Here is a 72089-nt window from a genome sequence, read left to right as displayed (position 1 = left end):
GCAGTTATAGGGACTACCTCCCGATCTCAATAATGTTGACATATGTTAGGTTATCAAAGCCATCACCTGAGTAATGTTGCAAAAGTTTTAGCCTGCGGTCATTGTTGATTAAAATATTTCTCCAATGACAAATAATTACATTTCAGTTTTCAAACTTTTTTCGGTAATAACTTTTTAATCAACAACGACCGCCAGCTAAAATCTTCACAACATTACTTAATAACTTTGATAACACATGTCAACATTACTGGGAGATTGGGAAGTGATTCTCGTAACTTTATATTTACCACCGTTCATTGGTTTATAAATTCGTTTTTTTCTCGCGTGTTGACGTTTTGAATGCTATCTATTCAATATAAATGATATCTGAGAAAGATAGAGAGGTGCGAATTACATTTTCTGTCAAAAGAAACTTAAGATATTACAGAAAGTAACAAAATTTTATGTATTTTTGTCGACGATACTTTTCCAAGAGAGCAGAGATTCGAACGGTTTCGTCGAGACAGAATCGATCGATCTAATAGTAAGCGCACAGACATCGACTCGATTCAAATGCAAATTACGTCAAACGAACTCCATTCGTCTCGCAACGCAAGATTCGTTAGAGTCGTGTTGCTGCTGCCAATGCAGCGATGTGAAATTCAGTGAAAGATGTGCGCCGCTAAGAACTGTGAGCAACTTCCTTACGAGGAATGGAAATTCCAACAACGATGACGACGGCAAGTGTTCATACCGCAAGTGTGTGTCGCTTCGCCGTGACGTAATGTTTCGCAAATATTGGCAGAGAAATCGGTTCCTTTGCTTCTCCTGACTCTCTCCTCGGATTTCTCCCGTTATTCTCGCCCCCTTCCTGTTTCCCTTTCTCCCAGCCTGCTCAGTTGATCTGCAGACGCTCAAATTGGCTCGATACATACATCCGGCGAACATGAAGCGAGTACATAACTCGATAAGTACACAAAATTTTCTTCGCCGTATCTACGGCCGAAACGAATATTTCAGCGGGCCCACTTCGGTGTCTGTTTGCGAGACACCAAGATACATCCGATACACTTACGCACGCGCGACGACGTAAGAACGGAATGCATAATACAGAATCTTTGTTGCACAAAGTAATCGTTAATTGGCTGTAATCGGCTTTTTTCAGCGGCGTTTGTTTTGCTGATACATTATCACAAGTTACTGTGAGATAACAAACGAGGTTTGTGCAATTGCGTGTTACTTACTAATTTAATATTGATTTTACTGTCTTCACGCAAACAATTTGTATCGAAGGCGTGATAGATCCTCTCAATCTCATTAACGTGGAACAATAATATCATTATCTAAATATTAATATAAGAAATTTTTTTCAATAATCGTCGAAAAAACCTTTTTAGCAATTGTAATCTCGATCATTAAAATTATTACAGACTAGCTAGTAATTTTTCTTATCCAGCTCTCTCGCAATTTGAGATCTTCTCTGTAAAATAAAACTTGGTCTACGATCGTGAGAAGGGTCATGAGGAATCCCAGACGACTGCCCAGCGGATTTTAATATTTGCCGTCATATCTCAGCGCGGAGGTGAACTTTCGACGCGCGAGCTGACTCTCGCTTAAAATCACTTTATACGAATCGCGAGCACTTTTTCACTCGTCGTTCCGCCTCAGACCTCATCCCGAATGGGCCCTACTGTGCCATGCCTCGTCTTTCGTCCTTTCTTTCGCGACCCATAACCCATATCCCATGGATAACTCGCGAAAATCCATTTTACCGTCGACGACTTCTGAAAACGCTCGCATTATTCTTACCGACCCTCGCCTCTCTTTACATTATCCTGAAGACGTATGGTGTCGGATAACATTTTTCCCGAAAAATGCCGCCGACTCTGTCACAGCCGCGCTTGCGGTGACATATCTAGTAGCCGGAAACCTCGCGGCCAAAAAGTTCTATAATACTGCGTAAGTGAGAGCTGAGTTATCGTCATTGACTTTGTTAAACTTCATCTATGTTGAAGGAAAACGTTGAATGAAAAAGTATTATATAGGCACACAAAAGATGAACAAAAGATAAAAAATTTTTAATGACTTTATTGCTGCATTAATTAATTTTTTTACGAGAGTTTATAGAGATTATTTTTGACGTTATTCTTTTGTGCATAATTTGTAAAATGTGTAACAATACATCCCACTGATGTATTATTACTGCCTGGGCTGAACATCATAAAAAAAAATTACAAAAATCTTGCCACGTAATAAATAAATTAGACAGAAAAAAAACACTGTTCAAATGGTAAATGTACAAGAATACGTAGTTCATTCGTCGCATTTGTATGAGTATAGAAAGCGAGTGAGTGCGACTTCAGCAGATATCTAAAACCAATAAAGAGCCGCAAACACATTTTCTCGTTTGCCGGTTAACGAGATACTAAAAGAATCCAAAGACAGCCTTTTGGCGGCTGAAAATTAGACCACTTAGGCTTAAACGACTCTGACGATTGCTCACGAAAGTTGCCGTAACTTTTAAAACCGGACGAAGACACGCTACTGCAACTGCGATTCTCGATATTGTACTATAACTATAGAGATTATATGAAGCGGTAAACGAGAAAATAACTTATAAATTTTAATTACGTGTTAAATAATCGATGCTTGATAAAAAGAAGAGTAAATTTTTTATAAAAACATTTTTTGTATAAAATATCCCTGATTTTGTTATATCTTTATAAAAACATTCTTATTCAATATTCTGCTGAAAGATAGCAAACATCCGCGAATATAAATAGTAAAAAATATTATAATTTATCTCCGAGTCTTCTTTCAAAAAGAAGCCGATCACTTTTCCAATATCTCTAAGTCACTCGTACGTCCATTAACGACCACATCCGACGCGAAAATCGAACATTAATCCGTGACCAATATCGCGAGGATCATAATTCAAATCTTGCACTCTGATAAAAACAGAACGGTTAGCTTCCCATTTCATTTCATGAAAAATGTCGGTCTAAAGAAGAGATATATAAATAGATAGATAGATAAAGACAATTATATTTTAGTTATTATATACACGGAATTTGTTAAATGTTCACATAACATATATAAATGTTTACATAACAGCAAATGTAAAATAAAATATAGAGAAAATATTCTATTACTAGAGAGAGAGAGAGAGAACTCTAGCATTTTATATATGTATAATATTAAGAAATTAAATTTCCTCTTCTATAAACACACACATACGCAACTTAAGAAAATGTGAGAAAAAATTTGTTAGTAAAAATTTATTTGTTTTGTTTGTAACACTCTCAATATAGAGATTTATACCTATCAAATATCTTACGAGAAAACACATTTTCTATTACCAGACAATACTTAGTTAAAGTTACCAAGACAAAAGAAGAAATATACGATGGTAAGAGAAGAATTAATAAAAATCGCTGGCGTTACATTTGTTTCCATATATCTTGCAATTTCCGGGTGTGCCATAATTAAAATTTCGGCCGTTTTAACTTATCGACTTGCGATCTGGCAGGGTCGGATGCTTCGCGAAGAAAAAGGGATAGGTACGAAAATCTCGAACTGAGATTCTGAAAAAAGTCTCGTCTTTTTTGTCCTTTTCGATCGAGTCTTTCCTTTCATGGAGTTCCAGCCAATCAGCTCGACTCTGACCACGTTGCCAGACAGCATCTAAGAGAAGATGCGCGGGGAAGGAGTATGGAAAAGATGAAAGACGTTGTTGCGAGGAGATGGATATCTTTTCATCATCGAGAGTCTTCTTCTTTCATATCAAGTTCCATTCGCACACCGTTGGCGGTAGAAATATTTCATTTTTCGTCATCATTCCGCGTCCAATTAGTTTCTCTCTCTCTCTCTTTCTCTTTCTCTAATAGTTTCGCTGTAAATCACGAACTTCTCTCGTTGGCATTTTATTAGATATCTTACTAAAAACATACTGTTTATACCAGTTTTTATCATATATTTTGATTTTTTTGCTCTAGTTGCCGATTATGATATAATGTATTCTGCTTGAATTTTACGATTTCTAATCTTTAGACGCAAACTTTATTTTAAATGTTCTTTTAAAATCGACATTTTTGATCAAAAGTGCAAAATTTCTATAAATTTAAGGTCACTTTTTACACTTTCTTTTATAACTTCCAGATCAGAATAATCTATGTAGCTGTAATAAAGATCTCTTGTGCTCAAAATTTATCAGCACCGGCACCACATTTGGTACTGTAAAGGATAAAAGTAGAAGTCTATAAGGTTGTCAAACTTCCTTCGTCTCGGCCAGGTTGTACGAATATTCGATTAAATCTATCGACGTCGTTTTATAAATGTACATCGATGCGTTGAGCCTCATAAATTCTAGACGAGATCCTGAAGGATGACACGGATCTCGCTTTTACTTGTTCTCGTACGCTGCTCGTAGCAAAAACTGTTGGCCGTAAAAATTTAACAAGAAAGACCCGGTTCATGAACTGCTGGGTTACAGGATTTGGTGATGATGTGAGTGTGTGTGTAAGAGAGAGAGAGAGAGAGAGAGAGAGACAACTTAGTAAGATAAAAAAACACAACGAGACAAGAAGAAAGAAAAGAGAGAAAGAAAAGAAAAAATCTCTCTTAACAGTTCCAATAATGCAAAATGAAGGATGATTCGTGCAACGGAGTGATATTGAAATCCGGTAAAATCTGATATTTATTATTGCCCGGGCAACCGCGCGTATCATTCCGCAAGCGCTATTGTCGCCCTTAATAAAGCAGGCTTGGCATTTACGGCAGCTGTAGATTGCCAGAATTCTTCGCTTTTGGTATGTCATCGGATTTCCACCGGTAATTTACACGTCGAATAATCACGCTATCCTTAAAAATCTCTCGGTCGCGCCTTATTTTAGTTTATTTGCAATGTTGTATGATTTCAAATAGCACATTTTACTCGAAAATAGTTGCTCTTTTTTTCTTACGTTTTCTCAAGATATTTTCTTACAATGGAAGAAAATACTATAATAAGAAGAATGAAATAATAAAGATATATGATTTATATATTGTATAATACATATATTTAAACGTATAGTTATATTTTATTTGCGAGAAAGATAGTGCTCATATAAACAACAGTTTTATATACGATATGATTGTATAAATAATAGTTATAGACGCGCGGATGCTCGCGCAAAAAATTCTCTCGCTGCGTTCCACACATTTCTTTTGGCTGACCTGTGACCTTTGAATGAGAACGATGGTAATCTGAGATTTCGTTGCAAAAAAAAGAGCGCCCGCCGTGGCGCATTCTCGGTATTATTTCGCTTGTTTCTATATTTGGCAAAAAAAAACTCGCTCACACACAATGCGTACATAGCCGAATATGAAAATGCAGCTGCTTAGGAACGTACCTGGCGTTGCTGACATACGAAGTGGCATTCGACAAACACTGCGCGGCTTTTCAACTCGCGAAAGCTTGAGGCTCAGCAGGCTTATTCAAATCAACCAGCGACTAGAGAGAGGATGAGAAGGACGGACGAGGAAGAGAGTCGCAAGGGTGGGAACAGAGATAGACGCGGAAAAAGAAACAGAGGATGAAACAGGTTGCCGTGTTCATTCCCTCGTTTTTCCATCCTTGCTTCCAGTCCTCCCACGTTTATGCTTCCCGAGGTGAAACATGTATCTGCAAACAGAAAGATCGGACAAGGACGATTACTTCAGTAAAAGGGAGTTGTTCGTCTTATCTTTCGAAACTCGGACGGAAAGTAAAATATTTCCGACAATAAAGCTTTATCTTTATATTTAGAATCGTCGCATCGTGTATATATAGATATACACGATGCAACAATTCTAAGAGCGAAACATAAATTCAAATTAAGTCGCGCGATATAAAGATTGACTACAAATATTTTGAATAAATTAATTCTCACTAATTAATATAATTTTCTAAATTAATGATTGTTGAATAATTTTATTTCTTTTAAAGAACTAAAGAGAGAGAATATAGTTGTAATTTGTAATATAACAAAGTGCTCTGTTTCTTTTACTGCACGCGACACTGATTTTTATTACCAGTTCATTTTTCGAGAATAGAGTTTCTACTGAAGGGAACGGTTAATTTTTCGCAGCGCGGTCCAGCGTATTCCATCCCGAGCAATCTACTTTCTAAAATGCGGTCGCCTCCAGCGCACCTCGGCATATAGCGCGGTTATTTTTTCCCTCTTGCGAGATATCGCTCGCGAATTTCGTTTCACAGTCGACTCAGGTGGTCTCGGTCGGACAAGTATTTTAAAACCGCGGCGCGACCCCCAACGATCGAGTGCCGTGCCCGGTTCACCCGGTAGCTCGTTTGAATTTTAGAACGATAGTGGAAACTCGTGTACCTCCCGCACGACTCGTGAATTTAACTTTCCGGCGAGTGAGTGGATGGGCCGAATAGTAGGTGGTGCTGGCACGAATTAATTCACGACCTCCTGACAAACCGTTTTCCGCCGAGTTATTCCGTTGTATCGCCGACACCCCCTTTCCATATCTCTGTCGCGGGTGTCGCGTCCCCTTTACGATATTGCACTTCCTGAGAGACATGAGTTAAGGGAATTCCGTGTCTGCTTTGCGCCACGCGATTACAAATCCGTGACGAATAATTCCTAATTGTGACGTGATTCCCCCCGTCATATGTATATCAATTAATTTAACCGCTTTAATATCATATCTTATCTCTTTTGACAAAACAATATACAAATTACTATGTTTATGTAAGCGCGTCAAAATATTCGCTAGTCTCGCGACTAGTTTTCGGAAAGAAAACTCGGAAAACACCTAATGCAACGTATGAGAAACTCGTGGGAAAAAGGATGAAGCCGGAGAGGAAGATGATGGTAAAACGACGGAATCCCAAACGAAAGAAGACGAGTTGAGCAGTGACAAGAAACATGAACGATGGGCGCGACAGTGTTGGGCGGGGTGTCGGCGAATTTGAAAATAAAATTTGACATTTTTATTGAAATCCGAGGACGGAGCGACACGACGTATATACGTGTAATCCTTCATGTCGCCGGGTCCCGGAGGGTTTAATAGCGCAGTTATACGAATGATGGATCTTAACTCGAACGTAACCGTCCACCGGATGTAATCCATTAGCGTGCAATTCACTCTCGCGGAGATAATGGTGCGCGGCGTTTCGAAAATTTCTTCTCGCTCGTTGTCGATAAAACGAGATCGATTCGCTTCATTGAAAGATAGAGAGAGAAAGAGCAAGGAAACGAGAAAATACAAAGAGGAAGAAACAACGAACGAAAATCAATGGCTTTGACCCCGTTTTGGCGATTTCATCACAAGTTGACGCAATCCGATGTAGGTATATTAAATCACCACGAATCGTCGAGGAGATTATACAGTTGTGCAACTTCGCTCATTATGAACGATGAATAAACAGAAGAAAAAAACACTTCTTTTTCTCTTCAAGTGTCCCTTTAATACTATCGCAACTTCTCGAACGCGATTCCAACTTCTTGACCTAGTCTTCTCCGCGCGAAGTAGTTTTCGTGATATCTCTTTCTCTTTCTCACTCTCATTCATTCACTCATTCTGTCTCTTTCTTCTCGATTCCGCGAGACAACCCAGTTTCGATTTAACATTACGGCAGAATCGCGTCGGACCGTCTCCGGTTCGTATTGTTATTTCGTGCATTTAAAAAGAGAGAGAAAACTCCCGTTCGATTCAATGAGTCTGCCCTTCATATTTTCAACGTTTCCGATAAAAGGACGACGAGCGTGGCACGAAATCGCAGTTCTGTGTGTTGGCGCATCGCATCGCTTAGGCACTCGTGTTACGTAGGTGATAATTGCTTGAGAATCGATTTAGCCGCTTGCACTCCAGCGATGTCGCCTTAACCAATACAGTGCGCCGCGAACGATGATATTCCTGTCGATAACAATTTAGCCGCCCGATACGACCGCGACGGTCTGAAACGCGCGTCTTTCCGTTCACCATAAGTGAGTTTAAACAAAAGCAAAACAATATGCAAGAATATGACGGACTAATGTCCGTCAAATCTTTCGTTAACTTCTTATGTATAAAGTCGAAATACCGGCTAATAGTCTCTTCAAAATAAAATGAGAACTTTAATCAGAACTATAAAATTTCACTATCGGAGTGTTAACTTCATCAAGTTTGTAGCTATGTAAATAAATGATGTATATTCGGTAAATAGTGGAGCGACACAGAGATCTCTCGCGTCTGAGATGGAAGATAAATAATCTCTTAGAAAGATGTGGCAATATTGCTTTCAAGTAGCGAAAGAAAACGGCGGAATAATAAACGAATATTTTCGTGACATGTAATTTTGTTTGCGAAAATGCCATCCCGATGTACGATCTCGTCCCATAGGGGCGAACTGGCTCGGAATCTCGATAACCGCGCGACCAATCTGCTTGAACCTGCGGGTCAGTAGGTCATTTCTGTATACAGCACTTTCGTACATTCCTGTTACAGAAATTTTACATAATAATCGCTCCTGTGATCAAATGATTTCTCGATATATTCAGAAACTTCCAGCAACAAAGTCTTTTTGTGTTATAATAAATTGACACATTATTTATCGTAATATAAATAGTTTAATGTTTTAGTGGTTTTATCATGTGTTTTATTACACGCTAACTATCCCTAATGAAATAATAATATTAATTATATTTCACTTTTGTCTGCACGATCGATCTTCGATTCGTTCCATTTAAATTGCAAATCTTGCCGATAAAAATCATGAATATTCTTTTTGTCGAATTGTGTTCGCATTTGTGTGTGTCTGTTCAGTTTCTGTATGCCGTAAATTTCTCTCTCTCTCTCTCTCTCTCACGCAGAAAAAATGTAATAAAATCGCGACTTGATTGCATGTGGCCGTTTGGGACACGCGTAGTACCGGCCGCCAGCTCGTTACCGCTATTTTTACGATTTTAGGAGAATGCGGCTGATTGTGGTTTCGTTGAACTGTACTGAGTTCGTCTTCGTTAAATATCGAAACGACGCGGGTCATTAAGCTTTCGGCATTTTGTATCCCGTTATTGCGCGTTTTATAAAGCCACTGGTAAACACACATTTATGCATTTTGCCACCTATAACGCGAGGAAAAAAGATCTCGCGTGTTCAAAAAAGCATTTTCAAATCCGATTGTCCGATGTAAATGCAACTTTCGTGTTGCAAAAATCTGCTGTAAGCCGACTTTGAAAATTTCGTTCCAATTTCAACGCAGCAGCAAATCGAGAACTCTCTCTCTCGTCGCGCTTTGCAATAAAACGAGAAAAAATGTCATTCCTTTCTCGGAAAATATTTGGCAGCCGACGCCTTTTCTCGAAATCTCATCCTTTCGGAATAAAATTCGTGCAAAATCGCTTGTGTGCGCTCCAGTGGTAGGAGCTTAAAATTAACCCAATTAAAATTGCGGCGAGCACACGCTCCCACCACTTTGGCTTTTCCATCCTCGCGCTCAGCGGATACACGGAACCCGCCCATTTTCCAGCCGGTCCTGAAATTATCGGCGCGGTCTGAGCGAGGCCCATTGATTACCACTGGTAATTGCCATTACACAACCTCCATTTAGTCGTGCCCAATCTCTTCCGCCTTCGCCTCGCACATCCTGCAGTAGTCTCCGTCCGCGGTTCTTGATATCTACAGCCTGCAGAATTTTGAAACCGAAGTTCTGCCCACGTCAAACGCAGGACTTCTCGATTGTTGTTATGCGAACGACAAATGATGCACAAATATAAATCGAAACTTTACATCTGCGCAGAAAATTCATTACTTGTGCAAAGAATCAGAAAAACTTTGATTACATAATAAATACAAAAATCACTGCTTCAAAAATGCAGTGCTGTATTTCGCGATAAGAATTGATTTATTTTTCTCGACCGTGTGTGTGCATTTTATATATTATTAGTTTTACGCCTGTCTTTATGTATTTGCGCGAAAACACTTGAAATGCAGATGCACGGATGCAACATCACAAGCAAATTAGGCTCTATACTTGCAGAAGCAGATTGTTACACGTTATACGACATTGCACGCAAAACTAGACTTCCTATTTGCTGAAACAGACGGGCTACTTCGATCTCTAAAGGCGGCGCGCTATATCTACTGAGCGATATACATACTCTACGATTACATTTTGCCTGCGAGCGATACTTCTCTGAGATACACCTGCGCATATAACTCCTGATTAGTATCGCGCACGGTATCGATCTTCACGGTTGTACCAAAGGAGGATAATTTATGCTCGCGAAAATATAGCGCTTGTATTCGCAAATTTCTATTTAAGCGAGCAGAAATAAATAAACTAAAGCGGAATAAATAAACCAAACCACATCACCATGTGACTTTTGCTCACATTTATCGCGCGAAAAAAGATTATATTATTTATCGATTTAACTATGCTGACTCGATACTTATTTAACAGTCGGTGAAATCTCACATTACGTTTTATAAATGCGACTGTTTTAATGTATAATCTGACGGAGAAGGCATAAGATTGCTTGTGCAAGTATTTGCACAAAAACATAATAATTTATGACAAGTGAAATTAAAACGTCGAAAAATATCATATATTGATTACTTGCAAGCAGACATTTTTTGCTCTACGAGCTCTTCTACTCTAAACTTACATTTGAAAAATATTATTCCGAGCCAAGTCGTCCATGCGATATTTTGTTATGTAATAAAATGGAACGTGCAGTTCGATAAACTGCAACTAGATACAATTTTGTTTCCTTTCGGAACTTTATCATGCAGGACTTTTAATATTTCATATTTAGTATTTTACCAAATGTTTTCATCGTCTGCTGAAATACTCCGACAAAAAGCTTCGACCTCTGTCTTGATCGTTAAACATTTAATTTTGAATTTTACGTAAATTTTGTTTTACTCGAATGATCAAAGTCGACGTAACAAAATCTTCAATAAATATATTTCTTGTCATATATGTCTTTTGCTTTTATATAAATGTATTGTGGAATAAAATTTAGTCCTTTATTTCTCGATTCTTTACAGACTGAACCAATCGTTTTGTGCGAATTGCAATGTTGATATCTGCATTCTGCAGAAATTTTTATAAAATGACATTCTATAGAATTATTGATATGAACGTTTTTAAAATATATAAGCAAGTCTCTTTGTTTCTGATTTATTCATCGCGTGTTACGTGTTAACGTCAGCGAAATGATGTATTAAATAATGTAGTAATATTAAAGATGTACAGAAAGAACGATTACGCAAGTAAAATCGATCGCGAGAATTAAATAAAGCAGAGAGAAAATATACCAATTATGATACTTCCAGCTACACAAAAGTTTGGCAAAATATCCCCGGGGTCTTGTAGAAATTAAACTCTCCGGAGTGTCATTGCTCGTTCCGGATATAATGTACGAAACGCTATAATTTTCATTTAATTTGTTCGAATACTTATGCAGCTTTTTGAAACAAATTGTATTAAATTATCAGTGTCACTGTTAAATAAACGCGAATGCACATTGCATCTTTTATGCAAACATGACATTCAATTATTACAAGACAGCACCTACATTACGCGTAATTTGAAAAAAAAGAAGAAAACTTTAAGATTTGTTAAGAGCGATTAATTATTTGATACTAGACAGAGAGAGTTGTACTTTCAAAATCTGTACTGATATTAATGTGAAAGTAAAACTAAAAGAAAAAATGTGCGTTAGATCATAATAAGATGAATTAAAATTCATCAGTTTTATACGATTAATTATAAAACATGAAACAGTACTGTGCGCGTCGTTTGCTGCCATCTTTTAAACATGGACATTGTGAAATTTACAAATTTGTAAAAGAATATGCATTCTATAGCACGATCAATTACTACTTGATAAAATTATGAAAGCGAGCGCGATTCTAAAAGAAAGTATTCACTTGAAGAAAATGAATTGGAAACGAATAGCAACATCGAGAGAAGCAATTCGCACGCTCTTGCGCTCATCGACTTTGATGCGGATTTAATTAATCTACGCCCGAGGCTTTAGCTTGCGCGTTCGCAGCGTCAAACAGAGCTTAACACCGGAAGAGGTTTTCGCGAGGCGCGCGCGTTTTCTACGCGAGAATCCTATGATATAATATCTTCTCTGCTTTCTCTTTTTCCATTCTGATTCCCGAGACTTTCTGCGCCTAAAAACAGAAGGAAAAACCTGAAGAGAAATGTGAATGATCAGAAAATCAGGAACGCTATTAAAACTAAACAAAAAAAAACTAGAAAGAGAGAATATAAATAAAAACAAGAGAGAAGTAAAGCGGGAAGCACATCGATTGATTGGCACGCTGACGTGCGTGGCCACGATGAATGACGCTTTATTTTCCACGGTAGACCCCGATTACAGATTGAAAAGCGGCCATAAATCCTCGTGAATACTTCACCAGGTACGTTCCGGCAGGTGGAACGCCGGGTGTGAAAGAGGGAGAAAATTTGATTGCTCGCATTGCGCTATCACGAGACGAGGTGATAGAGACAGGGTGCAGGCAAGCAGGAGTGGGAGAGAAGAGAGGACGAAGAAGGGAATGAGAAGAGAAAGCCTGGCTCGGACCAGTCGCGCATCGAGGTGTTGGCGGAGGATGCCCGAAAATTGAATTTGCTGTGAACGCGAAGCGTTTGATTAAGTGCTTTCGTCAGAGACCGAGCGTATCGCAACCTCCAATAACGTCCTCGATTTGCCGTTTCTCGATTTTTGATCATTTCCATCGGCAAGTTTGTCTCTGATGTTCCGTGCGTGTCGTTCACTTTTTTTTTTTTTTTTTTGAAAAACTGATTATATATATATATATTTGCGCTTGCAATCACATTTCTCTTCTATTAATGCAAGATTTTACTTAATTCAATGCAAAAAGATTTATTTTAGAATGATTTTTGTCAAAGAATATTGCGTGCTACATGCAGTTGGCGTATAACACACACCGTCCGATGATCCGATTAAGCAAACAAAGCTGCATGCGCAACGTTGCCAGCGACATAGAAATTTCTTTACGGATGAACAAACAAGGCCGATATTAGCGGCAATTATATTAGTTTGGTGCAACTCTCTTGCGTATCCAATTACACAAATGTGTATTTCCGTTTAACATCGAAATAAACGTGCATATTTCTTTAAACTTTTAGCAATCGGTGGTGACAATAAAATCGTACATTTTGCTTAAGAAATTTTTTCACTGGCTTTGAAATCTCTCGTAAAAACGTTCGGATTTACGAATTGCAAGATTTGTGCTGAATATTTCATAGATAACCAGACATATTTTTCTTGCAAATTGCGATTCGAACGATGTTTCAAGAAGAAAAGGATATATCGATATGTAACGTGTATATCGATAAATACGTTATCGATTATCTGTTTAGAAACTACATAAATGTGTATTATAATTCCAAACCAAACATTCTTCAAACTGCAGAAGAAATTTAAAAACGTGACTAAGGTAAAATCACGTGACTAAAGGAAGGAGTAGAAAGACAACACACGTGACTAAAGTAACGTGACTGTACTTTAATTACGTGACTTTTGTTGTTTTTTCTCACTATTTGTCTCACTATTTTTTGATTTTGATTTTCATGTATTATATGGTTTGTAGACGTATATACTAACTGTCATTGCGATGACAAGTTGTGCTTACTGACAGAACACATTAAAATAAAAATAATACTTAGCGCGCGCGTGTGTTGTGCTAGTTTTTTAAAAAAGCTCAACATTCAACTGAGTGAGCAAAAGTGAAGACAGAAAAGGGGAAGTTATGTGAGACGGGAAAAAAAGAAAAGAAAACGGAGAAAGCGAGTACTACGACTGATAAAATGCTGGATACGCTCGATGTATGCGCGTAACTTTCAAAAATAATGAAAAAAAGTAAAAGAGAGAGAAATATCCTGGGCGGTTTATCCGACTCTGCTTCGATTTTGCGAGAGCGAATATTCCACGAAAAAATATCACCGTGCTTAATCCGCGAACGATCATAGCTCCACGCCATTCCGATACTACGTATCCTGTGCGAGTTACGCCGAATTTGTTCCGTAGGTAGGTAAAAAAAGAAAGTCTGTGACGGCTACATGCATATTTTAAGTGACATAAATATCATGATTTTTGATGTCTGAGCGTTTCCTGTTTTCGTGAAACTTTAACAAAATGTATACGCAATTTACGAGAACAATCGAATCTTGTAAAATCATGTTTATCATACATAATATTAAAAAATACGTAAAACCATCAAGTAATAGCTAGATAATGCTGAACCGTTCTGTTTTATCATTTTTATTGCACAACTTATTCTGCATTTATTAATCGGAATGAAAAACGCCTCTCCAGAATAAGAGAAAATGTGCTAAAATATAAGCTTCGACAAAAATCAATAAGAAAAATTAAGTTTATGGACTGTTACCATGTAAACAACATTTTTACTTTGTATACAAAATTGGTAGTATAAATTACAACGAAACTTGTCCAAACTATTTTAGACACAAACGAATATTTTGAGTGTTTGAGAAAAGAATTTTGAAGTTTGTAGAGAAAATGTGACAATAAAATTAATGCAGTTTTATGCAGTTTTTTTCCGCCGGAAATACACACACATCTATTCTCTGTCATATCATTTATCTCGGTTTGACTAGAAGGCTCACCTACTGGACAGCGTAGCGGCTTTTTATTTTATCTTTACAAAATTATTTATTGAAACTTTTTCTCTTTCTATTTTCTTTAGTATAAATTTTATTAAAATAAACAAGTTGTGTATAAAAGCTATTATAAACTTAACAAGAATAATTTAATAATAAAATATACTATGTTTTACGTTGCCACGCTAGCTATATGTATTTTTTAAAAAAGCTTTTGCGGTTTATTTAAAAAAATATAAACTTATGTTGTTTGCAGTTCCGCCAGAGAAGCCAACTATTTTGGATCGATGGGGTCGCATCTTGAATGGTACAGTTGGCCCTTATGAAGAAGGCGATACACTGATACTCACGTGTCGTGTCATGGGCGGTAAGTTAGTGTACAAAATATCGTTAAAGAATGTTTCTCAATGTTTCTTGTGTGTGGTTGTGCCATATAGATCCCGATTGTCCATTACAATCATTGTACAAATCTCGTAGTTGGCTACATATAGCATCGGGATTTGTGCAATATAGTTTATGTTTAAACGGAATCTGAGTCTAGTCAACTACGTCATCTTTGCAACTATGGACAATCGGAATCTGCGCAAAAACTTTTCTGTGCAAACGGGATCTAGGGAAACGGGATCTGTGCAACAGTCGATCTCTGCGCAAAAGAAATCTTGGCTATCAGGTTCTTTCCGTGAAAAAGAAGAAAGTTTTCCTTAGAAAACTTTCAAAATTTCTTAGATTTTTTTGATAAACAACATTCAAACATTACTTTTACATTAGAAATAGAACAACATTCAAACTTCCACTTCTTTCACCAAAACATTCAAAACAAACTCAAAGATTTAAAAAACATTTTCAAAACAAAATGACATTACAACAAATAAACAAAATAATCAGAAAACATTAAACCAAACTATCTACCAACATTTAACCGCATCACACTTTCTTCACACAACATTATCTCTTTCTACTACACTTTTCTTCTCAGCAATCTAGCGCTATAAAAAGAGACATCTGATCAAGAGCATCTCAGTATCAGGCTGCTCTTGAAACCCTGATAAAGTAAACTAAAATGTCCACAAAACGTCGGCAAAATGACTAAAGCGGTTTCTCTCTGAAAACTGTCTTGAAGAATTTTTATAACACACTACGAAAGCATCAAATATCAAGTCAACTATTTGCAGCTATTACTTGCAGCTAAAAAAAACATACTTACCTTTCTTTCAGAGTTTTTTTTTCAAGTTTGCGATGTATTTTATATGATTAACGTTTGATATACACGTGAAGAGAGATAACTCGCGCCCTTCCGAGAAAGCTAGAAATAAATCAATAAGTTTCCATTGCTCGCGTTCGCGCTGACATCATCGGGAACAAAATTCCGTTTTCTGTTCCATCCTCGAAAAGTCCGAGAAGCAAAGTGAGAGATCTCCTTTTCACCGTCGAATTCCCTTCCGTGGGTTACACGCAGCGCATTTTTGAAAGTCGTCGCTCGCGGCAACCTCACCGCGAAATCGTTAGAAAACTTCGATCGTCTAGTCGGGAGTCGCTGGTGTCGCCAGTTATTAGATCAACCAACTTTTTATCGGCGACCGTGGACTAAGTGAAAAGTTCAGTGAGACGCTCTCGAGGAGTGTGGTGGTTACTCTCTCTCTCTCTCTCTGTCCCATTTCTGCGCGCGGATACGGAACGAGTAGCGAGGATTACTAAGAGAAGGTTGCTTGGCGAATCAAGCGTCAAGAGGGAGAATGAAATGGGACAGAAAGCACCCGAGCAGCGCTTCTCCGCTGTTTACTTTAGCAACTGGATCTAAATTTCTGTTTATAACTGCGGCAACTTCTTCGACCGCCTTAAAAGATTATTTCCGATCCCCTTCTCGTTCTGCCTCACCGCTCTTTCCCACAAAGGTTCAACCTGTGCTTGTCGTCCGTTCTCAATCCCGTCGTTCCGACTGCGAAGCATCGCTTCGAGCTCACGCAGTGATTAAGCATCGCTCCGTTTCGCCGCCACTGTTTTCAAAATACAGCCGAAGAGATGAAACGTCGTTGAAGATCTTAAAGTCGTCGCCGCAAAATTCCGACGAACTCAAGTCGCGTTGAACGTTGCAGTCGCCATTTGAATATTCATTACCGTTTCGCTGCATCTATTCGTCGTTCTGTTTAATTGTTTCCCCTCAAAACGAGACTTAACTTCCGGATAAACGCAGATTCGGAGAAAATGTTGCAAATTACAGCGCGAGCTCATTAAGGTTTAATTATTTGTATAATTTAATGATAATGAGAAAACATCTCGATATGACCCTTATTTGAAGATTAAATTTATCTTTTAATTATTTTTTCGATACATATGCTTGTTGCGGTTGGAACAGTCGCTAGGATGCCAGAATTGATATGTTCCCCGGAATGCACAAATATGCCGAATCGATGTAATCTGTCAACGACAAATTCGTATCGGAACCGTCCGTCTATTCGTGAGCGGCGTTATATATCACGATATTGTGCCCTTCTCCCGTTTCGACTAACAACGAAACAAAAAAGAAAAATATTGGAGGCTTCGTTACTGCGCGAGAGCGGATGAATTCCGTTGTTAGAATCGTTCCGTCCTCGAGCAATCATATTAGTCATCGTTGCCAAATACAGGCGATGGATAACGGCCCGATTCGATGGCCTTGTTCATCGGAGCCGAGCCTCGTCGAGCCGACGGGATATATCGAAATATACGAAGCCGGGAATATTGCCATATGCAGATTCGATGGGAATTGCATTCACGCTGCGCATCGATCAAACGCACTGCAGCGTATAAATTGAATATCGAGAAGATCGGCTTATCCTTAACAATACGACGACGTCACGCTGCGGAAGATACTTCCCGTTTTTGACGAATCCGCCGTTTTAATTTAATTGTAAATAATGCTTGCAAAGATACGGAATCCGGATTCGAAACCCGCGTTTCGCGCGGGAATAAATATTCTGTAATATTTTGCGTTCGCTTCCTTTTCTCTTCAATTTAATCATTTACGCGAGATCATGAAACGAATTTTGATTCGATTCACGGTTGAGCGGATTGAATCGTAGAAACGTGAACGTGAGTGAAATACGAGCATTAATTTTCAATGTTTGGCGCGATCTGTTACCAGTCGGAGAACGGCAGAGTACTTGACGTACTAGTTTTGGCAGAGAGAAACAGAGTCACACAGATCGTGTGTTTTTATTTAAAATTAAAAGTTCGCTTGTTAAAACGATCAGACGACTACGTTCTCTCCGCCGTTTGTAAGTGACAGGCTGACACGTGATATTCCGCACGGCGCGGCGGAGACCTTTTTTGGGCTTGAGCGAACGTGCGTAATTCGCGTAGTTATCAAAACGCCGAAAACAGATACCGGCGCGCGCCGGTATCACCGTCGCTTACATGTATGAGAATATATATTTTTGCTCTTTCTCTCTCTCCTTTCGTAATGACATAACACACATATGTGTTTTCAGCTGTACACTGTCGAATTTTCCAAAGTTACATTTCCGAGATATATAGTTGCATTCGCGCCCGCAGCGTTTCGCGGCCGCTATTTCCGCCGTTCGTTATCTTCACACGCGTTATTTGAATCGCGGATCGTGTCTGAAAATTGTCCAGAATTCATGTATAACTTGTGCGCGAGCGAGGTGATATGTCTCGGGTAGTCTAATCTTCATAAAGTGAAGGTAACCGTGACGACGACGTGGGTTGAAACGCGAAATCTGAAAATAGGAGTTGTGACCTCTTTCTCTCTCTCTCTCTCTCTCTCTCTCTCTCTTTCACTCATTCACTTTTTCATGTAATTTTTCTCGTCATGTCTTATCAAAAACGCCGTGTGTTGCGTAATTAAGCGATACATCGTGTCAACATTGATGTAATAACAATGAGAATTTAATGTCTGTTTATTATTTTCGAGTTTGCCTTCCCGGCATTGATCCGAACGGATCAATCAATTATGCTGTTTTGTACATAAATAAGCTTACAAATATTTAAAAAGTCACGAAAAAGTCGGGAAAATCTGTTTACCAAATGAACGACTATTATCCAAAATAAACAAAATTATTATACATATACACTTATTGACAAAAGAAAAACAAAGTAGTATTTTTAACATTAAATCGCTGATCAATAGGACGCCGCACATTATTTCTGGAGTCATTTCCNAATAAATTGAATTTACTTTCATCGCTCAACCAAATTTTTGACTACTCAGTAATATACATATTTGTACCAAAGTTCTTAAATAACTACTTTGTTTCTTAACTTTCGTCAGTAAGTGTATATATGTGTATAGATGTGTGTACACACCACACACGCACATATAATTATAAGAAATTTATTTGTGATCAGTGTTTTCTTTATTTCAGTGGAAGTTATAGCAATTCGAGAAAAATCGCGTGTACTTATATATATATTTCTTACAAGCACTCTGTTACACGATTTACAAGTAAGCCTAACCCCTCTCCACGGCCACATCCGCGTTATCTATAATTTATGACAACGCCGGTGAGAAAATTTTACGACTTGCTCCGCGCGCGCACTGAATTTATTGCCAATTACTTGACTTCGTGCCTGGAAAGAATCAAGGGTCCCTCCACGAAAGAGGATATGTATACCTACGCATGTGAAAGAACCTCCGCTTTCTTCTTCACGTCATATTCCCGCCGCCTGCGGAACTGGACCGGAATGCGCAGGAAGGAGAATTTACTTTCTTTCTCTTTCTTTCTTGTCCCGGATAAATTCTCATATCGCGGCTGATTACCGTCAATAGCGGCTCTCGAAGTTGAAGGTGCAACTTGGATGAGCGGTCTCGCAATTTTAAGATATTCTAAGATATTCCACTCACACCTCGAATCGCTCGTTGAAAATGCAGAAACGATTATGGGGAAAGGTTAAGAAAGAGAACGGTTGCTTTTTGATACGGATAAACCGTGCGTAAACCTTCCTCTTCTCGTTCCACGAAATCCTACGTAAATCCCACGGGCATAGCATGTCGAAGAAAAATAATTTTCCTATCGATGAGACTCGCGGGAAAAACATCTCTTTGGACCGCGCAAGTTCCGTTTATCGCACGGCATTTGTTATTAATCCCTGCCACAGGCGCGTGACGAAAATCGCGATATCGAATTTGATTTCTCATTCGAGGAGGCATCAGGCGCTTTCGGCGTACAACTAAATGTAAATCTACGCTACTCCCGACACGCAAACTTTTCTCGCGTGTCTAACAAAAATATTAATATTATACTATTGTACATTTGTGCTTCATATTTTAATTTTATAATATTGCCATGATATTACGATTTTCTATTTGAAGACTCCAAATATTTTATAATATTGTACACGTACACACCATGTGTATATAATGTTTGCTCGTCATTTCGGAGCTATCATAGCGATAGAACACGGTAGCAAACGAATATATTTCGATATTATTTCCGTGTGTGTGTGTGTGTATTGAACAAACGAATATATATCTTCCGACCACTTTTACATTTTTGTCGACTGTGTAACTGTGATGCACTCTTTCTATTTCCCTGGAGCACACGTATAAGCTTGCTAGCTCGTTTATCGGCTACGTAGCTCGGATAAAACATATTCATTCTTGGCCGAATCTCCGTTCGATGTGGCGTATTCCCATCGAGAATAGAAAAATTTTCGAGAAAAAAACAAACATAACAGACACACGTAACATACACATGTTAATATAATTGCATAATTTAACATTTAATTGAATTGATTCACTAGTTCGTGTAGATAATCGGAATCTAATTTATACAATAATTACATATTAGCTACTCTATTAAATTAGTTAATTGTATGTGCGTTTGTTTATAAACAAACTGATGTTTTTGACGTGCACGTTGTGCTATATTTTGATAAATGTTATGTACACACGGTAGCGCGAGCTTATATCTTTGCTATATCTTGAAAAGTCAAATTTCAACAGAGCACGTATCCGATGCATCGCGCGCGAGGCCAGCGGTCGACTGTAAAAATTCATTCCGCCACGGTATTGAAATCAAACGCCAGAGAATGATAAGAGCCGGCGCGCCACGAGCAGAATACGTCCGACAGAGAAATTTTTTGCGGCGCCTCTGTAGAAAATATTTGCCGGACACGCCGCGAAAAGTTTTCACCGCGAGAATCGATACTATGACCGCGGGCCTGCCGTGGGACCACGATTGGCGCTCGCTATTCAAATATGATGGTGCACGATGCGCATCTCGCTGTGTGTGAGGGAAAGAAGAGAAACAAAAATATAATTCAGTTTCGAGAGAGACGATCACGTAACTGCTAAGCTCGTAAATCGCAAAAGTTCCAATCAAGAAATAAGATATTGTTGCGATAAATGAAAATTCGCGTGATAATACGCCTTAGCTCGCATTAAACTGCATCATACCTGGTGCGATACGCTTGCCTGGAGAGAAAAAGAAAAAAGATGAAGACTGGTGCCGCGTGGTATTTAAGTTTAAGGATACTTCGCTGTGAGGAAAGAAACGCGAGAGGGATTGGCTGGTCGAAGGTAAGCCCGATAAGAAAAACCGTTGGTCGTATATAAATGTCGCACATAAACGTCTGCGTAAATGTCGTCGTAAATTTCCTTCGACTCATAATCTCGAATAAAATTTACTGCCAACGATGAGCGGCCCGCCGTTTATGGCCGTAAGTAATTCGTCGCATCGGCTCGACTTTGGCGTAATCGCGAAGCTTAATTGTACGAATTTACTGCCGGAATGTCTACATATCGCAGAAAATTTCGCGATGGAAACTTCAGCGACGTTTGATATCCACGATTCTGATACGATGCAAAAGTCTATAAAATGCTGGATATTCACGAGAACGATGAAAATATTGATATTGGAGGCGTAATAATCGTAGCTATTGGTTCCGCGAGCCGAAGACGCAAAAATCTTTCCGCGTATTGCTATAACTTTTATATTTCCGTAGCGCTTTTTTATCGTCAATAAAAGCATTTTCCACACAGTCTGTTCAAACTTGTTTCAAATATTTTCTTTTTCTCTTGTGGTGTTATATTTCTTATTATAATTAAAAGCGTAACGTATTATTATACAAATATACATTTTATTTTCTTTCAACCAAAAAATATTTCCGTCATCAGATATGTATCACAAAAGTAACACAATCAACTTTTAAGATTATCGTAAAGGTACAAAGAGAGTATCGCGATCGGTTTTAATCAAACAAGGAGTTCTCTAAATCATAACGGGATGTGTGAGTGAGAGGGAGAGAGAGAGAGAGAAGTGCCGGGAGCGTAAAGGAGCTGAATCTGCTCGGGGGAGTATTTCCACCGAGTCCTCAGCGGGAGACTAGGTAGGTATTTGCTTTAAGCGGAGTTCGAACCGACGGTAAACTTGTTAGATGTGACCCGGGCGCGCTTGTGGACCGATCTTAATCCTGGAAGATATCGTTTGGTATCCGCGGATTAAAATCTGCACTTTAGTATCCACTCTCTACCGCAGATAGCACCGGTTGTCGCCGGATTCAAGGGAAACTGTGAAGCAGCCAGGTGGCTGGGGAGAGGGGAAGGTGAACGCGATACGTCGTGTCGCATCGGCAGGATGGGAGTTCGGATATAGTCCGAGTAGTTAAAGTCAACGCCAGGCCCGACGCTCTTATATTCCCCGCACAACCACCGCGACCTCTCGCTCGTTCCCTAAGTACTCATGCAAACGAGCGACTGAGCTTACGAATTAAGTGGAACCGCCGCATCGTTATAACGCGCCGTCTGCTCCCTGAAAAATGCTCGCCGACGAATTAAGCGTACAGCACTCTATTCCGGCAAACGGGCTTGCCATTCGTTCCTCCTACTTCTTCTCCTCTCTTTTTCCGGGAGTCTTCTTCAACGAGATTGCGCGATTTGTATAATTAGCGGCGATAACGATATATGTATGCACTATATTCGCTCGTGTACGCATGATACCATATTATGCGACGTTCTACTTACGTTACGCATGTAAGATAAAATATAAATAATTTTGCCAGTGATTCTTTTTAAGAAGTTGGTCAAAAAGTATACATCTACAAATGCGTGTCTTTCTATAATACACGTAAATATATATAAAGGACGTTTGCAAATAACGATTTAACCGCTGCACGACAGCTCTGCAGCAAAATGCGAATTGGCAATATTAGTAAAAAATGTAAAAACATGTAAAAGTATTCCAATATTGTAACAATATTATATGTACGGCTTTCAATGCGAGATAAAGAAGAGAGCTACTATAGTGGCTATTCGTTCTAAAACGTCGCTTAGCGGGAAGCCACTATAGTGGCGATTTGTTCTAAAAGATCACCTGGTGAGAAGCCACTCTAGTAATGTGTAGAGCTTAAAGGATTAAAATGGTCTATTTAATTTACTTAAAAGTTTCTCGCAAATGTTTGCTATTTAGATGAAATGTAGCGATCGTAACAAAATTAATGTCGGGAGATAGGCAATATGGCGTTTGCCAGATGACGCCATGCGCAAGAAAAAGATGCGGAACATAGACGGTGAGGAGCAAGAACAATGTGAATCAGAGGCAACGAGACGGTTAAAACGCAATCAGGATTGGCGGGCATTGTGAATAACAATGATATGGAACTAATCTAAGCGAGAGGAGCTGTTTTCCACAGCGTGTTTTCCGACCGGAGATCAGGTTGCAATTTTAAGTGTCACGTCGATGTGTTGCATCGGACCTGATTAAATTGCGTTTCCGGCGTCCTGTACGCTGCTGTGAATAACAATGAGACGCTGGCATTCGGATGGCCACATTTTTTCGTGCACTCTTGAGCTTTTCGAGAAATTGCACTTGCTTCTGTTCATTTTTTAACGATTTTCATTTAATTACGCATACGTAAACTCTGTGTATTAAATGTCATTATCTTATTTCTCGCATTAAAATACATTTAAAAGATTTATCGCATTATATTACATTTCTGTATGTTATTGAATTTTAGAATTGCGATATATACACGATTTGCAATAAAACAAACTTTTATTTGTTTTTTTCAACTGACAAAATTTGTAATTCCAATAGAACTTTTTAAACATTTTTTGGGACATGTGTGCCCAGCGGTATTGGAAGAATTAATGGGAAAACGCGCATACAGCACAGTTTTCATAAACAAAATAAAATCCATTTTTCACAAGTTTGAAAATTTGGTCTTTTTGTGGCCATCGTTTTACTAATCTTGTTTCTATGAAATTTTGTGGCTTACATTAAAATTATAGAAAACAGAATGATATTGTTGTCTGTAGATCTTTTTTTACATTGTTGCTTCAGGTAAAAAACTGTCGGTGTTTATAGTAATAAAAAAACAAAACACTACACGCTTCAGCTGCTCATATTGTCTATATGTTTCATCGTTTTGTTATAGGTATTTCTTTTTTTTAATAATAATTGTATTATAAATTGATAAAATTATATTACACAAAAAATTGTTTATTTTAAATATATTTTTTTATTTAAGAAAAATATTTTCTCTTTTCTTATATATATAACTCGTGATTTGTTTGTTGAAATGTTTAGTTGCACAATGTACGTCATACAAAATAAATTACAACTCACGGAACATTATCTATCAAAATCTTTTTTTGAGAAAGAGAAAGAGAAAGAGAAAGAGAAAGAGAAAGAGCACATTGAATACACAGTTTTCGATAAGTATGAAACGAAGCGAGATTGCGCGCAGCCCAACACTATTTCCCGTAAGAGAAATTACTTCCGTTCGTATCCGGTACAAGCCGCGGTTACCCTCGTTACATGGTTCTCTCGTGATCACGTCGTCAGTCTATATTCCATAACTCCCGACCAAGTAACACAAATATTGGTGCGATAGTCAGCAGCAGGCTTCAAAAATATAAAGCCAATATTGCGATAAAATATCTATATATTTCTGAGCATCATATTATCACTGTTTCTTCTACTTTTTTAGGATAAATTTACGGCAAGTAGTTAAAAACATGTAGGATAATATTCCGGCATATGAACCGCATTTATTGAAAACTTAATTTATTAAGTAGTATTTACAATGTCAAAGACAAAAGATCTATACCAATAAAAACTATACTGTCTTATTTAAACACTTTAAAGTGGCAATAGATGAAAAGTTAAAAAAGTTACGTGAAAAGAGAAAGAGAGAGAGAGAGAGAGAGAGAGAGAGAGAGGGGAAAAGGCGTATATAACCGTGTTTACTTCGGCGCACACTTCATTTCGGTATCGGGAGATACCTCGCGCTGCGACTCCGCCGTGTAATCTCGTTTTTAATTTTTCAATCACTTTGATCGTTCTCATCGTATATTCCTGGCCGTTATATAACCCGTATTTATTGGCTCTCTTCTATCGGTGTGGCAACCTATAACTTGCAGTTATCGAGCGGCAAGCGCGCGCGAGCTCTTTCGCGCGAGTCTCGAGACCCGAAGTCTCCTAGTTTTTGTTTGGCATACCACACCGAAAGCTCTGGGGGTATCGGCTAATTTAAAAGTTCCCAGGAACTCATCTACCGCTTAGTAGCTTCGGCAAAAGCTCGTTGCACCGTGTATACGATCCTCGTGTCCACCGCTTCTCTCTACTACTGACGCTTTTCTCGCCTTTCTCGAAGCGCGGTGTACGCTATGTCATCATACCTTTCGCTTGTTTTTTAGTTCTAAATGGTAGTTGCGATCTCTTTTATTACGTGTAAAAGAATCTTACGGAAAAAGTAATTAATTATTGGATCTGAAAAAAAACTATATATATACAGTTACTAAAAACATTATTTGTTTGCAAGTATCGAAAAACTGATTTAACCAACATCTACTGTCTTTTAATTTAAAAGAAAGCATAGATGCCTTTTCTATTAATGGCTTGTCTTATCGATTTTGTTAACTTTTTTATACTTATCAATGCGAACAAGTTTTTCTTGTACACAAAATAATTAAAGAAGTTCTCGTGAATAAAGTAAAATTATACAAATAATTTTGTTTTTGCTGCAGGCAAGCCACAACCGATGGTCATATGGCTTATTAATGGTCGAATAAAAGATGAGGAATACGAACATAATGCCGGAGATGTGATCGAAAACAGGTAAGTAGTTTAGTAATACAGGTAGTTTAGTTGATAATATATTCTTGCCAGATATATCTGCTAACATAATCTATATCTCTTTTTGTAACCTAAATTTTTGTGTGTGTTTATTTAGTCTTCTTAAATTTTACACGTGTCCTTTCTTGTTTCAAACATTGATAGATTAACGCTACAGCCTATCAGCCGGTCTGATCTTGGCTCGAACTTTACCTGTCAAGCACGCAACACGGATTTGGTGGATCCGAAGGAAACTTCGATCTTTCTGGATCTCAACTGTAAGTGAATTTGAATTCTTGTGTTTTATTTAAATAAGAATATTTTGCATCAAATAAAACATTCTTACGAATTCTTACAAATTTTGTGCTTTTTATAAAGATCGAATACTTTTATTAAAAGAATGAGAAACTAATGAAAGCAAAGTAGGGAAAATAAATTCTTATCACGTAGCCAACAAATCAGAGGCCTCGCCCCCGAGCCTATCCTGTCTTGCATTAACGATAAAATCTACGAGACACCAAAAGTGGGCCAACATCCTTTGCTCCCTCACCGCTAGGCGAGCCACCTTCAAGGAAAGATAAGGCGGGAGATAAGACGGAAAATATATTAAATCTACTCTCCGGGCCTTGCCTCGTTCATTCCTTCTTGAGAAAGAGCGCGAAAAGCGGAGACTATCTTCTAGGTTTCTTGAAATTAGAATTCTTTGTTAAGTCGCTATAGTGAACATTGGGGTGTTAGAATGCGGATAAGCTCGAGTTGTTCCTAATTTTTGCATTAAACTAAGAAATTGGCAAGTAGGATCTTATCTTTTCGGCAGATCCGAGACATGGATTCTGGAATTCTGGTCAACCAACTCGCCACCGTTTCTACGCACGCATTTTTTTTCCTCGATTGCTGCAGCACACACAAATCAACTTGCTAGTTTTTGATTCAATTACGCTGTTATCCATTATGCTCTTATCAGGATTTTTTAATCAGTGTTACCGCTTTTCGTGTGCGTATATTATCAAAACAGAAAAATGTTGCTTTTGCGCGTTGCGAGAACGAACGTCGAGGCAACCGGTGATTGATACGTGTCCAATAATCAGGTCTCCCGAAAATCGTGGATTTTCACCGGAGCTACTAACGAAATTGGAGGCCGGTTATCGATGAGCGAAGGCAGCCCCATCACATAGCGGCAAATAAAAAAGTTGCAGATTGAAGAGAGAAAAGCGTGATGAAGCGCGCTCTTGCCTGATCCTACGACAGACGCTGATGCTCTTTGATTTTTGTTACTTCGCCAAAGTGCCCGCGCGCATTCGATGTGTATTTATTTCATCGTCCTATTTTATTTTCGCAAAATAAAAGCTAAAAATAGAGTTTTAAACAAACAGACCATTCCGATCTCAGCGCTTCGGGGCAACACATCAATCGAGAAAATTGTTGTATCGACGGCGCATCACCGGCTATCAGCACATCTTATTAATTTTAAAACTAATCAAACTTCTAAGGAAATATTATCAGACAAGTAGGATGTTGACCCAACACAGTATCATTTGCAATTTGTTTTGTCTTGTTACATTGACAATTTATAAACGCGTAGTTATAAATGTGCAGTTTTTTAATTTACTTATATTTTATATTTTATATGTATAATTACCAATTGACATCTATGTATATAATTTAAAAATAAATGTTAATAAAAACATTTATACATTTTTATCAAATATATATTTAAAAAATAGAATATATACAACTTGTTCTAGTAGGAAAGATTATTTAATTACGTAAATGGAGCGATAAATATTTAGTGTTTATGTCGGAATAAATAATGAAATAACGAGGAGCCAACGTACATATATAATAAAAAATAAATAGAGATTTCTGTTATCGGAGTAAGTGCACAAACAGCGTATGGAAAGCTCTATTCACAGTTTTCATATTTCATAGACGAACGAATCGTATCTAGTCGACACCAGCGAATTGGAAACGTAGATTTATTGGCCGTCAGAACGCGATCACTCGCCACGAGTAAAATTTAGGATAGCTCAATTTTCAACGTACACGCGTGCTCCGTGCAAATACAGACTTCTCTTGTGATAAAGAGCACATTATTAATAATACGTTGAAAAAGAATAAATGCGAAAAATAGGTAAATACACACACACTTGCGAGGAACGACGATGCCACGTATGTAATATTTATGCGACTAAATATTCATACTTTGCGTAAAAATATTTGAAAACTAAATGTTTATTGAATGCGTCGCATGTACATCCACGCAACGTCGAAAATATTTGTTTAACTTGCGCGATTGTTTCCGTACGCGATGCACACGACCGTGTATCGATACAACGCGAAATGCCGCGAAGCCTCACCCAGATATGAAGGGCGGGTTGCAGGTCGGCAATTTATCATTTTATAACGTGAGATCCATTTTAGCGATTTGACACGGCCTCGCGTATTCCATTTTTTATCGGTCATTTTTAATTTTTCAATGCAAAATTTTAACTCAAAATTTAAAAACTCGAATTCTTTGCGTTCGTATTATTAGAAATTTTTTATTAATAATTTTTCGTTAAATTTTTAGATTAGTGTTTTAAATTTAATTAAAACACATTTTCTTGAAAACGTTTACTTCGAAAATGTTAAAAAAAGTAATTGAAGTTATATTAAAATTAATTTCTTGTTAACTCGTTTGACACGCAAAATAGAAAAAAAATTTATATGTATTTATATGTATTTATTAATATTTTATATAATCTGATCAATATACAAATTAATTAATCAAATACACATATTGCACGCTAAGTTATTGAATTTTAAAGTTTCTTTGAGTTATATAGTACAATTAATTTTGTGTTACGCTATAAATTTTATAATTGACTATAGATCATAAACACAGCTGATTTTTCATCTATATATAATTTTATGGAATATTTTTTATTTATAATATAGATGTATTGTAAGACATCTTTATAGAAACGGTGGTGTATATATATATATATATGTATATATATACAATATTTTTTAGTGAAACCTTTGAGCGTGGTCATAAGAAGGCCAAATAGGATGGGATTCAGTACCGAGTCCCCGTTGCTGGCGGGGAAGCGATACGACGTGGAATGCGAGACTACTGGTTCAAGGCCACCCGCGGTGATAACGTGGTACAAGGGCCGAAGAAGACAGCTGAAGCACACGAAGGTGAGAAAAATAAGAAGTAACAGCAGTTTGCGCGGATCTTCGACCGAGAAGTAGCTATCTTATCTTCCCCCCTTCTTTATAGCAGTTTACCTTGGGATCTCATGCCTTTTGTTCCCGGGAACACAAAAGCCGCTTTCTCCCGCTTTCTTTCGCAACTTGTCGCCTTTATTTTTGTCTCAGCACTTACTGGTAAAATTATAGTCAGGGCGTGAAGAACCAAACTTATACTCGCGTGTGGTAATCTCGAACAAGCGCGAACTTTCTCCTCGATACGTGCTTCGATTAATCACGATCCCATTTGCTAATATGCTCTTTTAACGCGATTCGATTTGTACGTAATTCCCGTAGCACACAATAGCACATGTAATTAACGGCTAAGCTGCTTATTATCCTCTAGTTGAATCCGCCACAGTCGTCAATTAATCGCTGTGGCAGACCGGATGCAAAAATAACGCACTGATTTCGCTTGCGTTTTGTTTCGAACTTTTATTTATAAAATTTCAGGGATTTTTTCTGAATCTTTTCTCGCGAATCGTGTTACAAACATGTTCGTTTCTATAGTTATTATTGCACGATATTAAACTATTTTTGCTTTTTTACTTATATTGCAAATTATAGAAATTAAATCACTATTCAATTTACCCTCTTTTTAATTCAACAAACAAGAATTCTTCAGAAAACAGTGAAACAAAATCAATAAATAAAAATTTTTGTTTTGAAAAGATTTAACACACATTTAAGTCATCACAGTTTAAATCATCAGGTTCGTTTATAGCTATGAAGAGTGTCAAGAATATCAAGAACAAAAGATTTATCATGTAAAAATAGAAATACTTCAATATGCGAAATAAGACGACACTTTCATTTATAGCACTCTCTCCTGAATAATTGGCACTTGTTTTCAATTTGCGCCAATTATTTTCGCGTTTCTATCGCGTGGTATAACGAGACTGTTAACGTTTGCAAAATATATCCTACGATAACTCGCCCTCCTCAAAAGACGGCAAGATACATCTCGATATAGTTGCAAGATCGTATAGTCGAGTCAATTTTCCAATGACACTTTCGAGAGTTACGTGCTTGTTGAGAACGAGACGTTGAGCGAGAGTGCGCGGATGAAGATGCGGAAGAGGGACGAAAGTAAAAGGTCGAATCGCCCGGGAGAACCGATAACTACACCCCTCGGTAGCGAATCTTTCCCTCGGGAGAGATTCTCGCAAGGAGAGCAAAATCATAAGAAGACTAGGGAACAAAGATGGAGAACATGGAAACGAAAAATAGAGAAAGAAAGACAGAGAGTGAGTGAAAATTTTAAAGAAAAGCACGACAGTGAAAAAGAAAGAAAGAGAGAGAGACAGGGTCAGGAACAAATAAAGCATTGGTACTCTCTCCGAACGAATTGGATTCGCCTGGACTCGAGTCACATCCGATTGTGATAGCAAGTTGAAAGCGAATCGAAAGGGAGGTTGAAAGCAGCATTGCTAGTGGTGATGGTGGAGGATAGCGACGGAGATCGGAGCTTCGAGATGCACCGATTGAATTAAGCAGCCACACCTGTCGACTCCAGATATTTTCATTGGTGGCATGCTAATTGCCAATTAAGCTACACCGATTCAGCCGATCCCGCCTGAATATCCACTTTACATTTACGTCTCTCTTCTACGGAAGCGCGCGCTCAGACTTCCGAAGGGATGTCTACTCAGCACCCCGCGTTTGACTGAAACGGAGACCGCACCAGGAAGCAAGCAAGTCGTCGGAGAACAAGCGCACGAACTTTACGGCAGGCATTGACCTACCGCACATGTTGCATAACAATGTCTTTTTTTCTCTAGGTTAGAGAAATAGAGAGAACGTACAGAAAATTGTATGAATTTAAAAGATATATCACTTTCTTTAGTAAATTAAACATTTACTTTGATACTTTTATGTTTATCATTCTAGAAAGAGATTCCGTTATTTAATTTTAAATTATACTAAATAATAATATTACATTAATATATATTTATTTAAATTTTAAAATTATATACTAAATCATATTTATTTCTCCATTTCTCTAAATTAAAATCTTATAGAATAATAGTAATCTCCGATGTAAGTCGTACCTATCAAAAACTTAATTTATCAAATAATATTTACAATGTCAAAGATAAATAAATTGCATACTGCTAATAAAAACTTATATTGTCTTTTACTATAAAAAAAATTACAAATAAAAAATCTTTACTTCTTATATCTTAAAAAAACTCAAAAAATCTTTTGCATTTTTGCCATATATCTCATAGGAATAAATTATATGGTTATATATGAATGAGATATACGACTTATGAAAACATCTGAATTATAACACTTTTTTTGCAATAATATCTTCCAGAAAAAACCTTGTAGTAATCATTTCACATATCCGTAAACTACGGTTGCGCTACTTTTCATTTGCGCTGCAAATCAACTAAATTGACAATGGTTTTGTTACTAGAAACAATAAAAAGCTGAAATCACAACACAATACTAATATAACTCAAAGGTACATAACACAGTGGTTGCACGCAAATTATTTTTACTTTTTTAATTTTTTTCTGACCTATGTGGAATAAAACCCGGCCAAAATGTCCGAATTACTCTATTTTTCACACATACACAATTCTCGTTTTTTTTTTATTCTTCAAGACATATAATATTTTTCAAAAACTTCCCAGCATCGCAACTGTAAGTTAGGTAATTCTCGTAAAAACGTTACTATATTGATAGTATATTGTTCAAAGTCCTTTCCGCTAGATGCGGCTGTTACGGACGCACAGTGCGAAAATCTCGGCCCGTCGGGAATATTCGATAACGTTATTCGATAATGTGTGTGTATCGTGAAGAGCGCATTACGGCTGGCTTCCTGGAGTATCTGCTAAACTACATTCAAACGGAGCAGAGCCAAGAAACCCGCTCTGCAGGGAATCCCCCATTTATTAATCACGCTGTAATGAATGAAATGCCAAATCGATCGAAATGCGCCGGTGTGTCACAAGTAATTAGGAAAATTGAGTTACTTCAATTAATTACTGTTCTGAATTATATCATATATTGATTATCAGTATATTGATTATAATGATTGTTATTCTATAACGAGTGATGCAATTGAAGGACAAGTCCGATTCATCGCGTATAATATTAGATCACGTTTGTGACTGTAATATACAAAATTCAATTGTAAAATTCATAAGATTACGATAATGCTATATGCGCGATATTGGCTTTATTGACGCATTTCTTAAAATAAAAATATTTATAGGTTTCGTTTTCATTCTATTCACATATCTTAACTTACTTTTTACTACGACGTGATAAAATATACATCTGATGTTTTTTTGTTAAATAGAATATCACGAAGATTGTCGATCACGTTTAGTCTTTTTCCGATCAAATGTTTTGAAATTGTTAAGCAAAGACATTAAAGCTACGATTAAATAAAACAAGTATTTTTTATGCACAATTTTTACCATTTCCGAAGTTCATCTTTTTCTCATCTGAGGAATATTTTAAGAAGATTTAAGTAATAATCGTTCGATCTTCCCTTGATGCGGTTTCCGCGCGAGTACGCTTCAAAGTTCGTCATACTCGCGTTTCAGACTCAAATGGAAATACCTCGGTCACGTCAGACGTTGTGGAACTTTACTAGCCAATGCCGGAGTCGCTCGAATCGTGATAGTTAGGTACGTACGGCCCTGAGGGGCCCCGCATTATCGATAATCTCGAATCGGAGCTGTAACTTTCCCGCGCGCGTTTGGCTCGCGTGCACTTTGGAACATCAGCGTTGTCTCTCCGTGACACGCAGCTCTAATTAATTTCACGTACTTCATTAACAACCTCCGGCCGCAATGCTTAACGACGTTTTGGCGTCTCTGCGTACCGGGAGTTCCGATATTCCCAGAGCAAAATGAAACCCACCGTTGCACTCATCTGATGAGTAGCGTCGTGAAGAATTAATGTGTGTGTGTGTGTGTCTATATACGCGCATAAATCTAATATTGAATTATTTATTGTTCTATCTCATGAATTTGTTCCAATTCCGAATTATCTTTCTCGTATAAAGTGAACGCGAAGCTTTTTTTCTCTGAGTTCTTGCTTTTTCTGTAAGTGGAAAATAAACGAGAATAGAGGATCGGAATTCGCGGTATTTAGAAAGGATTCTTCCCACGTCGGCGAGTCTTAGTTTTTTCGAGCATTTGAGAGAACGAGCGAGGACAAATTTCCGACAGATGTTACCACGGTTGTTTACGGTCTGCCTGTGAAACCTAATATAACCGAAATTAACCATAGCGACGTCAGATCACTTTTTTCTCGTTCTTTTTCTCGTTCCACTTTTCGCTCACTACCTTGCGCCACGAAATTATATCTCGCGCGAGAGTATTTGAAATATCCGAAAGACAGTATACTAATCCGCAAAATTATTATTATACATATTATACATGCGCGCGCGCGCGTGTGTGTGTGTGTGTATATGTATTCATTTGTTCTGAAGTTGATTGAAGCGCTTTATCTCTGCCTTTACACTCGCTTGCACGTCACGTGTGCAGTGACTTTTCGTCATGAGCTTGCAAGTTAGAAGACACATTTTCAAGAGATCAAACCTAACTCGAAGATGGAATATCTAGTTCTTTAACAGAATACATCAATTTGCAATTAAAATTGTTGCGAGCTACAAACTCTACAGTAACATGTGTATCAATTTATTTTAAATATAGTCTTTTTCTCGAGCTCCTCGTATAAGAGCTTTAAACTTTTATATTTCGAACTTAAACATGTAAATAAATAATTTATTTGTGTGTAATTTATAGAATTGCTCTAGAAACCGCGAGGTGTCGTGGTTCTTGAGCGATTTATAAAATATGCGCAACGAAAAAATTATATACTATATAGATATTTTATGATAAGAGAGATAATTTTTAATTGATTTCTCGAATCTTTCTTTTAGGAAGAGAGATCGGAGAATCGAACTGTCAGCACAGTTGAGTTTGAGCCAGGTGTGGAGGATCATGGAAAATCTATCACCTGCCGAGCGGAGAATCCAAACGTGACTGGACTCTACGTCGAGAAGTCCTGGAAGATCGACGTCGTATGTGAGTACACGTTACATTTTTCCTGAACATTCCAATTTCTTGCGAACTGTAAACTCGCTCACGACCGACAGATCGCGGTAAATCGAATACGACGACATGACAAATAGTGCATTACTGGTGTTTATCGACTTCTGAGTTTTTTTCATTCTCTTCTTTTCTCTCTTCTTTCTTCCTCTCTCTTTCTTTTTCTTTCACTATTTTGTTATTCTCATCGCGTATATATATGAGCCGGATAAAAAATCAGAAATTGCTCGACATCTATTTTGGATTCTTCTCTTTATCTTTATTCGGGTCCCCAATTCGATTTTATGAGCTTCTTCGAAATGCGTCCTTTTTTCTGCGTTCACGCGTCGTTCGCTTTTTGTATCCCACGCGCTTTTCTCCCTCCGAACATGCTTTTCACGACGTCAGTAAAAAGATGATCCATGAGATTTCTCATAAATTATAGACAAAAGTTGATGAAATCGTTGGATCGTCGTATAATTTTGGTCAGAACTCAATCTCGATAGTCATAAAAAAAGAATAAATGCGCGAAGAAAGCGGTACAATCGGTGAAATTAAATTATTCTGGAAAATTTGCTACATAAGCACACACTTTTATTATGCTGTTTGTTTCGATATCGAATAATCGCACTTTATTGTTTTCTTCACGGAATGCCTTTTTCTCTTTTATTATGGACAGATACAAGTAAAATCGTTCTGCTCAGAAATGTACATCAAGCGAGACATCACGCACATATTCACACGTCGCATTTACTGAGCATCCGTGAAATTTATCACACGACTATATTCATCTGACACCATAAACTTTATGTTCGACTTGTTCAGAGTTATAGCACGCTTCTCTGCGCATATTTAAACTAGACGAGACATCGACGGTGAAAGAGACGCGGACAGTATCGCGCGTTACTGACAGCCTCTCCTCCAAACAAATTGTCGTCAGAAATATCGTCCTGAGAATAACGCGATTGAGAACACAACACTGTTTACGTATTTTTGTTGAGTAAATATCATTATTTATATAATTTGTGATTATAATTATTAACATAATTTATTACAAAACTTGATAAAATAGATATCATTGTTTTATTTAATAAATTCAATTAAATAAGCTCAATTAACTTACTTTATATACTACTTAATCAAATCTAATCTAACCTACATTAATATCTTTTAAATCTGAATTAAAGTAATATAATTATAGTAAATATATTAATTTATATTTTAATGTTTTCTCAGCTTTAAAATCGTTAAAAATTGCTAAGTTTTTCTTAGAAAAAAGTGAGTCAGTATTAGCAGTACAATAAATAAAACTTGTCCTTTGCGAGAAACAGAGTTGCGCGATATCATGATTTAAATTTATATTCATGAACGTCAACACACAGAGTAGCTGCAAAATAAAGCACAGGTAAGCTTTGAGGGAATGAAAACGATTCTTATGGTGCGCGAGGCGTCGTATATCACCGTATGTTCATTTTAATTGTATAATACGTATAAATAACGGCGAAAAAGTGCGCCGTGAGCGGCGAGGATCGCGTATACTCCTCGCTCAGATATTTTTTCAATTTTGTAGGAGCGCGCGCGTTACTTCGGCAGCGATAAATTTCTCGATTCCGTACGGTTTATCGTTCGTTCTCATCTGTCCGGTTGCGTCCGTTGCACCTGCACATCTGGCAAAAATATAGCGGCGGTGCGGGAAAATGGGGAAAATACGTAAGAAGGATTCGCGAAACGAGAAAAACTGCAGAATACGGGAAATGACGTCATGTCACGTATTCGATTACGCCGTTTTACAGTACGACGCGAAAATTACGCTGCCTCTGTAGGTGTCGGTAATCTTCGCTGTCACTGTCACTGTCGTTCTCGACAGCGTACAATCGACTATATCAACGCGAATAAAATTATGAGAAATAAAAGTTTTTGGCAGTTTCGGACTCTTTTTCATATTAACAAACATTGACATTAGCGCTGTAATTTAATACAAACAGTCGGACTGTTAAATAATAAATCACTACTACAGGATTGTAAAGCTAAAAAAAGACTGACGCGACCGAAGCTAGTTAATACTACCTAGCGGAAGTACGTGTCCCAGGAAAGAAGAAAAGAGCGGGGGACGGAAGACGAGCAATTTATTACGATGAACGATAAAGTACTGCGAGATGATGCGGTAAGCTACGGAAAAAAGGACCGAGGGGGAGATCGGGAAGGATTGTATATGATTAAACTAATATACACGGCAAATGCCGGATATGAGGAGCAAATAAAAGACGATTGTTGAGAGCTATTTATTGCCAAGTTATGAAAACATCCGCAAGTTATCGCGCGCTGACATTATTGAGTGTTGCACCGGTGAGAAAAATATTGAAAATAATAGTGACTGTGTATGTGTGTGTGAAAATTGTGGCATAGATATAATACAGCGACAGAGATCGAAACATGGTCTTTCTAGTTCAGTTACAAAAACAATTTAAATAAAATGTTTTATTTGTCATAAAACCAAAAATTGGAAAATTATTCAGAAAATTTATTCTAATGCAAAAGAAAAACGAACAAAGAAAGATCGATAAGAAAACATGCATAAGCTTGAGATATTCTTTTATTAATATATAATATAGAAAAATGATTTTATATATTACGCTTACAGATCCACCGATAGTATCATTAAACCTCGGATCAACTTTAAGCCCAGAAGACATTAAAGAAGGGGATGACGTGTACTTCGAGTGCCATATTAGAGCCAATCCTCCTTGGTCTAAGCTTGTCTGGATACACGACGTAAGTATACTTAAATATACGATCAAATTCTTCTTACGATGATGCGATATTTTCAAAAGCCTATATACGATCAAATGTATACTTTTACGGAAAAAATATTCGCGCACACCAAAGAATTTATCGATATGCATAACGTTTTCTGTCTTTATTTAATGCCTCGTAAATCGAACATTGAACAAAATTTCAAAAATCCTTTTATTTGCATAATACTTAGATATAAGTCACATAGTGAGAAATCGATCGAGAGTGCAAATTTTTCTCGTAAATTTTATTTATCCGCTTACACAAAACTCACAAATACATAAAATCAATTTTATTCTTTATTCTTCTCGGTATTATTGTACATTCGAATTGCATTAACGGTATCTTATACAATTTTATTTTTTTTATTGAAATTGCTGTTACAAGTCGAAGGTTAAACGTTTTTTTTTTTTAAAGATGCGTATTTTATGGATCGTATCGGGACACAGATTGTGAACATATATTTTACGTCCGTTATATCGTGCGTATCGGAAAAACAAGAAGAAACAAAAGCGCTCAGCGAGCATAAAACAGGCATCAAAGCGTGGTTAATGTTAGTCAGCCTCGGCTCATACGAGATAGTTGCCTCGGGAGACTACCGCTTGCCTGCTTATTCTAGACAGCGCTACTTGAATTTCGAAACGCCACCGCCGCCGCCGTCGTCGCCGCACATTGTGTATACACTCCTAGCGCGCGCTGCAATTGCAGCAGAGTCGGAAGTTAAAGGAACGTTCCCAAGGTGTATTCGGGACTATCAACGACAAACTTTAGCCTGTGTATCGGTAGCAGCGGACGCGCACTTCCTCTGAATTCTAATCGTTCCGATCAACCGGGATGCTGCGACCTCAGAATCGTGCACGTGATACGCGATTACGAATTGTATTCTGTGTGCATTACTTTGCACTTTTGAGATCTTGTAACAATTTGCGTAACAATCTTTTAAAAAAGTAAACACGATTATTTAGCCTTTGATTTGAAAACATTTAGTGCAATAAATTATATTTATTAACTTGAATCTCTTTCTTCTTTATATAGCTAATAAGTTTCGTAAATGTACTCGCTTTAGTTAATATAATTCTATAATCTTGAATGGAAGTCAATTTCATTTCTTGAAATTTCCGTGATACAGCGCGCAACTCTTTAGATTTTAATACAGTAATCCAACGGTACCCTCTATAGCACCTGACAGAAGATTGCGGGTAGCTACATACACGCAGTAATTATATTACCATCGGCTACGCTAGCCAGGAATCCCATAGGAGCGCAGCGATGCATTAGCTTTTCTCTGGTCTTTTCCGGGATCAGCCCGGCCTCATATCCCTTCCGTGTTCCGTCGCTCACTTTAACTCAGCTCATCCCCATTCACCGCTCTCCTTCTCTTCTCCCCGCTTCTTCGCCTCTCGTCGTCTTTTCGTTTCGTCGCGCGACGATCTTTCGCCGGATATACATCGCGAAGGGCTGCAGGAAACGGGCTAACGGCGAGCAGCAGCTGTGCTACCGCGTAAGAGATTTCCCTCGAAATTGCATCTTAAAAATATGATCCGACTTCATTCCGGAGAAAGAGAGAGAGAGAGAGAGAGGAGGAAAGACAGCCAACCGACTATCGCGCAGTGTCACAACTCGTCTCATCTTTCACGTACACATTCGCGATTTTCTTTCCTTTGCTCGCGGATTATCTTCTGGTCGCTCCGCTTACAGGCGAAGCAATTCGCTTCCTTTCCGCGCTAAGCTCCCTTCTATTCTTTGTATGTGCCGTTAAACGATAGATGGATTACCCGAGCGAACTCGATTCGCGCCATTACCGTAAAACTCGATCTTAAAACTACCCGCGCGCAGCCACCGCGGTCCAACTTTCGCGTGATTATCGAAGTTCCGTAACGGAAGTCGAGTACGTTGAGTACTTCTTTCAGAAGCGTTTGGACGTTTAAGTAGAAATGAACGTTGGGAGACGATTTGTTGGCATAATACGCTGCTGGTGACTCGAAAAAAAGAGATCGTTTTTTTACTTCTTCAAAATCACAATTAGATGTTCTTAAATAATACTTATCTGTAAATATATTTGTTTCTCAAATTCGGAATACAAACCAATGTCTCTTCATTACGCAGAGTGCGCCTGAACGCGTGATAGTGAACAAATACTATAACGAAAAAAACGTTTATGTTGAGTTTCGCTTCATTTCCATTGGCTTCTCGTTATTCATCGATTTCCGATTTTTAAACGCACGAGTCTTTTAAGCGTGTCATTGGGATGGATTTTCACGTTCGCGCCGAGTACACCAGAAAACGTTTCATTCGTCAGCTCTTTCGCTCATCCGGAAAAGTTTGCCTAGGAATTAGAAGGGCCGTTGGCACGTTCTATCTGTCAATCAATCCTGCGCTTGGCAATCGAACCGAGATCTGGCAGCGGTGCGGGTCTTAGAAAAGCGTTTCGGATCGCCCTAGCGGCAGTAAGCTTTTGAGTAGCGATCGTAAAAGAGGGAGAGAAAGAATCATGAACGTGAGTCGGACGGTGAGTGGGTGGGTAGACGGGATGAGAGAGTGAAAAGGAAATGACATTGTGAGAGAAGGTAACCAAAAGAGAGAAAGTGAAAAAGAAATCATCAGGAATAACGGGAAACGAGGAAGAAGATAAAGAAAGAAGAAATCGAGAAGGCGAAAAAAGAAATGTGGAATAGCCAACATAATGGAGTGCAGTGATTAAGTCGGTTCTATCATTCACGGGGACAATAGAGAAGTTCTGTACTTATACCTGCAGCTTCGACGAGCCAATCGGCCAGTTTAGATGAAGAGGGGATCCTGAAAAGATTTTTCCCTCAACTCTTCATCTTTTCTCGCGAAGTGGATTGACCGAGCACAGACTGCCGTAAGGATTCCATTAATACCGTTGTCCTCGCGCGGAACACGCAGAAAGATTGAAAATGTATCTCGAGCTTATCCGAATCTCGCTTTACGCGCACCCTTTTGCGCGACCTTCGGTTCAGATAAAAGATAGTTTGGCGCTCGAATCTATCGTAAGAAATTACTTTTAGAATTAGAAAATTGCAGCGGCTGCAACAGCGACTCCCGAAAGTTTTGTTAAGCAAAATGTTAAGACGTTCTCGAATTATATAATGCATTGTTTGAAATCATCACTTTTTAACCATTTTAAGCTCAAAGTAAAAAATCAATTTTAGTAGTTCGCGAATGACGTAATATCGATCAAACTCGAAATTCTCTCGTCGCTATTTGATTTATGTTACTAATATTGGTTTTTATACATATCGATTTGATTGCGTTTCCAAAAATAACGGCTTTCTTACTGCGAATCGACCGAATGCATTTCCTTTCTCACGCGAGATTCCGAACCCGAGTTCGGCGGAATCTTAATGCGGTGCGAAGTTAAAAGGTACATGTACGTGTGTATACTTGCGTATGTATGTATGTGTGTGTATATGTGTACGCGCGTTGGTCGGTTACGAGGAAGTGAATGCTAGCGCTGAATTCGGTGAGCTGTACATCAATCAATTTCACTACCATCGCGATCAAGGCGTGTCGAAATTCCCGCTAAAAGCGACTTCTCAGGAAGACGGACACGCGGCGGGGCAAAGAGTGACACGGTGAGCGCGAATTCGTTCCGTAAGATTTTGATCTTGCAATTTTTCGTTAAGAGATAAGACAAGCAAGGAAATCGCGCGCGATAACCGATCGCGCAGTCCTCTAACAGTCTTCGCCTGGTACTTGGAAAAAGAGCTATCCGATGGACGGTAACTTTTCGAATAGTTGTTCGGAACTACTTTTTCTCCGGTCGTATTCGAGACGCGTTCCACTTTGTTCCAGATACATCGACCATATCATTTCTTTCTGGACACTCTCGGTACCAGAGTCTCCATTTTTGGGATGTAATAATAGCTTGATACAGTTGTTTATCCAACAGTTGTCTAAGTCTGCTCGGAATCAGTCAAAAATAGTGTTGCTCGAGTCTTGCACAAGAATATTCTATGTTTCTAAGGTTGGAATGTGTTTTATGTGGAACAGTTCGCGCAAACATGATGCACTACTTCGAAATATCATAGCTTGTGCAACATTCGGAGGCAAAATGTGTGTATTTATAGATATTTCTCTCGAGTTTTTCTTTTGCAGCTACAAATATGTCACAATTTATTTAAACAGAAAGCCATTAAAGTATAAACGAGCAATACAAAGACCTCACATGGCGAGTATAATGATCGACGGAAAAAAATTTACAACAAATATAAAGTACTTATACCAAAATATAAAAGTTGACATACATACGCACGCGCGCGTTTGTAAAGAATATAAATTTTACTTCACGTACTAAAATGTGTGGTTTACTTGAAAAAATAATATAACTGTTAAATATATTAGTCTGATCTGTTTAATTTTTAGAGCGCCGAAAAAACCATTGTAATAATTCAAACAACTATTTAACTATCTTTTGAATTATTTATATATATACAATAGAATTCCAAGAATTTCGCGCACGTAGAATCGATTCTTTATAGAATTCGTTATTTTATTTTTTCCCTTCGAGTTAACGACTGGGAGCAAGAGACGAAAGTTATGTTTCTCTTTTTCTTATTGTTAGATTCCTAGAGTAGAAACAGACGCGCACTCTACAAGTTGCGCAATCACTCAAAAATATAGAGAAATCATCAATAGTAGAGGAAACTATTGGTCTTTTTCATATAAAAGAGAAGTCAATATGTATATATATTCGTTTTGGATATTAACTATGCAAGATTTCAAAAAAAATGACTGCTCTAAAAGTTAAATAGTATTCTTCCTTTATTTTATAAAAGTCTCTCATGTACTCAAAGAGAGAGAGAACTCTTAATTTTAAGCTTCATATTTTGATAACGGTCTCGAAAAAACTATATACGTTTCGATGAAAAACCATAACCGTCTCGTGTGGAAAATATTTCGCGAAAGCTAGTCGAAAAACAGTACGAAGCGCGCAACGCCGTAATTGATCGACTCTGTACCACTCGTTTCCGCCGTAATAAAATCGACAACACACTGCAACGCACTACGAAATATTCGATAACAACATCTCTCTCTTTCTCTCTGTATGACCTGGCGCGCAATCGGGATCACTACTAAAACCAAAATACAAATAACTTCGGCAAAACGAGTATATCGTTCACTACGACTATTTCGACGCGCACACTTATGCCGCGCGTGCGTGCGATATGCTCGTATGTCGCTCGTACGTATCGAAAATCGTCGAATCTACGATACGGTTGAATCGCGAACGGTGGTTTGGGAAGACCGGCCATATCTCTGTGAACGAACAGAAGAGGCCTGTGACCGCTGTTAGCGATGAAGACTAACCGGAATAAAACGGTTCTTGATGCTTTGAGGAATAGCAGCTTGCCAAGAGGCAAAGCAAAAAGGAACAGAAAGGAAAAAGAAGAAGAAAAGAAAAAAGGAAGGAAAGAAGTATGGCTCCGGCTTGTTGGCAATTTTTCAAAGAATCAGTGCGCCGTCTGACCGGAATGAACAATCCCCTCTCCCTTGACAGAAGCCCTTTCTTCTTCTTGAGACTTGTTCCTTTTGCGTCCGAGAAGCGTACGAGAGAAGATCACGCGACCGCACAAGATCTTCCTGTGATGGTTCCTGTGTCCAGAACCGCCGAGCATTCCTACAGGAGACGATCCTTCGTTGAAGGGCGCGAAGAAATTCGATAGATCCTTTCGGAGGATCCGAGAGAGACGATGCCAAAACGAAATTGGACGGACCGTCCAGAGAAGTACGTCTTGAGATTTCGTGGACTAACCGTAGCCGTTCTTTGGCGCGTTTCTAGAAATCGAATGTCGCGGATGAAATGTCTTACTATCGATTGGGGCGCAAGATACCTAGAAAAATAGGGAGTCTACATATAAATAATGCGATTACTATATTACTGTCGATTACGATTTCGCGTTTGAAGAAATTATTAGAAATAATGTCAAATTATGTGCTCAATTAAATTAAAGATCTGATATATCATATAACCAATTTTGTTCAACACAATATCACCGCGATTGTTTGAATGATTTGTTGGAACGGAATTATCGAAGAGACACGGAACTATACAAATATAGCATTAGTCATTAGAGAGATGGCTTTTCCTTTACGCCAGTGATGCAATTAGAGGGGGTTGTCGATAGGCTGAAGATGGAAGGGTGTCAGCTATCTTCTCCGCGGAGAATGGACACAATGGGAAAGTTAGTTGATCCTCATTTACGGAGCAAACCCTATGAAACCTAATTATTGGAAACGTAGTTCCCTCTCGTTGCTTCTAGTCTTGAGACTGACTGATCAAAGAGCTCTGTTGCGTCTATCACACTGCCGTGACGATATTAAATTAATTACCAATAACGTTCAAAATAATGTTAATAACATTAAAAATATGCCGTGTAATTGAAACATGCGCGATTTTACACACATATCTGTAATTTAAGTGTATATATACGTATATATTATCGCGCCAAACTATCGGTAGTAATTTAAATTGTAATATTATAAAGGTTTTTTTGCTGCTTCTTTTTCTGCAATATAATTCTTTAATATCTTCATCATCATTTTGAACGAAATTACAATTAATATGACAAACTATCAAAATTAGAAGAAAATTACCGGCATGAATCTACTTATGCGAACAAATACAAATATACCAGGTGGAGAAATAGATTGGATAAGTGGGAGGAGGTGCAGGACGGATGGTGGTTCTTCGCAGAATGGCTCGGTTGCAAGAAAAGATAAACGAAAGTCAGGAGCTGACTACACAGGGCGATATCGTACTCTCCATTCCGCCTCGTCGAGACGACGCTGAGAAACGCGGATGGAAACGACGAAAGAACGGAATCCCGACTCGTGGGAACAGAAAGGTGGGGGAGATTCGAGTCGCGAAAGGAAACTTTAAACTTCGCTATCTCTACCGAAGTGGAAGAGAAAGACAGAGAGTGAGTGAGAGAGAGAAAGAGAGAGGAAAAGGAGTACGCAACGGGACATACGTGTAAGCTGTTGCGATATCGATCAAATCTCCATCGTAGAGTGTCTTTGACGGTGGTTTTGACCGATAAGCTTCAATGACTCTCGTTTGAAATAAGCAGTATGAAATAAACCGCAATACACTTTTTTCAAGAATTTTATTTCTTAGAAAAAAGTTAAAAAAAAGTTTAACGCACGTAAGTGAAAAGAAACGAAAAAGATTAGAAGACTGAAGCGCGACATATAAATATGGAAACATATTTTCTTAAACCACTTCTAATGGCTTAAAGAGTAACAGAAACGTTGAAGTAAAAAGATGTTGTATCTCTCTCTCTCTCTCTCAATTTTAACGCAACACTCACCATTAATCCTTAAATTAATTAAATTAATATTTATGTGTGTGTATGATAATAATAGAAAATGCTTTTGCAAAGTATTTTGATAGACTTTCAAAGAAGTAGAAAGATGCGAAGATGTGTTCTCGTCAAACATTTCTTCGTCAATCTTAACTAATTTCTTCCGTTTAACTAGTTTTTCTCCGAGTCTTTTTTCGTCTCTTGCCGCAAGTAAATCGAAGATAAATTTTGGGATTTAACCGGGGCTTAACCTATGCTAAGCGCGTTAAGCCTTCTAGCCTAGTCTCAACCACATGGACGGCATGGTTACGTAGATTACAATACAGTTTAATTGAGTTAGCGCACTAATGGCTAGCGCGAATACTATGTTTATCTGACAATTTTTTTCTCTATTGTTTTTTATTTTATTTTACTGAACAAAAACATTTTTATTCAGACTAAATTTAATTTTAAAAATATTCCACGTATGTCCACTCGGTCAATTTTTACGTGATGAGTAACATGTCATTTTTTATATTGCACTGAAAATTTTGTTAACAGATGAAATGTAACGCGCTGATTTAACAAAAAATGTAAAACTGAATAAAATGTGTTGTTTAAAGTTTAAACACTTAAATGTCGTTTTATCGCTCATATATCTTAATCGCGCTAGCCTAGCAATTTTTATCGATGCATCGCAAGTTAATCAAGCTGGAGTAATTAAATATCTGTCTGCCATTGTCGTGAAATTGGTCGAGCAAAAAATAGCGACGAACAGTGGGATTTGAACGGGACAACTACCACAGTGCGCAGCGTGTCGAGCTGCCGAGATTATAAAACAATTGAATAAATCTATCCCTTCGGGCGTCGTCCGCGAGAAAGAAACGTCCCGACGGAGTAGACAGAAGTGGAAGAAGAAATCTCTGTACTCCTCTCCTCTTTCCTTCTCCTCTTCCAACTTCTCCTTCAAGATTCAAATGGCCTCGTTGCAAATCGATTTCGAATTATCTTCGGCGAGCGAATTCTGGTGGAACGGGGAGAAAGGAGGGTTTCGTCGTGTAATGGAGGAAACGGTAGTGAGGTAAGAGGTACGGAAGAATCGAAACGGAAGATGACGGTATAGAGAGGGAAAAACTTAAGGGACTTTTACTGGCCGAGAAAATGTTTGCCGGCGAGACAAAGACGGTTCGAGACTGTCGTTCTTCTCTGATTAAATAGGCAGAATCGCTTTTAGAGGGTAATGCACTATGACAAGCACACGCTGCATTCTCTCTCTCTCTCTCTTTCTATGAGATATTCTTCTCATAATCTCGCGCTTTCTTTCGTTCTTCTTCTTTTGCGTGTCAGACTTTTACGGCGCGTTTGTCTAGATAAAAAGATCGAAAAACAGTAAAATAAAAAGTGAAATCGTCGAAAACCAAATATTGAGAAAACGCAGATATTGAGAAGGTCCTTTTCAGAAAGGAAGAAAGAACCGGATGAAGCAATGCTCTTACTGAACTCTAAACGTAAAGACAACTTTTTAATAATTAATTTTTACTAATCGAGTTTGTAATTACATTATGAATTACGTCGACAACCAACCTGTAAATTAGGTAGACGGCGGTCGTGGAACTTTCGAAGGCCGTCTCTCGCCTGATTAAGCGGTTCGGCCTGCATTTGGCAACGGCAGCGACGGCGTATGCACCGACTCCTACTACTTGTTGGCTCTGACGTGCGGCTGTTCCGCTCCCGAGTTTGTTCCCCCGCTGCAAGTTTCAACGGGAGCACGATATTAGCACTACATTTGTCCCGTTTCTCATTTTGTCGCGAGACGCGAAAACAAGGACGAAGTAAGGACATAATGGAGCTCACCCCCTTACGAGCTAATTAAACCGGCAAATTCGTTACAGCAACATGTAACTGTGCGCGCAACTTCTCTCACAACCGGTACAATTATGTATTTGTTATATATTTTGGCAAATAATAATAAGACAAAATCTAATAATACTAATAATATTAATAATAATAAGATAAAAAAATGTGTTACTTTATTATATATTGTCAATACTTATATGTACATATATATAGGGATAGGATGTAACAGAACCATCATTTTCGATCGTTTTTTGAGAACAAATTTATTAAACAAACGATTTGTTTAATAAATTGGAATTTGATTTTCGTAAACCTGAGAAAAAACCGTCATTTGTTGTAATTTAAAAATTTCTTATATTAAATACTTATATTAAATACTTAAATTTTCATAGAAAACAATTAATATGTAAAAAAACATGAACTTTCATTACCTCTTTTTGTATCAGTTATGTGACGAAATATTATAATTTCGTAACTAATAGTTACTGTCGTGATTTCGAACAATAAAGTATAAACGTTTAGACGTATTAGCGCAGAGTCACGCAAATGTAGTAATAACCGGTTTTGCGAAAGCTTTTGATAAGCCATTACGCGAATACGACTCGTTAACTCGTTCGAGTTGCAACAATATTGTACGGTACTTGTAATAGCGCGCATTAGATGCTCGCTCTCTCGTAATCTTGTAAGATATTTCTCTTTTGTCTTCTGTAGATACTCGCGCGCTCGTAAAACCGCTCTTGGTCCACGCTGTGGCGTTTCTTGGAAAAAAATGATACGATAACGAACGGTCGTAACACAGACGGGAGAACGCGTCGTTGCGAGACGCGGTCGCGCGCGTGTTATCTCTAATTTATCACGAAATTAGAAAATATAACGAGAAATGAAATCGCGCGATCTCGCGGAACTCTCTCACTCTCTTTCTCTCTCTCTCTCTTGCTGACAATTATCCGATAAATATCTCGACATTACCACGTATAACAACGCCGAAGAATATTAGCTTCGTAGTGATTGTCTTTTATGCAGCAAGAGAATTTATTTAACTTAAAAATCTTAATCTGACATTTATTTTTACAGAACCAAATCCTGGCGCATAACACATCGGCGAGGATTATCTGGTCGAATCAAAGTCTCGTCCTGCAAAGTGTGACGAGAAGCAGCGCTGGTCATTACGTTTGCGCAGCGACGAACGCATTGAACGAAACGCGCAGCGAACCTCTGCATTTTCGAGTTAAGTGTAAGTTAGCTTGTGACAAATAATTTCATTAATAATAGACTTATAACATAGAAATGATTAAATTTTTTATTATTATGTGTCATATGTAAATGTTTACTATAAAATATATACACATGTATATATATATATATTTCCACATATGTATATATATGATACATATATATCTTCCGCTAAAATTGTTTATCACGAGATCTTTCGTTGACGATTTCCATTTCCGAGCAATTTACGAATATTTCCCGTTATACGTCGCGGCGAAAGCGTGTTCTCGCGCGTTATATTAACTGACACGCAGCGGATCTCGGGAATCACATTCGTCGTGAATATTTCAATAGTGCTTAGTACTATCTACATTTTTTAAACCCAATTCCGAGGTTATAGTCGAGTGTTGGCACGGAAGGCACCTCGTGAGTTTCCGTGAAAGAAGTGATTCGTAGCGTAGCTATGGGAACACGTGAGCGCGATTCTTGTTCGTGAAAACTCTTGAGTGCACGAATTACCAAAGCGGTCTTCCCGAATAAGGAAGACTTCACGGAAAAAGCATGAAAGGACTCGTGCAACCTGTAGAAAGCGTTTCGTCTTGGCGAATATTTGGGGAAAAACTAAACTTTCGTTTCTCGATCATTTCGACAAAATTTCGCATCCGGTTTTGAGTATTTTGGTGAAGAACATAAAATCTTCAAGAGAACAATACTTCAATTAAACATTTATAATGTAAATAAATTTCAAATCTCGCAAATGCGACTTTATTGAGCCATTGTGGTATTGAGAGTTAAATATTGATTTAACTACAGATCTCATAAAACAATCGTGTAAAGATAAGGAAAATAGTTTCGGAAATAAGTAGGCATCTCGCGAATACTTCCAAATCCAAATCGAGAAAGTTTGATGATTTATTTTCTTGGTTATTATAGTTTTGTTGAAGAAAGAAATATAAGAGTAGTTTGTACTCTATCAATGAACTATAAGAACTATAATTTAATGAAATTTAGAGTATTTGAATCAAAAATATCGGATAACTTTAAAGAAAAGGTGGCGTGAAAAACTTGTAGTATAATAATTATTAACCTTCAGGTTTTTATTTCACAAGAATGTCTGCAATATAATTAAAACATAAAAATATAGAAAATATGAGAGATATGGTAAGAGTTACATTAAAATCTATATTAATTAAGTAACACAACGCTCGAAATTATAAATAATAATAAGTGTTAATTAATAAACATAACTAAATCATTCCGTTGTTTTATATCTGATACACGAATCGTTAATTAATTTTCATGAGAACTAATTGTGTGTGTAAGCTGTAATTATTATTACATTCAACATCATTCATTGCTAATTTCTTGTTTTATTCAGTGTATTAGTAGAAAGCTATTGTTAATTGAATGTATTATGTGTGTTATATTCCGTATTCTATGTGATTTCAAGAAGTAACACTTGCAACACTTCCATTTGATACATCAAATATGCAAATAAAAATTTGACTTTTTTTAAATTTATAATCTACTTATTTTATTATTACATTATTTTGTTATTTTCTTATTTTAATAATCCACTTATTTTGTTACTCATGCACGCTTTATTTTTTCTTCTTCTTCTTCCAATTATAATGCACTCAAATATTACATTCTGCTTTTATAAATACAGAAAACAATATGTGTATGATTTCAATACAATTGAAACCTTGCTGTTGTTCACAGATCATCGCAATGTACACACATCGCAAATACTATATTAGTTCACGCGTTATGTCGCGTTTGCTTTTAATCGTGAACTTTTTCTGATGGTGCATTTTTTCCCGATGCTTATCCAAGTAAAAAGCTTCGATCAAAGTTCAAATACGAAACAATTGAAAATACTGTGAATGGAACAATGCAGAGTTACGAGAGAGAGAGAGAGAGAGAGAGAGAGAGAGAGAGAGAGAGAGAGAAGAACAATAAACTTGTAATAAATTCTACATGCTACACACGCAGCATCGTGTATATTCTTTCGTTTATAATTCACTATCAAATCTCGTAAAAAACTCCAACTTTCTGCATTATGGCTATCATCGAAAATTAATATCAATTGCTTGTTTTCGCGATCGAATTACAATGAGAAATGTGTCGAAATTACGCACAATAAAGTCCGAAAAGTCTGTAATAAAAGTGACATTGAGTTTAATAATGAACACTCTTTTAGCGACCAGAAATCGCGAAAGCTTTTCAACTTGGATTTAATACGTTTTATATTCTAGCAATTGTTTATTGAATGCTTTGCGTTTTATTAGCATTTTCATCTTTATTTTAATTATTGTGTAATATTAATTTCGCTCTGCAAATGTGTTCCCGACGTATGTAAAACTCACATATTTGTATTTGTTTCTCATTCGTGCTCTTCTTTCGCGTGGGAGACAGATGGAGACAAAGGGAGGCGAAGATAAACGCAGATAAATTGGCACAAATATATTTTCGCAAGAAGAGAGAAGACGAAGGAAAGAAGCGAAGATCTTTCTTCTGCATAACTCGCGTTGATAAAACGATTCCGGCCGATTACATGCGGCATCTTCCCTCTTTGTGACAAAATGCCGAAACGTACAAGAAAAATCGCGTACATACGATATTCCTGTCATTTGTGTGTTTTCCTAGATGCAGTTGCGATATGTAGGTCATCATTGGCTTATCGTTAGAATACGCACGGGCAAGAGAAAATTTTTCGACCCGTGTGTACAGATAACTCCGAGACAGTTTTCGGATCTTGTCAGTCGCTTTGCTATTCGCGTTATCTTGTCTACTCCGAGACGCTTTCTCCGTGTGATTGACAGATATCCTTTCTTTTCTCCTCTAAAATCTTCCAATATTTCCAGAACGATATATATATAATTTCTCGTGTGAGATGTTATCGGGAAACGATCGATTATTCTCATCCACGAAGGTATAAAACAATCTGTACTCTCCTTGTAATATTTTTTATACAAAGCGTAATAAAAGGGAATTTACAATAGTACATTTTTTGTTAGTTTTTAGTTTTATTATTTTTAACGAATCTATTTTATTGTTTTATCGTTGGCTTTGTCACTCTTTGATGTATAACAAAGCGAAGCGTTCGATATAGAATACTCAGATCGAGAATGGAAAAAAACCATCATATCAATGTATCTAAAAACTTATTCGAAAATAGAAAGTGAACTCTAAAAAAAATATATTAATGACTTTATTGAGAAATCTAATCGATCAATACTCTCATCGCTAAGCAACAAATTACTCGAAGTACTAATTTGCAGACAAAATTTGCAAGCTTCATTTTGTGAAAAATGAAAAGAAGAAAAGCCTGCTCTCTCTGAGATATTTACTTTTTACTTTCTTTTCAACAAATATTTACCGGTTATTTTAAAATGTTGTTTATATATAATTAAACTGAAGAATGCTTTTTTTCTTTTGATTGTTAGATATAATATCTCTCTTCTCAGATATATATCTTTTCACAGGTATATATCTTTTTTTCAGATTTGTTAAAATTCTGTGCTTTTTTTAGTTGATTGTTAAAGAATGTTGATTAATTTGTTGTAAATTTCGCATAAAGACCACTTACACGCGTGAGAAAAATTCCGATGTTAAAATCTACGTGGTATAAGCGAAAATCAAATCTCATTTATTCACCCGTTTATTGCAATCTCTAAGACGCTTAACGAAAGAAGACTTCTCTCTCGTTTGGAATGATACACATCATACAAATCGATATTTCTACTTACAGTCGCGCCGGTGTGCAAGGAGGATCGGATCATAGTGGTCGGTGCATCGAGAGGCGAGTCGCTCGACATTGCCTGTAGGGTCGAGGCCGATCCGCCAGCGCACAATTTCCGCTGGAAATTCAACAATAGCGGCGAGACTCTGGAGGTAGCACCTGGTAGGTTCTCGATGGAGAAGTCGAACGGCGTCAGCGTGCTGAGATACACACCGAAAACTGAACTGGATTACGGCACTCTCTCGTGTTGGGCGGACAATCTTGTCGGTACTCAGTCGAAGCCGTGTCTCTTCCAGTTGGTGGCAGCCGGTGAGTGCATGCTTAAACCAAGTATAGTAATCAATTTCACGCTTGTTCTTCTTCCAATTGTATGTCATATTTAACGTAAATATTTTCTATTCAAAGAATTTTCCATTTTATTTTTTGTTTTATCAAGAAGAATGGAATATAAAAAATTGGAGATGGAATCCAAATACTTGTCCTTCGTTCTTTTTTCATTTTACAAACATTTTTGTTGTTTATTTACAAACGTTGCTAGTTTGAAAGCAAAAGAAGCATTCTATATAGCAATGAATATTAAAAACTGCTACTCGTCGATAGAAAGAGAACGTGAATTATTGGATTATAGATTATTGGATTACGGAATCGGTGCATACTTGTTTAAAGTTGTGAAATTTCTCTTGTTTGAGAAAACAACAAAAAGCGCGTAAGCAATCTACGCATATAAATAATATCTAAAAATATTATTAAAAATTTTTTAAAAAGCAACGTTTAATATTTATTTTATACTCAAAATGTGCTTTAACTACTGAAATAAAAGTAAAATCTATGGCGCGCTATTATCTAATATAATATATCTGTGTTGCATTAGATTAAAAATTTAACTGTATTTTTAATAATGTGCAATGTTCATACATATCACTACTCTTTCTGCCCAAAAGCAGTCACGATAAAAATACAAGCTCCTCGCGTTATTTTTACATGATTTCTGAAAAGAAAAATAGTACGAGCAATTCTTCCACGAATCATCGTCACCGCGATACGATAGATAGAACGCGACCAATCATCGTGCGTTAAATCGGCATTAATCTCCAACCGAATTTTTTCGCGTTTTCGCGTTTTTCTTTTTTCTTTCAGCTCGTGTACGTGATCGACAGTGACGTTGACATGGCGATCGACCGAGAACGTATTGACATTGACGGATACGTCGATTGTGAGCGGCACTCTCTTCCCCCCCCCCCCGAAAATAAAATCATCTGTCCTCGTCGCGCGTTCTCGCGCTCCATCCGCTCCTTTGCGTCGGTATCGAAACCCTCTCGCGGCGCTCCGCCAATGCCAACGACCCGTAAACCCGATGGCATGAAATTATTTTTGTACCTCTTTCCTTTCCCCGCCGACGTTATTGATGTCGGTTACCATTTCGCGAGGCATTTCGGCAAGGAATGCGCCCGTCGAAGCATGCAAAAACGGTAAAAAGACGAGATTTCCGGGACGAATTTCACGGTGGAATCGTGAATCGTGGTAGACGTCACTTGTTACGCACATCGAACATAATTGGAATTCCGCAACGTATGGAAATTTACGATTTGCGAATGCACAAATGGACGCACAAAAAGAGGGTTCTCTCTTTATTTCAGAAAGAATTGGCCGAAATAAGAAAAAAATATAAATATTGCATATTTTTCCGTGATACAGTCATTGCTTGCGGTTTTTTTTGTAATAGTTAAAGCAATGATTTGTATAATAAAGAAAGCACTTACGTGCAGAAAAATATAACATAAAAAAAATACGCTATTTTACGAGTCATCCAGTTTGACAAATTTAGAGCTGCCTTCTTTGCGCGCAAAACTAATTTGAATTTACCTCCTATCCTCGCGGAGCCCTTTACAGCGCGAAAGAGCGCAGGTTACAAATGTTTGCTCGCGGAGAATGGGGTCCAGCTACGTGCAAAGAGACATAAGAAGCAAAAGAGCAAAGACGGAAACGAGCGCGCGCGTAAAGTACAAACGAAGCATTGTCGAGATTCAATATACGTTCTGGAGATCCGCGAGAGTCATAACGAGGGAGACGACAACGACGACGACGACGACGACGGCGGCGGCGGCGACGACGACGACGACGACGACGACGGCGACGACGACGACGACAATGACAATGGTAACGGACTTTGTGATTAACGTGAAAGAAATGAAATCCCGAGTGTCTCGCGAACGAACGTGAAAAGAGAAATATCGAAAGATAAAGATAAGACGAAGACGAGCAAAATCGAAGAGAGACGAGAACGCGGCGTATTTCGTTTGAGAGGAACAAATGATATCTGTTTCTTTTTTCGCCATAGTTGCGCTGATCCCGATAAGAATGCGCAAAAATTAAATTTGATTCAAAAAACAAACACGTTTACAAAGAAAAGTGATATGCGAAAGGTTTTGATAAAGAAAAACTTACTGACAATTGAAGTGCGTCGGTAACGGCAGTAGTTTGACTCGGAAACCAAAGGAGCGACAAGAAAAAGCAAATGGGATATCTCTATGCCCATTACTATCTTGTTACACTAAATCTTTGCCAGTCGTAGACGCGCCAGTATTTTTCACTCGCGTTCCTTGGCTTGATTTTCAAGGGAAAAACACGTTTCTACTCTTTCTCTATCTCTCTCTCTCTCTCTCCAACCTGTAGAGTTGCTCTTGAAAGTAACACATGCGTTTAGAAAGAATGTCACAAAACGGAAGTGATAGCAGCAGTTGTGTGTGCCGTCGGAAGAGATTTATTGTCGCCGGAAGTCAAAAACAAAAGAAAGTCTGTTGTAACATTTTTCCACAAGTTTTATTTTTATAGAAAAACGACGAAAATGTGATAACATAATCTTATCTCACTCCATTAGCTATCTTTGATTTTTCATCTTTGTTACAGGAAAGCCGTTTCCAGTACGCAATTGCACCTTGGCGAATCAGACGTATACCAGTGTAGAGGTAAAATGCGTAGCGGGCTACGACGGAGGACTACCGCAGAAATTCGTCTTAGAGGTTTATCACGGCGACGTCGACTTCCTTACAACCAGCCAGCCTCTCTACAATGTCTCGAATCCTGACGAGCCGACTTTTGCACTCGCTGGATTAGAAGCCTCAGTCGAAGCTGGCGTCCACGTGGCGGTCTACGCGGTTAATGCCAAGGGACGTAGCCAGCCCGTCATCCTCAGTGAGGTCACATATCGCGATGCCGAGAAACGAACAGGTAAATATCCTGAATTCGAATCGCGTTGTCTCGCTGACGAAAACTTTGTCGTCAAATTTTTTCAAATAAAATTTAACACATAGCATTTTATTGCATTCTATCGTTTATAATTGACAAATTGGTAAGTCGCGAAACGTGTCGCGTTGACCAGTAAATCGCAATTATTTTATTAATCAAATTTATATAAATACGCATGAATCTATAGTTGTATGATAATATATCTGACAACATCGATAAAATGGATGCGAGAGGGTTGAATTCTCTCTACGGAATGAAAAATCGCGTATCTCTGTCACTTATTTGTTAGCCAAGTCGAATGAGAAATATTACTGAGAAGACGAGTCCGAGCAATCTCTCCTCTGCTCAATTTAACAGTAATCCGCGATTGCCTGGAGATTAGCGAAAGGTGCTGGCTCGACGCAAGGTCACCGCAGGGTTCATGTGGGTCTTACGGGCGGGGTTGAATCGGATAGCGGGTGTTTCCACATAGCGGGTGGGTGGTGTCAGCGACGCGAGGCAGTAAGCAAGACGGATCACTATACCCTCGCGAGACAACGTTACGAGACGAACGCACCACACCCCATTAGATGTTCGTACGTATGTACATCGGCTTATCAAGAAATTTCTTGAAACGCGCCGGAATTAACCTTGAAGGATATGTATATATCGCTATATATTTGTTTATTTGATATAATTATAAAAATGATCTCACTTTTCTAAAGTAGAGTTTTAACCACGAGAAATTAGATTTTTGCACAACACGAGTGCAAATACAAAGCTGCAATGCAAAGAAAGCGAGTAGTAACCCAATGGAACCGTGATGAAACGTTACGAGGGCGGCGTCACGTTGCGTATCATTAAACGTGAGTAAATGAAGCCACCGTATGTATGTACAACAAGCGTGTACGCACAAGCAACATAGACAGAACAGTGTTACGTGCACGTGCAGTTTCGTAAACATCACTGCGTCCCGACTAAAACGAGTAGCGCCGAATCAATCGTCAGTAAAGTGATTTACGACCGTCGCAGCGTCGATCAGTTGCCGCTCGATCGTCGCATACGCGGGCGTCCGTTTTGTTTTATGCAACATGTTCTGTGCTCGTCTTTCCGAACTGCTCGTCGCTGAAAAACAAATTGAAGAATCTATATCTGAATACGAAACGTAAGAGATTCTGGTAAATTTTGGCGGAACGATTTATTTCCAGAATCGATTTTCCAGGAAGACAATTGTTCATGAATGTATTCCATTTGACTTTTTTTTACATTTGTGTATAAAATTGTGTGCCATTTTAAACCGTGTAAAGAATATGCAACTAGTAATTTTGAAAATTATACGGAGTTCATGTTATTAGCGTACAGAGATTGAAGGATTAAGTGCGAGAAGCGTGCAAGTCGTGGTAAAGCTCGTCGCGCAAAACGCCATGTGACGAACTTGAATTTAAATTTTTCATGCGATTCAACACGTCAAAGCGCACTTAGGTAACCCACTTCTAACTTATTACACGATTTTTTTGTTCCACCACATGGGCAACGAACATCGAATTAAGGAAAGCAATTACAGATAATGGTCCCAGAGGCGCCCAGCGTGCGCCGGGCCACGAAGGAGTCGAGGAGAGCAAAGAGAGTGAAGCGAAACTGCAAAAGAAGACGGGAAAGAAAAGGAAAGCCTATTCAAGAGAGATACGAATGTACAGGGTGGTCATTAAGCAGCTGCAGCTTTCCTTTCTCCCCCCGTCGCTGTAATACCTCTCTCGTTCTCACGACCTCGTTCTCTCTAGGCTTTCTTTTTCTTTTCTTCTCTCTCTCTCTTCCCCTTCTTCCTCCGTTTTCTATTCTATCTTCCTTCCTCTACCTCTCTTATTTACCTCCTCCCTTTTCTGCTCTCGTCTTTTTGGACATTAAGCCGTTGCGCGTACGGTAATTTTCCCGAGGTCATTTTTGCCGCTCTTCTTGCTCGATCGTTAACTTCACTTAGCTTTGTTTACTCCGTCGTCATTTTTCTCAGTCCCGCTCGCCCGCCCTTTCTCCTCATCCGCCATTAGACCCCTTTCATAGTCTCTTCGTCTGGTTCCTTCTCGTTCCACGAGCAACCTTGTCAGACGTCGCTAAAGCGCTTCGTCTTCCACGTGCGCAACGCGCTTTTCCCTTCCATTTCCGTTTTTATCGCGTAACCTCGCCCGGTTATTCCATCTCCCCGACGAGACCGGACGCCTTTTTTTACGGTCCAGCGGGAAAGAATAATTAGCGCCACTGTCGTTTCCGTCGTCCTCTCTCCGCGGAAAACGTTTCTCTCGGTCCACGCTTTAAAAGTACGTAATACTTTTTATCGTTGCGAAGCATCAGGCGGCAGAGATATAGTCATCGATGCGTCAGAAAAGCGAAGTCTCTCGGATCTCGACAATTTCAGATATCGAGGAACGAAACCAGAAGAGTCCTGGATTTTAAAACTCCAACTCGGATATTTACACTGGTGTAATCGGAAAGTTTTCGAAACTGGTTCCATTCAAGAGTAAACTTTATCGGTTGTCGATGTGCAGAATATACTTAATCTCCTTCGAAGTGTTACTTTTTTGTACTTCTGTTTGACTTGAATGTCTGAAGCACATTTTGATGCGCTTTTCGATGCGAAAGTATTATTTATAATAGTATTTGAAAAATGCAATTATCAACATTTTCTTTATACCTTTCATTGCTGTTATTACACGCATGTTTTTTTTACTGTTTATAATGAAAATTTTTGTCAGAAATATTAACGGAACTTTCGCTACAAGGTTCTCTCTCTCTCTCTCTCTCTCTCTCTCTCTCTCTCTCTCTCTCTCTCTTTCTATGTTGCGCAACTACACAGCAAATTCTATAGACACTTTTTAATTTCGTTCCATTCTTTGAAAATTACAAGCACGATTTATTGTGCGTGCGCATAGACATAACACTTTCATTTATAATGAACTTTGTCAACCCTTTTGTACGCGGAATTATAAATATCGCGGCATTGATCCATATATCGTCATTGTATTCCTGAAGAGTTTATTGTGTTTTCTTTTAAAGTTGGAAAAATTTACCATACTTTAATTGATTCATTTTTTTTGTTATTTTACCTACGGTGAGAGAAAGAGAGAGAATTATATTCTGTGTATAAATATATACACAGAACGTCATTATATTCGGTCTGTCGATCACTTTTAATAACAAAAGTATAAAAGTATAAATTCGGTAAGTATAAATGTACGTATCTCGCGCTGTGAAATGAGAAAAATTAATTTGAGGAGTTATTACCAGGATAATTCGAGTCGAGTATGTAGATATTCGAATTGTAGCAGCGCCAAAACGCGGAGATAAAATTCCGGGAAGAGCGCATCAGATAAAGGATGTTCTCTATCGTGTTGCTGTGGCGCTTACTGCAATAATTGAGATTAGAATCCTAAAATCTATCGGGAGAAGCCGATGATCGAAACTGAAGTGCCGATAAGCGTTTATTATGGACGAGATGCTCAAGATCTGCAACCGTAGTCTCCTTGCCGCAGAACTCTGTCCTTTCAACTCGGCTATGCAGGCCAGTCTGAGAGCCCATCCACTTCGCATCGCGGGATTGCGGTGGTAATTGCTGTCCGATTTCCCTCCGACACGCACTATAGAGCGTGTCCATACCCTCCATGTACGTGTGTGTTTCGTGTGGGCATGCAAACGTGAAAGGAGGGGATCGATCGGGAATGATCTGTTCAAGCTGTTTCGACTAGTTGCGATTAGGAGAACACAATTAGAAATGTCTTGATTGTCTGCAGTGATTTCTCAAATGTTGTCAAGATTCATAATTGTAAAAACATACAAAGTTATTGTTATTTGCCGTTAACAAGCTGTCAATGCAATGTAAATAATGCTATATATGAACAACAATTGTGTTTAGAAAAATTTAAAAGATTGAAATGCTTTGTTATATGCAATGATATCAATATTACCGCGCAAACATAATCTCTATTGTTTTGTTTATTTTGTTATTGTATTGAATTAATTTTTTAATACATTTTATACTTTTAAAACTCTTTTTTGCTTAAATCTTACGTCTCGTGCATTTTAAAATCTTTATGAATGTTTTGCGTTCTGACAATGTATTTCCTGTTTAATTGCGTCAAAAACGATTTGACCCTTTGTCGTCTCTCTTGATCATTCTTCGTTAGCTTTGAACACGCATATCGATGATGAATAGTCCGGAACAAAGGTCCCGTATACAAGCAGTTGATTTAGCATGAGCTCCTTAATACTAATCGTCTGATATCTGATTTGCCCGTGAATCTTCGATGCTCCTTTGCTATTTGATGCGAAATGCATTTTCGAAACGTTATCTTAAAGAGGCTTGAACTATATATATATATATATAAAATTGCTGATATATACATGCCGCGTTATTTTAGATTCAAAAAAATCTATACAAGAGAAAGACGTTGGAAATTTACGTTTTTGATGAGTCAAATTTCTGTAGTATTTAATTACTTGAATAAATAAATTATTTAGAGAAATTAACAGTTTAAAAAATTAATAGAATTTAAAAACTTGTACATATAATAATTGTCGCGATATTCAATCCGTTTAGGAGCGCGTATCTTTTCGGGCGTTTACTCTTCTTGAAGGGTGCGGGCCTTCTCTTCTCTTTGCAGCTTTACATCTTTATCTTCAAGTATGTTTTTGCTGTTTTGAATTCGTCAATTGATTCGTCAACCGACAAAGTCAAACAAGATAATTTCGGTTCCTATACTTCCGTGAATAAAAGTTAGAACGACTTAAAATTGTTATCTCAAACATTTTAGTCGATAATTAAATTGTTGTCACATTTACATATAGGAGAGTTCAGAATAGTTAGCATGAAGGATTCGGAAATTCGCGTCGAATGAACCTCAGTGACAGAGCGATGAAGGTGAGCCGCGTGAACGTTTCATTAATTGAAAGCGGGGAGAGACTCTAAGTCGCTTTAGCCTAGCAAGGGAAAAGACAGCGTAACAGCGATTTGGGGTCGACCCTATGTTGGAATTAATCCAGGTGAGCCGAACTTGGATTTGGGCGCCGGCTAAGCCCGGCTTCTTGGTGACTTAACCGGCCACATGACCTCCGGCTTCGTCTTAGGTCTCACGAGGACGCCACCGTTACGCGATGTAACCCCCTTAAAGACGATCTTCTCTAACATGGTTGAATATAGTCTTTTTGTATCATTTCTGATGTATGATTCATTCTAGAACTTTTACGCTATGACGCTTTCATGAGAAGATTTACGAAGTAAAATATACATCTATATATGTCTCATTTAATTAAAACTAATCAAAATCCAAATTATACATATCAAGAAAAGAATATATTTACTTAAAATATAAAATTGCCGTTTATATGTATGCACAGTATTAACCTGTTAATTCTCTAGATATAACTGATTCGAAGAAGTCAGGGAAAAAGAACCCGCAGAAACGATCGATGAAAATGCAAGTTTCTGGTGTTTTTGACGCGAATAGAAGAAGTTTTGCAACATTCCGAATTTGAGATTTTTCTGTCTCGGGATCTCCGTATCCACGGGAGGAGGGATATTTCTCTCAAATAATCCGCGCGCGCGTGAGTGGTTGGATTCCGTCCCTGACCCTACTGCAAGTCCGATTAGTGATCTAAACTTCGATGAACTTGGGATTCGGAAATCCGCCGGGATATGCGATCTCTTCTCCTCTTCCTCCTCCTCTCTTTCTCTCTCTCTCTCTCTCTCCCTCTTCAGGAATCCCGTTAGTCCTTTCTCAAGGATCGACGATATAAGGACCGGTTTATCTTTACTACCCTGGCACCAGACGTTCCTCCGCGTAGAACTCGATTAAACTTCCATTGCAACTTTTACGAGACAGTATCGGTAGCTTTTTTAGGTTTGTATACGATATCTAACTGTAACCATTTCCCACTGCGCGCACTTTTCTATATTTGCTGAGAAGTAATAACAAATTGAAAAATTACTCATAAACACGCTGAAAAAAAACACCCAAGTCATCGAGAATTAAAGCGCGCGTGATTTCGATGTTAGAAATCGTAAACGTTTAACAATTTTAATGATGGATGTTCTTCGTATTTCTGACGTCAGAAATAAAATATATTTGTACAGTACTCAAAATAAAATATATTTGTACAGTAAATAAGCGTGATAAAATTGCACGTTATATTAAAACAAGATCGATAAACAACTTTTTACGCGAAAAATGCCAGCTTGTATAGTGTTTTTCAACATCATTCCTGTTTAAAATAATTAAAACTCGAGGCGTTTTAAACCAAACAGTTGATAGTTGGATAACGAGATAAATGAGAGAGATAAATGAAATATTTAAAAGCTTAAGGCGTCAAGGTAGCGCCGTGCGCGCGCCACTCTGACACTCATCATATAAATCTTCTTCCGCTAAATTGTCAAAAGCTTTACTGTAGTTTCGTCCAACGAGCTAGATGAATTTACGAAAGTTTCTTAAGTTGGTTGCAATAGGACTCTTCGTGTCACACTTATGTGTGCTCATACAGGATATGCTTGCCGTGTTATTGCAACTCTCATCAATCTTTCTTCAGCGGTCGAGAGCAACTATACAAAAAATTGAAACAACTACGGACTATCTGTTTAAAAAGAAAGCTGTATTAATTTGATATTTGATGCTTTCGCACGGTGTGTTGTATTAATATTCGGAGAACTTTTTTTGAGTTTAAACTGCGTTAGTATCATTTTTATACCGACGTTTCGTGAACATTTCAGTTCACTTCATCAGGATTTCAAGAGCAACCTGAATATCAAGTTGACGAAACGTCGGTATAAAAATACAAACTACACTAACGCCGTTCAAACTCGAAAAGCTGTATTAATTATTGCAATTCTGTCAAACTGAGGAGAACGCGAGCTGGTAATGTCGTGTGAAACATAAAGAGAATTTTTGAAAAAATTGAGAGAATTCTTATGTAAAACACTCACTATTCAACTCGCTTGTTTTGCAAACCTCTGCGTAAAAAAAATATACTACACACACGTGCAGGCGATTGTAAGCTCGTACATGCAAGTTCTCACAACATGAAATCGATATGCGTCGGCCGGCGTGTTGCGCCGGAGATTGCGTAAACGGCGATCTCGGAATTCTCGCGCGAATACGTCCACTGCGTGCATTTAAGAGTTTCTTAAGGCTAGCTCGTCACTCCTCGAAGCGGGTGTGCGCGTTGCTTGTCGTCGGTGATCCCAGCTGGGAGCTCATTTACGGCACGACACCATGCCCGGCATAATGCCGCGCGTGGCGCGGAACGTTTCTCGGGTTATGGGGTCGGTCATGGCAACGGGGTTGCCTGGCTGATTAAACCTAGGGTTTTACGGGCATTACCACGTACCACGTAGCGGCAAAATACCTCACACGTATAAGCGCGCGCACACGTGCTTCCTAATGCATTTGCACGCATAAATATGCCTGTATATTATACAGGGATGTGCCAAATGCAAAATTGAGATTCGATTGTTCTGATAATTTTTCTTCAGTCAAGATGCATTTCTTCTTTAGTACTCATTCCAAGATATGTTTTGTGAAATAATATTTTTGCTGTAAAGAGACAGATATAAACATATCTTTCTCTCTCTTTTTCTTTCTCCATATAAAAAAACAAATTTCGCAATATAAAGATTATATTTTAAAAACTTTAGTGCACATGTATTTTTACACTTTATATATCTAAACATTTTTGATGTTGGATAAAACAAACATTAAACGTGATTCAAGCTCGCGATATAAACGCGCGGAAGTTGGCTTAATCGGCGTAAATAAGTTGGAGCCGGACGAGAATTTAAGAATTAAAGGCCTGCAGAAGCGCGATGCACTTTCGGTTCTCCACTTTGCACGCCGGCATGCGCACCTGATCGCGCCGCCGCAACTCATAACGGCGCAAGAAAGCAGTTTTGTTAATTATCCGACAAAAACAGCAGTCACGATCCCACGCCGCAACGCTATCAAACGACGAGACGCTATCACGTGTGCGCGAGCCGAATAGTTTTTAAAAAAAGGTGTTTAAATGTGTATAAGATTTAAAATTAATTTATGTCGACTATTTGTGATTATAATTGTAGACTTATTTGTATCTTATATTTTTTAAAACCGTTTATAACGTACATATGTATAATAATAATATCTTGCCGCTAATAAGCTGTTTTTTTTTTCTTTTAATCTAAATATGTGCATCTTATTTTATATAAAAAAGTTAATAAATAAAACTTCAGTTAAATAAATGTTAAATTTTTCAAGTAGGAGAAAAAAAGAACACTGGATTTTACAGGTCCGGATGCTGGCATTGTGTTATCGCCTCTGATAGGCGTAGTGGTGGGCGCTCTGGTGACTCTGGTTCTCATCATCTTGGTCGTGGTGGTCAGAGTACGAAGGGAGCGCGTAGCGAAGCCACGGCACGAGAAACCGGCAGAACTCAGCGAGTTGCCGCCTCAACAATACCCCTTGCAGAATTCTCAGCAGACCGTAGAGACTGATCCCGACGTGATCCCGAACAAGTTTGGTAAGACTCCTCGAGAAGCCAATACCACTAAACAGCCTTTTCCGTGCGCGAATCCGATTACGACCGTTTGTTCTGCTCGTTCGATGTAGGCACCTGTTTGTTACAGACATGCAAAAGAAAAGCATTGTCTTTTTCCTAAACTTGAGGAATATGGAATACATGTACATTAATGTATGTTATTTTGTGTTTTTTCGTTTACTTAATAAAATGTCGGCAAATTAGACATATCGTAACATTATTATAACAAGTAAAATATACAAAAAATAATAAATATAGATAAAGGGATATCCAATAGAGGAATCCAAACACGCGGAGATGATTGTTTTTTAAAATATTTCTTATATTTCTGACCCTCTTTAATTCTTAGCGTGAGTGGCGATAAAACAATCAACGTGAGAGAGAAGAAAATTGAGAAGACCAAGTGAGCAAAAGCGCACTCAGTCTTTGCGGTTCCGCGCCATAACGCATTTCATGGAGGTTCCCTACAGAGAGATCTCGTCTGCTTCGCTGTTCCAGAGGGTAACCTCGTGGAGGTCAGTCCACCGAGTTACCCGGGCGGTTATCCCCCGGGACACTGGGTTACGCCCGGACCTACGCCGAGCATAGACGAACTCTGCCACAAGTTTGCGGGGAGACCGACGGAGCTAAGGTTACCGTCAAGAAGCACGATACCGAGTCTGCCGGGGATGCCGGTGACGGGGGTGATGGTGGGTGCTGGGCAGGGCGTCGTCATCGGCGGTACCCAGGGTGTCGTCGTGGGCGGCGGTCAGGGTGTCGTCGTGGCCGGTGAGTGTCTCGACGGCGAGGCGATCAAACGAAGACTGATGGCGAACAGGCTACCGGAGAGCTGCGTGTAGAAACTCAACTCTTTGCCCGAGCAGGTGACGTCGCTTCGTCGTCTTTGTTGTTATCATTGTCGTCACCTTGGTGATATTCAAGAGAGGAATGCGACTAAGCAAGAGACGAGTCCGCGAATGTGTGTACTTGAGAGTGGTGCTTGTTGCGTGTTCAGAAGCAATTTTAACAGCGATTTTAAAGTCTCTCTCGTTGAGATGAACGTTCGCTCTGTCCGTTTTCGTGACGACAGTTTGTTAGCTTTAACGATATTTACAATTAACGATTTGACTGGCGATTCACTTTATTTCGATGAAGTAAGCAGATGTTGACGAATACGTAGTTTGTGCGCGATCGATAGCACACAGGTCAGAGAAAGTTGCGTTGTCAGAAGATATGTTCTCTCGCGAGCGATCGACTATCGCACGAATTGTTATCCGTGACGAGACGAGATAAGCGAGACGCGAAAACGACTTCTCGCGGAATGGTATTCTCATGAGATCACCAGACTATCGCAATTGTTTTCGAAACACGATCGCTACACGCTAGTTTCCCGTCGGAAAGTGAGGAAAGAAGCGGAAGTATGCGGAGAGAAGTTGGCTGAAAACTTGTCCCAAGTTTACTATGTCGGTAGAGTATTGCAAAGTTATTACATTCTGTTTTCGGTCATCGGCTTAACTGTACTTATTGTCCTCTTTTGTTTCAAATCATTTTCGACGGTGTCTTTTCAAATATTTTTTATGTAACTTTATTCCTCTTCGTTATTTAACAAAAAGAGATCAAAGTTACAAACAGAAACTCGTACTGTGGAAATTATTACAGATAGAATGTTGAATTTACGATGCCTTTTCCAAAAGTAACATGTTTTTGCTATCAAATAAGTTTTGTTATATAATGATATTGAGAAACATAGAGGGAGAGAGAAAGAGAGGAGAGATCGTCTTTTTATTCAATTCTTTTTTACCAAATTATCTTTTATAAATTTAAAAATCTTTATTTTTATATAATACTTGTACATTTACGCTACTACTTATATCTGTTTTTTTTTTATTTTTAAAAGTTAATTATTTTTTTCTTACATATTATAATATGTATATTATTATGTACAAGCTCGCTAGCGTTTTGTGATATCTTTAAATAAATCCGATTCCTAGCAACACGAGACGTTGGTCCGGAAGCATCAGGTCTTGAAACACGAAGAAAGATAAAAGGTTCTTGAACGAACCCCTTTTCCGATGGCTCGAATGAAGATGAATGGAGGAACCGCGCAAAAATATACTAGGAACAGAAGAAAGAAGAGGAAGGAGGAAGGGAGACGTGCGAAAAGGAAGAAAGGGAATACTCGATGCCACTTTGGCATGTAGTTTGAAGGCGTGAAATGCGGTTTTAAGGTTGAACGATCGGTTTCGATATCGCGATAAACGTGAGAGGTAAAGAAGAAGAAAGAGAAAGAGAGAAACCGCAGGCGTCCATATCCTATTTAAATTGCGAATCCGATATTTTTGAGTATAACTTTTACACGCAAATCGATAACGCCGAATGAATCGATAACACACTGTCGATGCCATTTACGTTTATCACGATGAAGCATATACGCAATTTCAAATAAGTAATTTTATTTAAGTAGTAAAGAAGAAAATTCTTATCTTATATATTTTATGGTATTTTAATATGATATAATTAAATAATTATATATTAATGAATATGATTCTAATTAAATAATCAGTTACGGTGAAATAATACAAGAGTTAGACAAAATTAAAATAATTGTCAGATTGTCGTCGTGTGTGTGTGTGTGTGTACAACTTCTCTCTCTCTCTCTCTCTCTCCCTCTCTTTTTCTCTCTTTATATTATGAAAATCATTTATTAAAATAACTTTTGACGCTGGCTTCTCTCGTGCTTTTCCATGACATTTTACTGCCGCTGTGTTAGTTCTGATCACATAATATCTTCTGACGTTGAAAATCAGCGTCAAACATACTCGTGAAAAATGACAATGCCCATTAGAAAAGAATGAAATCGAAATAGGCCGAGTTGCGTAACGTACAAAGTAAAACAATTCTTACAAAGTCAAGAACAGATATGCGTTACACATTATTAATATTTGTGATAGAGCATTTATAGATTTTTCTACCGCTGTGTGCTGAGTTTTCTGTATTTCTGTAAATGTCGAAAAATTTTTACGAAGACTCAAACATTCCGCAAGATATTTCTCATGACAATGTGAGTGCGCGTGTGTGTATGTGTATATATATATATAGTTTATGCATTTTTCATCGAATTGTTATCAACGTTATATCGGTATCTTTCGTTTCGTGACGAAGAGGGATAGACACACAGAAAAAAAGAGGGAGAGAAAGAGAGAGAGAGAGAGAGATAAAAGAAAGAGACAAAAATCAGTAAAGTGAAAACTCGCGATACATATAGTGAACGACACTTCGTTGAATTTTTTTACATTTACGTTGTGAAAAACTACTTCACTTTGCTAAGCTCTGCAAAAAACTGGTCTTCCACGTGACACTTAGTGACGAAGTCATGAAACTTGGATGTAGGATGGAACTAACGAATTGACGAAAAAAGCGTATCCCTAATGGAATGGTGAAACGCGAACTTTGTTCGTGAAAAGTTCGCACTCGCTTTGAATGATCGATAGACTCATAATGCGGAGAAAAAGGATTGAATGACGAACTAAGGAATGAATAACGAGTGTCGTCGTCGTCGCGTCGCGTCGTGTCGTCGACACGCAGAGTCGTTTTCGTCAGTCAAAGTAGAGAAAAATAAATAAAAGCCGAATCGATCGTCGAGTGTGTTTGTTTTGATGTATAAATGATCGAGTAAGATAATTGCTCGTTAGCTAATGTATTGCTGTACATATTACGATCACGAGAAAATAACGGTAAGTTGAGAGCTTTTGAGAGTTTTCGAGATAACCGATAGAATGACAGTGTCGAGTACTCATCGTCATTTAAATTTTTATATTATGTAAAAAACTAATATTTATTATCTTCGTTTTGTTCACTTACATGACACATTGTGCTCGATAATTCGTTCTATCGAAATTTTGCAAACCAACAATTCGTGTCGTCAGAACTTCACAGTTTTTCGACGATGTTTCTGCTCACAAATTTATTTTATTTTTGTTATAATTGTTCTTTCGCGTATATGCTATATAAGCGCTCTTAATATTTAGTTTTAGATAACATCGTGTAATTTCTTGATAATAATTGTTTGAATGTCTAGTTCTTATTTAATTCTTTATACAGATTGTCGAAGAATTGAAGAAGTGATAATCGAACGCGACACGCATATCTTTCACGTCCATGCGAATCTGTTTTAAGGATGACTGATGATGATGATGAGGATTAACGCGGACCGAGAGTTATAGAAATAAGACGAACTACTGCCCATATTCATTTTGTAAAACGGGTAATATCGGGGATATTAATCTTTTTATGTGTAAGAATTTTAAGTAGCGTGCGAGACGGATCGCTAAAGTAGATAAACGAAAAAATAACGTTCTCGGTCGGCGTGACCAAACAATCAAGTGCAAAAGAGTGGAAAAAGAAGAGTGAAAAATAGAAAAGCGTAAATTAACACGAAGGAAAACACAGTAGTGAGTAATAACTGTACATAATCAGTTGTACGTATCGACGCAATCAGTGTCCGTGTAAATCGATCAACAAGCCGTAAACGAAAAAAACCTCAAGTTCACTGTATAGACGATTTCATATCAGACTCATATCGTTTTAATTCTAAGTCGTATGTATATACTACCACCCAACATGTTTTGATCTGAATAAACTGTTTAATTGTCTGAATTGTCTGTCTATGGTCGTGTTTATTTCTGCGCCGTCCTGTCCTACATACAAATACCTACACTAAAAGAAACATCGGCATTACTTCGGTCGCGCAACAACGTATACCCGAGAGAGAAGCGCGCTTATAAAGTAAAATAGGAGCCTTGACAAACGACGCTCACGTGCTCGCAAAAAGATAGACGCGCTTGAAAAATGGGGCCGAAACTTCCTTCCGGTTCGACAAAAAAGAAATACTCGGCACGTGAGAAGTCACTCGGAGCGACGGAGCTTTGTGATATTTTTGTGCCGCGCTCTTCGGCCGAAACTTGGTCACACGTAAGCTCCGCTTTTTAAGCGTTATGAATATACGTCGGTAAACGTGTGTGTTGCTGATTTAATCTTATAAATATGATTTTAAAAATATGTCTTTCTTTTTTAACGGGTTTAGACATTAGTACGAAATGTAGTGTTATAAAATTTGCATTTAAACAACGGTGCCAGTAAAAAGAGCGTTTTATTTCGTTGTTAGTGATTCTTTCTATTTTATGATAATGTATATAGACTGATCATAAAAATCGCTTGAGATGCATGCCTTGTAAGCTCCCTTGTGTGCTCTTGCAAAGCATAGCAAAGAAAAAATGGAAAAGATGCTCCATGGAATTTTAATCCTGTTTTATATATTCACTGTTGTTACCAAATACACATTGTGTGTGTATATATGTCTTTTAAAGCTTGCGCAAATGTTTCGGAAAATTATAATGTATATTTGCATTTAAAAACTTTGACGTTTACTTAAATTTTATATGAAAACACAACGAAAACACGGTACAAGATCGTATAAAAAGTTTATATCAAGAAAACGCACCGAAACAGTTTGCATAAACTTTTATAAAAAAAATACATATTCGCGTCACAATATATAAAAGATATATCTTACACACATAAATAATAACACCAATTTACTAAATTTCTCTTTCAAACTCTCATCAGATTTCATTTTGTTTCGTTTTTTCTAGTTGTATCACAAGATGATAAGATTTCATTAATTCTTCGATATATTTCCCTTGGCACATTAACAATGACATGCATAACTTTCATCACCATCTCATTGTATATCTCTAATAGCGAATATTTCATATCTTCCAGATGTGGCAACTGTTCCTGCGGAGACAACAACTTGTTTACGAGCGAAAGCAATATGTGCGATTTTATAAAATATAACATTTACTGATCGGCTTGGATCAAATATGCTCATTATTCTATGATATAGATTTTCTGTTTGGCTGCTGCCGCTCCAAAGACCTTCCGAATACGTCCAATAAACGAGACTAACGACAACGGCACCCTTTACGAGAAACATTGCGATTCGGAAAAGTTTTTTGCCGCTCGTTACCGGCATCGATTTTTCACAACTATCGATCATCTGTATGTAAACAGAATGAAAATAATATGTAACTAAAAATATAATATAATATCATTAAAGCATACATATCACAAGTAGAATCCCATATCATGTCTGTCTTAGAACAAAGTTTTTTTTAAATGATTCTTGTACATATTTTTTCAATATCAATTTTCTCAAATATTAGAGATTGACTTGAATTAGATATCAACAATGCTCAGCACTCACTGATATTATTTCAATCGCGTATTTAGTTTTGAAATCAACTCAGCATTTATCTGATAAAAATTACTGCTGAATTATCCGATCATGAAAACAGATATATATTGACGTTATACGTCAGTACACTTGACCTCGTGTTCCAAGACCTACGCAGATGATGTCTCTAACAATTACGGGAACTCGGACTGTCCTCCTCCATTAGAGACCCATCGATGTCGCTATAGTAGTGTACACCGAGCTAATTCCAGGTAAACGCAACTACGTATCGACTAACCAATTCCGTACAGGTGCTCGAACACCATCATCTCGTTACACGGTGTGTCAATATCGCGCGAGAGCAAGTGAGCGCTCGACACAGCGACAAGCCACACGATTTAACCCAGAATTGGTGTCGCGACTGTGTTATAGATAAGAGGCCAAAAATACAATATCGTTAGTGTTTTTGGTTATGATACCAACAGATAGCAGTTGGTATCAATAGTATTCCGTCATTTTTTAGTCAACTGGGACATTGTACAATTTAACATTAAACAAATGTTATAACTCTTAATAATTGTGTTTCTTACTTTTGGTGAGCATTTTCTATCTTTTATATCTTTCAAGGAACAGATCTTAACCGCCACTGATCTAGGAGATGTCCAGCTGGTTTTGTTGTTGCGAGTAGAATCAAAAACATCTCCATTCGCGTTAACGAATTTCTGAATTTTGGGTCTTACGCATGTTTGCGGATTGGACAAATTAATGGTTTGTGCGATACACTTCGTTCCTCTCTTCATTTTCTTTCGTGTTCGTGATTACAGTACACACACAGATTGTAAATTCTCTTGCGTTTCTTGACAAGGAAATCTTAGCAAGTAATTGTGTCCATATAAAAAATGCTTATCATGTAAAAAAAGCTTTTTAAAAGTTCTTTGTGTATGATTAAGTGTTGGAAGTGATACTAATTTGGCGATTATATTGTATTTTAATATTTTACGTGAAACAAACAAATCATTAAACTTATATATAAAAATGTACGATACAAACGTACGATATAATTTTGACAGAAGTGTAGAACTAAAAAATTTTTTAGAACTTTGGAAATTTCATATTTTATTTTAGCATAAATACTTTTTATACGGTTTGATTTTGCAACTGTCTGCTAAACTGCAAATTTACGTGGTGCGATGACATTTCGACGACTGATATTTATTAAAAGCGATTTGCATTTGTTTGCGACATTTCACTCGTTTACAAAAATATAACGGGTATTAATTCCGAACAAATGCACAATAAGTATTAGAAGTATCCAAAAAAGTTTTAGTCTTTTTTTCAGTGCGTTTTAATATACTTATTTTAAATTCAAATAAATACATGCTATTTTATAAGGTTGATATTGAAATCTATGAAATTTTATATCTTAGAATTTAATAATACACATAATCTTACAAAACCGTAGTGAACATGAGATACAAAAAAGCTTTATATTTGACTGCATTTAATACGAATTCTAATAGGAAGAAAACGCTGCTAAAGAGCATGTGAATCGATGCAAAACGCTTTATAGCCGGACAGCGCTTTCGAGCCGAAACTGGATCGACGATTTTATTATCTCCAATGTTTTTTTTGCGATGGAATCTAAAATTTACTCGAGAGATGGCAAAAAGTTATAGATAACAAGAGTAAATACTCAATTATACTACATATTTGATATATTATACATATGAATTTACATATGATAGAAAAATAAAAGTTACAAAAGAAAAGACTAAAATTTTTGCATATCTTTAATATTCTAATATTTTAATCATATTTTTAATATTCTAATAAAATCATATTGTGCTAAAACAATAAATATACAATTATATATATATATATCACTTTTGAATAGACAATATTATTTTTTGAACTACCGTAAATATATTTTATCTTAAGTATATAGTTTTCATCAAAAATATCTAGTTATATCCGTCATTCTCTGATTTCTTTTCACAAGCGACTGTTATCAAGAAGATATCAAAGAAAAGAAGAAAACAGTGCGTGCGAAAACACATAACACGAAAAGACGTGTGTACAAAAAAGCAAGCGGAATAATGTATGGCGAGTACTTCGTCAACTTTACTACGCAAAATCCTGTTTCGGGCCTTTTTTGTCGCTTGTGTTTTCCTACAACGTTCTGATAAGAGTGAATATATAAAGGGGTCGAGATTGCGAAGAACGCGGCGGAGTGAGAAGAAAAGTCCCGAAAAAAGGCCAGTGCCTGATGAAACACAGTTTCAACGAGATCTTTACGCAACTCTTCTTCCACACTCAATTTCGTTACGACGTTATAGCGAGCGACCTCACGATTCCTTATTCATCAGCGTTATTGGAAAAACTCGTAAAATTTGCATTTGGTCGTGTTGCGCGATAGTTCGTCTAGCAACGCGTTTTGTGTTAAAGGACTGTAGCTTATTTAATACGCGTGACGTCTTTGACAAGATAACACTGTGAAACTTGGGCGGAATTGTGTAAGTTAAGTCTTAAGCACAAGTGTGAAATTACTGACTTGCGTAAAATCTTTGTGAAATTTTAACAACATATATGAAAAAGTTTTCGTATATTTTTCAGAATTGAATACAAGACTGAAGGAATCTTTAATTCAACGAATGTGTCATTGTTATATCTTTGGTTTCAATAACAAAATTTATATTTATTATATTTATCTTAAAAATATATTGAAAATTTAGAAATGTTGAAAAAAAAATAAATTGAAAGAAAATATTAATTAAACTTTGCTCTAAAACGCAAAAAAAGAAGAAGTGAGAGAAGAAAAATTCTCTGTCTTTCTTTCTCTCTCTCTCTTTCTCTCTCTCTCTCTCTCTCATGTGACGATAAAAAGTTTATTGTTTATTATCCTGAAGATAGACATTAAGAAAACCATGAACGTCACCGTAGAGCGAGTTTATAATCCTTTAACAAAGAAAGTATAAGTGATGAGATACAAAGAGTCAATGAGAAAGAGAGAGAGAAGACTTTCGGAAAACTAATTTTCGCGATATTAGTCTTACAAAATTGGTTATTGATGTTCTATTCGTTCGTCGATAATGGCGAACGGAAACGATTCTCTGGCAGAAAGGTCGTAAGTCCCTGGGCAAGGGTCAAGGATCTTGAGTTCGTGTCCTTGCCGGGTGCTCGTCCTTCTTAAAGGAATTGCTTCCTTAACGGGCGTTAAATCGACTTTGCCGTTA

General features: G+C 37.8%; 2 protein-coding genes across 6 annotated transcripts; one reads left to right on the top strand and one right to left on the bottom strand.

The window, feature by feature from the left end:
- The first annotated feature begins 28713 nt into the window (after window positions 1-28713).
- On the top strand, window positions 28714-63481 carry LOC109852277 (nephrin-like). The gene is made up of 8 exons (XM_020423300.1): window positions 28714-28845; window positions 33806-33950; window positions 36595-36725; window positions 46985-47144; window positions 50877-51176; window positions 53775-54095; window positions 62394-62624; window positions 63141-63481. Exons 1-8 carry the CDS (start codon window positions 28714-28716, stop codon window positions 63479-63481), a joined length of 1761 nt encoding a protein of 586 aa, XP_020278889.1.
- A 4432-nt stretch (window positions 63482-67913) lies between these two features.
- Window positions 67914-70070, bottom strand: LOC109852589. 5 transcript variants are annotated; one of them, XR_002250016.1, is made up of 5 exons: window positions 69911-70056; window positions 69447-69726; window positions 69012-69277; window positions 68485-68679; window positions 67914-68417 (listed from the first exon to the last, which is right to left on the bottom strand). XR_002250016.1 is itself a non-coding variant. In XM_020423882.1 (4 exons), the coding sequence occupies exons 2-4, from the start codon at window positions 69654-69656 to the stop codon at window positions 68250-68252; spliced, it is 573 nt and encodes a 190-aa protein (XP_020279471.1). In that variant the 5' UTR covers window positions 69657-69726; window positions 69991-70070; the 3' UTR covers window positions 67914-68249. The 5 variants fall into 5 exon arrangements, 4 of the variants coding, with proteins under 4 accessions (XP_020279471.1, XP_020279481.1, XP_020279454.1 ...); XM_020423882.1 differs by lacking the exon at window positions 69012-69277 and having other exon boundaries at window positions 69991-70070; XM_020423892.1 differs by lacking the exon at window positions 69012-69277 and having other exon boundaries at window positions 69447-69712; window positions 69991-70067.
- Window positions 70071-72089: the final 2019 nt, after the last annotated feature.

The sequence above is a fragment of the Pseudomyrmex gracilis genome, unplaced genomic scaffold (genome assembly GCF_002006095.1).
Source record: "Pseudomyrmex gracilis isolate BER0280 unplaced genomic scaffold, ASM200609v1 scaffold_1, whole genome shotgun sequence".
In the NCBI taxonomy this organism is placed as follows: Eukaryota; Metazoa; Arthropoda; class Insecta; order Hymenoptera; family Formicidae; genus Pseudomyrmex; species Pseudomyrmex gracilis.
Note: the sequence above shows the minus strand (reverse complement) of the source record. Positions and strands in the feature narration are given on the sequence as shown.

Coding starts and splice junctions, on each gene's coding strand:
- LOC109852589 (XM_020423882.1), bottom strand. CDS start 69,656: ATGAAGAGAGGAACGAAGTGTATCGCACAAACCATTAATTTGTCCAAT. Junction 68,680..69,446: donor ATAGAAAATGCTCACCAAAA/GTAAGAAACACA, acceptor GTTTACATACAG/ATGATCGATAGTTGTGAAAA. Junction 68,418..68,484: donor TATTTGATCCAAGCCGATCA/GTAAATGTTATA, acceptor TTGTCTCCGCAG/GAACAGTTGCCACATCTGGA.
- LOC109852277 (XM_020423300.1), top strand. CDS start 28,714: ATGGGATTCAGTACCGAGTCCCCGTTGCTGGCGGGGAAGCGATACGAC. Junction 28,846..33,805: donor GACAGCTGAAGCACACGAAG/GTGAGAAAAATA, acceptor TCTTTCTTTTAG/GAAGAGAGATCGGAGAATCG. Junction 62,625..63,140: donor CGTGATCCCGAACAAGTTTG/GTAAGACTCCTC, acceptor TCGCTGTTCCAG/AGGGTAACCTCGTGGAGGTC.